This window comes from Manacus vitellinus, unplaced genomic scaffold (genome assembly GCF_001715985.3).
Source record: "Manacus vitellinus isolate BGI_N305 unplaced genomic scaffold, ASM171598v3 scaffold_0_pilon, whole genome shotgun sequence".
NCBI classification, from domain to species: domain Eukaryota; kingdom Metazoa; phylum Chordata; class Aves; order Passeriformes; family Pipridae; genus Manacus; species Manacus vitellinus.
Window position 1 is genome coordinate 34,851,626 of NW_021938789.1, and position 72,089 is coordinate 34,923,714.

Consider the following 72,089-nt stretch of genomic DNA (forward strand, 5'->3'; position numbering starts at 1 on the left):
AGCCAAAGGAGCAATGTGGCAAATGGCCCCTATACTACAGACCTCAGCCCTGTTTAGAGGGAGGTCATCCAGCTCTGAGTAGGAAATGGGACCAAAAGGCCCCCTCCATGGGGATGCTCAACTGACTGAAGTGCTCTGCCCAGAGCACCTCTCCTCTTCTGCCCTTCTCCACTCTTCATTGTCTGCACTTCTTCCTCACTCTCTTCCCTTGGTCTTCCCAGTCATTCTTCCTTTTTCTTGCTTCTCCACAGCCTGCTCAAAGAACAGGCATCAGTTAGAGATGGAGACATATGAACTTTTAGTGCCCCTTCCTGCTACATGGATCAATGGATGGACTCCTGGAGCAGCAGTATGAGTGCCTTCCAGCGTGCCAGAACAAAGGCAACTCAGGAAAGCCTTGCTCTGCCCTGCTCAGGCCCAGATATCCCAGTTGCCTGCTACTCACAGAAGGCAGAGATCTCCTCTGCAGTTTCTTGCTCCTTAATGGATGCCCTGGGCAGCACACCCAAACCCATGCCCACCACCACGGGGGAGCAGCTGCTGTCACAGGGCCACCTGTCTGGGAGGTGGCATCAGGCAGAGATTGTGCTCTCCCACCTTTAACTACCTACCGGTGCAAGAGGGGCTTTGTTCCCTACCCCTCTCAGGCCTTCCCTTCCAGAAAGAGCCACTCCCAGCCGCCTACCCCACCTCCCTACCAGAGGACATCTCATCCTTAACTACAGGTGATCAGGGACAGGAGGAAGAGGCACCTTTGTGAAAATCTTCGCTCCCAAGATGTATCAGTATGGAATTTTATTCTTCCATCCAAGCATTGTGGTTTGTTTGGTTGGTTTTTTCATAGTTCTATTAAGATATAGATTATTTAGTTATCATATGCATCATATGTCTTATTCCAATAACCTTTCCTGTTTAAAAAAAGGTTTAAAATTTAAAAATCCATGTCCCGAAGACTTGTTTATGTGAATTATTGTCTCAGTCATTCTTTGTGTGGGTGTCATTGCATTTTCTTCCTATAACCTGTTCCAAACCTGCATTCATAACTCTCCATTGACTTCTATGGCAGCTTTCCATGTAAAGCAAAAGTAATTCCTAAAGCAAAGAGGTTTTTTTATATTTCCTGCTAAAACAGTTATTCTTTGCTTCTACTTCAGCACATTGTCACACAAGATTGTTTTCTCACTTACTATCATGTGGATAGACTCACTCTACTTGGCAGCCCTTTCTTATTTCAGCTTTTCCCACCTAATCTCTAACTCATTCTCAGTTGTGCCTTTCTCCGGTCCTCTTGTAGTGAGTCAGCCTGCAGTCCCTGTGGAACCCCTGAGGATGAAATGATTCTTTTTGAAAGCCCTTTTAGTCTTTCTTTTAAAAATACTTCCAATTTTCCACTAAGTTTTCACTCTCCTTGCCACAGTAGCCATTCTGTTACATTCTGTTAGATTATTCCTTTCTTTTTTTTCAAGAGCTAATTTACTGCTTCCCAAATCAGACTTCTTTCTTGCATCCTGCTACTGTACATGCAATCTCAGGTAGCTCAACATTTTTCCAAAAGTCCCGAGCAAGTTTACCTCAGAATTTCCCTCCTAAAGTCCCTTGCTGTTCATTCCAGGAACCCTGTCCTTTTCCATCTAAAGGAATGTTACCCTGTTATCACTTCTGAAGTAGTTCTACCCACCTAGCTAAAACCCTTCATTGCCCATATGAGGGTAAACCTCTTTTTGCTTCTGAAATCCTCAAAACGCCACATCTAGGATACCTCAGCATTTCCCAAAAAAACTTTCTGTTGTCCCCTCAACAAACTTTGGTGTTTCCCATCTGAGACTTTATCACCTCCCTCATGAATTAACTCAGATTTTACTAAACAAAACTGTTCATTCTTCTTTCTGTCATGTTAACACTTTTAACTAAATCCTACACTGTTCCTTCCCTCTGAGGTACCTCAATGTTTCCCACTCACACACGTGCACTGCTCTCTTCAGATAGTTCCCCCATTCCCACATTTCACTATCACCTTGAGGCACTCCAACATCCTTCCTACATATGTCCCCTTTAAATAGGTGGGCACCCTCTACCCTCAGGAACCTTCAGGTTCCCTCTGAGATACCTCAGCTTTTCTTCCCAAAAATGGTCTGTCACCCTGACATACCTCAGTGTTTCCTGCCAAAAATCTCCACTGCCCAACTCTGACATACTGGGTTGGATTGTGTTGCGCCCCTCCACACACCGCTCCCTCTGCAGGAAACCTGTGACAAACCTCACCCAAGGCCTCTGCTATCACCACTTGCCTTTCCCACTCAAATTCTTCACCAAACTCTCACACTTCTCTCCCAAGCCCTCTTAAGGATCTCAGTGTTTCCCCTGCTCCCCCTAGAGACATCGCAGCCCTTCCTGCCAAAGCTCTGGCCCTGCATCCCTGAAGTACCTCAGTGCTCCCAAGGTACCTGAGTACTTTCCTCCTCAGAGGTGACTCAGTGCTTTTGTCTGACAGCCCAGCATTTTCTGCCCAAATGCGTCCTCCGTCCTCCCCCGAGGAGGGGGCACTGTCTGTGGCACTGCAAAATGAATGCCTGCTGAGGTACCTCAGCATGTTCTGCGCTGCTGTACCTCAGAGGCATGTTGGAACATCATCTACATAAAATACAGTCGAGAGTCTATAGTGGCCAGTAAGATTAACTCTGAAACTTTTCTACATCCTCTGTAAAAAAGCCTCAAGACTGTTGTTCCAGATTGCCAGCTCACCTACTGAGGGGTCATAGCTGACCTGAAGCAGATCATACACAGAAAATTGTTACAAATTCTGAGAAGCACTGGAAGAAAATGTTCCATTGCAGAAACTTCATCCATAAATTACTCTTCAAGAAAACAGGCCTGTAGATTAAAAAAAACCAACAAACCACCAAAAACCAAGAACAAAAAAAAAAAAACCCAAACTAAAAAAACACAGCTTCCATTATAAAATGTCAAAGGAAAAAAGAGGTATGGGGTTAAGTAGGTGCCTTTGATGCATAATATCAACACTTCTGATGGCAAATAGATCAAGAATCTTGTTTACGGAGATCCAGATGTCAAATGCCTTATTTGAGGGCTCAGAATATTGAACTTACACAGACAGAAACAAAACATGTGAGTTTTCTTACTGTAATATATAGAAAAACTCCTACAGATGTCAGTGAATATAATATTTTACTGATCTGCTTGTGTGGCAGTTCCTAGTATTTATGTTTAGCCTAAGTATAAGCTTTCTGTTGAAAAACAAATCAACCATGAGGACCACAGAATCCTCCCATGCCAGTGTAAAACACCTAGAAAGACTCAGATCTCCTGTTCATATAAGTGATCAGGAGGTAACAATCTCCAGTCGACAACTCCATCCTGGGCTGTAAGCAGATTAGGAATTGCTTGCCTAACTTCCTTATTACTTGGCCTTTTATTTGCAGCTGAATGTCAGGACTGAAGTATACATTTTGACTTGTCAGACACGGAAAAGACTTCTCAACAAGCTTTTGTATATCTCAAACAGAAATGTCCAGGAAACACAGTATTTGAAAAATCTGGAAAGTATATTGATATAGAAATACTACTTTTCTTCAGAAAGAGATTAGCTTGTGCAAATTTGTTTAGAATATATGTTAACAAAATGGGGAACAGGAAATGAAACCTTTTATCTGTGAAAACATTTTAATGAGAACAACCAACAGTAATTGGTGGACTTGTCTTCTGAACATGCTTCAGATAGGACTGTGCCATCTGGAGTTACCAGCAATTTGATGAAATGCCAAATTTCTAATTTTGAATTCACTGATATTGCTGTAATCTATTTTATATATTCTGTATTTTTGATTCATGACTAACATCACAATGTGTTTTTTGCAGAACAAATATTGCCTAGCAAAAGCACCTATTTCTATTTTTGGTATTATCTTATAATTAAGAAGCATCAAGGAATATCTAACTGAGTAATCACTGCATTATCTAAACAAACTCTTTTTCAATATGATGTTTTATCAATATTATTACTGATCTTGGTCAGCCTTACACATGACACCAGCCCCCCCAAAATATGTTTTATTAAATACATAATACAAATATACAAATAAATACAAATAACAGAGTAATTTTGCTATATTGTGTAACAACAGATGACAAAGGGATTGAATGAAAATTACATGCATGTGGCAATAAAGTAGTAAAGCAAAGAAAAAGTATGCTTTTTATTTCTTTTAGAAATTGTCCTTCAAGTATCCTTATATTTGATTTCCATATTTGTGTAGAAGTTGCTAAAAGTAAGTGCAATAGAAATAGATTTTAATAAAACAAAACAAAAAAAAAAGAAATAAGCATTCAAATAATGTAGTTGCAAAAATTCTACTTTATCTTCTTACTTCAAATTTACTCAGTCTTCCAGCTAGCTTTGATTTTTTAAATTTCTCACTACCATGGCTATGTGAACCACTATATCATTACCGTCCCAAAGACTTGGTCATTACCTCCCAAAAGACTCTAATATTGCTCCCCTCTGCTCTTGTATATTATCTTTTCCCAAATAGTTTATTAGGTAGCTTAAAGTTGGTTTGTCCACGAATTGGGGTTTCATGTGTCATTGTGACATGCAAGACAATGCCATAGTCTAACACTCCTAAATTACTTTCTCTTTCACAATCACTGCTTCTCTTTCAGCCTTCCCCAGCAGAGAGATTTCCCCTTGCTACCATGGGCACTGCCTTATGCTGCTGCTTCATGTTCTAGCATCACAAGTGCACTGTTTGTGGAAACAATTGCCCTTTCACTCTTTCATTTAGGTCAGTCTTCTTAGGTTGAAGATACAAGGAAGCAAGTCAGAGGAAATGGCTTCATTATAAACTTGCCATCTGAGGGTTCTCTTCCTTTTCATCTGCAGTTGAAACTCCTTCCTCTACTCTGACACTGAACAAACAGGATGGTTACCTAAGAAGGCTGAAAAGCAGGAACACACAGCTCCCTTACCTTTATGTGTGCCCATGTATTTAGTGTACGTATGATTTCAGCTTTGCGGGAATAATGAGCTAGATCATTCACAATAAACAGGCAGACTCAAATGAATAGAAAGCAAATGAGCATCTCTGGATTGTATTTCCTTTGAATAAATTGAGTTATATGAGTAGGCCAACTCAGACTTCTACCAGAGAGAGCCATGATTGTTGAAAGTTCTTGAGTCTCACTTTCTGACCAGAAGATGGAGGACCACTAATCCAATTAAGCTCTAATTATTTATCAAGGAGTTCATCACAGTGTGTGAAATCAGATGTCCTGTCTCTCTGATGTGTTGCTAATATTTTTTTCCTCTACTCCAATTTTTTTTTGTTTCTTACAGCAATCTGCTTTTGGTGCACCTTCTTTCTCACTTCTTTCTCTTCTTGTCCCCAGAGGAAATAGCACCAAGCAAACTGGTCTGGTTTCTAATATCTAGGAAAGTATGATCTTGGATAGAGGCAGTACACATTGGTTTGCAATGAACACATTGCTTTTGAGTGAGAGAGACTGACTGTCTCAAAGTTATGTTTCTCATGGAAGTATGCCAGCTTGTACAGAGGGTTTTACCCATAAAATAAGGTAATGATAGTACTGACATCCATGTGGAAGACAAAGTCCTAAAACTTCTATGTTCACAATAACAACTTGATAGAAGATAGCATCTGAAGAAAAAATGGTGGCCTAAACTTCCAACTGTACACTTATTGCATACAGATGGTAAATGAGGACAAATCTGATCAATTGTAACTTTTACAGCATATGACCTTTTTTCTTAGCTTAATCAATAAAGAACCTAATACTTCTCCAGTTTTCTCTGAATCCATCTTGAACAGCAAAACCAATTTCTTTATGGCATATCTCCAAAATTCAAAAAGCAAACCTCAGATATCGACAGACAAATGGAATTCTGAGATAATTTCATTAATCCAAGTGATAAAAGAAAAAAGATTAGTAAGGGATAGACAGTAATTCCCAAAATAAACTGAAATCCAACCTGAATGTACTGGATGATATGTCTTGTAGCACTTTTTTTTTTTATTCTGAGAATCCACTAAATATCATAATTAAAATACAACATGGAATGCAGATGCTACATTCCTTTTTTCAATAAAATTGTTTTGTGCTTTGAGTGCCATAGCGTAACTGAAATTAACCTTTTGTCTAGGAAAAGTGAACAATTTCTTAAAAGAATTAATTTATTTTTGTTGTTGGTTAAGATTCCTATATGTGTCTCAGGAATTTCTGCACAGAATTAAGAGTAAATACACCATGCAGGCACATGTATTATGTCTGTCTCTTAGGCAGTGTCAAGCCAATTGTGCACATATCAATAAACTGACTGATAAGTAGCAGTAGCCATTGTTTCAGAAGTCCTGGATGTTAGGATGTCTCAGGGGAACCAGGCATCAGGAACTACTGTTCTGATGAAAGACAAAAACATCTCTGCTTGTTTAGGTCAAAGACACATCTAGCTGAATATTGGTGCTTATCTGAAAGAAAAACGTAATTAACAAAATTAGCTTAGGTGCCTCTAGCCTGCAGCAATCCGTGTGTAAGAAATTTTCTGAGGCAGTGATGTTATCTTTACAATTAACAGAAATTTATGGTATCTAAAACATTATGTGGACAGGAATGTCAGCTCAATCCTATATGTTGTGTGAAGGACCATCTTTCTTTTTTTTTTTCATTTTGAGCTGCCTCATGAAGGTTTTAATGTTTTAATGTAATTGTTTTAAGCCTCTTGCTATTGCCAAGAGTTGTTTCCTGTTCATATCCCTCATAAATCTCTCTGACAGTACATTTGGATTGTCTTTTTGCAGACTGAAGGAGGTTGTTTTTTTAGTACAGAATCTTCCCTACACTTGTTCCAGTTCTACTACATCCGTTCTGACAGGAGGGATTACAGATGGTATTCAAGATGCAGAAGCACAATCGATTTATTCTGCAGCATAATATTTTTCCTGTTTTTTTCCTTGTTTATTTTTCTCCTTCTGTCTTTGTCTTTCTCTTTTCCTTTTTTTGTCCTTTTTTTGCCTTTTCTCTTTTTTGCTTTTTATTTTTTTTTTATTCTTATTCAGCTAACACTTTCATAGACCTGTTATTATAATCCTAAGGTGTCTTTCAAGACTTGTAGTAAACATACAAGAATATATTTAAAATTAGGACTGTTCTGTCTCATATGTACGATTTTATAAATTTTGATTCTGAAATTTTCCTGCCTTTTTATCACCCAACCACTCAGTCTTTCAATGTTCTTCTGCAATTCTTCACAGTCATCCTTACCTTTACTAACCTTATTAGTGTAAAGGCCAGCAAATTTTGCCACTTTGTTGCTCTCCAGATCTCTTTTGACAATAGATGAAGTTTTCTTATATTATCCATGTCCATATATGTCCATTCTCATTCAAGCTGACAGGTCACAGGCAGGCTAAGCAGTTCAGCTCTTCTACATATTCAAAACTCACTTCCAAAAATTAATCAGCAATAGACCAGAGATCTGAATTAAGAAGTTCTCACAGAGTTTCAGGACACATGATCCAGGATGAAAATTATAATAATAAATAATAATAATAACAACAATAATAATAGAAGTAGTAATAATAGTAATAATAGGAATAACTACTAGTACTTTTTACGGGCTTAAATAAGTGGAGACTTGATATTGGCACTGTTGATCCCATTTGCACGGTACTTCTCCCTTTGTCTTACTAAGGTAATTTCTGTAACAAATGGCCACTCAGTGCTACAGGGAGAAAGGTTTTGACCATTTCATAAGGTTTTGATCATTTCTTTCTGAAGCACTGTAGTAGCATTGCTTTTCATCTTATTGTACAGTTCATCAAACAAAAAGAAATATTTTTCATTTTGTGATGTGGAGAGTGGATGTTTTTCTAGTCCTTCTGGACCAAACATGATTCACATGATTGTCTGAGATTGCAGGAGACTGGATATGATGAGTCATGTCTCTTCCATGACTCTTGTTCTTGGTTCCCAAAGAGCCCATCAACAACAATAAATTACTACCAAAAAAAAAAAAGAATTAAGTCAAACAAACAAGAAAAGGAAAGAAACATGGCATGATAAGAGAACTCCTGGGACAGGCGGAGGGACTGCATGAAACACTTATTTCATGGATGGGAAACTGGAAGTTAGGAGGAAAGCAGAGGCAAAGAATTTTAGAAAGTCCTGTGCAATATGTATTCATTTTACTTTCTATTTCCACTTTCTTTAGATCATTTTGTCACATTGAGTACAGCTTGTGTATGTGATGTAAAATGTTCTTCTTTTTCTCTTGCTGATGACTAATTTCAGAATAATCATTGAGTAAGTGATCTATCTCAACTGTATCTGTGTCTTACTGGTGACATTATGAGAAGAAGATTCCATTTACAAGATTTTCAGTTTTTTCTGAAGACACTGAGCTCATAGGCACTGAAATTTCTCTCAAGAATAAGAGAATATTTCATCAGGTGGGTTTTCAAAATTACTTTTTTCCACAGACATAGTTTTACTTGTGAGGTTTGCAACTGACTTTTAGGTTTCGTGAGACATGGCATGATGCACGTCTTACCTGTCAGTGAGGAATTTATGACAAGAGTTGAGCACTAAGGCAATGTGCTTTCAGTAGTCATTTTTGCTAGGCAGACAAGCTTGCATTTCCTGAAATATTTTTATTTTTTTGTAAGGTTTAAGTGTTGAGGATTTTTTTGCTAGTGTGGGGGTTTCTTAGATACAGGGAACTATAACTGAGTCAAAGGTCAAGTGTACATTGATTCCCTGTGGTTAAATCTGAATGCAATGCAAAGATTAATACATTCCAACCAAACAGATGAAAAAACTCAGTGTATTTTGTGGAATGAACTCCCTGAGTACCAAAAGAACTGTGAAGGCCAAATGAGTATTAAAATTCTTGAGGACATAATGATTTCCCAGAAGCTATTCAACAATGAGTCTAAATATGCAACTTTCTCACCTGCTGGTCTCCTGTATCTTCTTGATATCTTATGCTAGACTGCTTTTTTCAAACTCCAAAGAAGTGTCTGTTTTCCACACAAACCAGTTTTTGTTTCAAAGGGACTTTTTAAGAATTTTTTATAGTGCTTCTGTTATTCTATTTCTTAACACTGATCTTTTGCAAAAAAAAAGGCAACACAAACCAACTAGTTCTTCCTCATGACTGGGAGGAGGTAAAACTTTCAGTTTTACTTATGTCTGCAAGGACAGTAATGCTGGCACAAAGAACAGGACAGAAAATAAGAACTGGGGAAAGGGTAAAATTGCTTGTTTTTCTGGCAGTGCCAGTTTATGCTGCACAAAGGTTACGAAAATACAATGTAAGAAATACAGTCTGAGATGTCAAGTGTGCAGAAATCTACAGCAAAACATCTGAATAAAGAGAGAAAGATATTTTAGATTCAATTATGACATAAGTGGATTTAAAATTACAATCTTTAATAACTTCATGGATTTTGTGCCTAATGCCTGTAATATATTGACATTTTAATGAGTGCCTGTCTACCCAAAACATTATTGCAAGCATGGGAAGGATGCTAGGCTCTGCAGCCAAAACGAGATGGATTGGTTGAGAGCATGTGTCGGGATGGAAATAAAGGTCTTCCAGACTTCAGACAGTTGGTAAAGTCCTCCGATAGCCACAAAAACTTCACTCAAGGTTGGGGGAGACATGCCTGAACCATGATAATCAGATAAACAATCAGTTTACTTAAACTTGTTCTATTTCTTATAAACAGGCCATTATAGGGAAGCCACAATCAGTTTTCCAGAGCATATCACTCTCTCCAAATGTGACTCCCTATGAACTCCAACACACTGACTTCAGCTGTGCAAACAGTTGAAATTTCGAAGGTGTTTGTACATACCAGAATAAATCACATTTTTAGATGCAGCTTGGATCCAGTTGGTTTTGTAACTAACCAAATTAGGGTTATATTAGTATTATTCAAAATATTGGACTGAAATCAACTAGAAAAAGAATGTAATAGACTCCAATAAATGAATTAGTAAATGAACCGTAGAAACCCTTAGAATAATTGGAGGTGAACCTGTTCATAGATCTGTGAAGGGATTTGGATTGCTATTAATGAAATTGGCTGTGGGCAGCTCAACCATCAAAATTACTGGCTGTTTTTTGAAAAATAAAGTAAAATAAGAATATGGTACTAAAGGATAAAAGTTATATATTTTTTCCATATTTAGAAATGTATTTTGGGGAAAAAGTTTTTTTTCCTATAAGTCATATTTTTTCTTCTACAAAGAAAGAACTATGAAATTTGTGTAATTTAACTCTGTAAAATAATTTGAAGCTTTGAAATGAGTAAAACATTCTGTACTGTAGCTATTTTAATCTTGTTTCAGAACCAGATATCTCAGCTGTGCAAGCTACAATATTGATTCATCTGGGTGGAATGAAATATGACTAGCAATGGTGATATAGAAAATTCTGTTCATCTGGTTTCCTCTGCCTGCCACTGCTCCTGACCACGAATACCGTAGCTTCCAATAGTTCAGCCAATGAGTGAAAAAAAATGCTCTGAGATAGGAGTAGTAGTTTCAAAACTGCTGTTGCAAATATAAGCTCATAGTGTTCCTATTGCGGTACAACTCCCCTTCCTCCTCTCGGTCACTCTAAAATCTCATAGAACCACAGAACAACCTGAGTTAGAAGGGACACACAAGGATCATTGAGTCCAGCTCCTGGCCCTGCACAGGACAGTCCAAAGAATCACACCATATGCCTGAGGCCATTGTCCAGACGCTTCTTGAACTCTGACAGGCTTGATGCTGTGACCACTTCCCTGGGGAGCCTGTTCCAGTGGCCAAGCACTCTCTAGAACCTTTTCCTAATATCCAGCCTAAACCTCTCCTGACACAATTTCATGCCATTCCCTTGAGTCCTGTCACTAGTCATTAGGACAAGAGATCAGTGCTTGCCCCTCTGCTTCCCCCCACAAGGAAGCTACAGACTGTGATGAGGTCTCCCATCAGTCTCCTCTTCTCCAGGCTGAATCTCAGCTGCTTGTTATAAGGTTTCCCCTCAAGGTACTTCAGCATCTTTGTAGCCTTCCTTTGGAGGGTTAGTAGCTTCATATCTTTCTTGTATTGCAGTGCCCAAAACTGCACACAATATTCAAGGTCAGACCGCACCAGTGCAGAGCAGAGCAGGACAATCACCAGCCTTGACTGGCTAGTGATGCTTTGCCTGATGTCCCCCAGGACATGGTTGGCCCTCCTGGCTGCCAGGGCTCTTTCCACTGGCCTGGACCCCCAAATTCCTTTTCATGGCGCTGCTCTCCAGCTTCTTGTTCCCCAGTCTGTACGTACATACAGGGTTGCCCCATCCCAGGTGCAGAATCCAGCACTTGTCTTTCTTAAACTTCATATGGCTGGTGATTGCCCAGCCCTCTAATTTGTCTGGGTATCTCTGCAGGACCTCTCTGACTTTGAGGGAGTCAGTGGTTCCTCCCAGTTTGGTATCGCAGGCAAACTTAGCATACCTTCGAGTCCTGGGTCTGAAACGTTTATGAAGACATTGAAGAGCACTGACCCTAAAATGGAACTCTGCAGAATCCCACTAATGACCAGTGACAGCCTGATGTTATCCCATTTACTACAATCCTTTGCACCCAACTCATGAGCCAAATTGCTCACCCACAACATGATATGTTTATCCAGCTGTGTGCTGGACAGTTTGTCCAGAAGGATTCTGTGAGAGACAGTATTGAAAGCTTTACTGATATCAAAAAAGATTACATCAACTTTCTTTTCTTGGTCAGTTGGGGGGGTTACCTTCTCATAAATGGAAAACAAGTTTGTCAAGCAGGACTTTCTCCAGAAGCTGTGCTGGCTGTGATCCATGCATGACTGCATTGTCCTTCAGGTGTTTTTCAATACCTCCCAGAATAATCTTCTCCATAGTTTTACCAGTCACTGAAGTGAGACTGACAAGTCTGAAGTTTCCAGGGTCCTTCTTCTTGCCCTTCTTGAAAATCAGGACAACGTTTGCCAGCTTCAGGCAAAGGAATTCCTGTTAGGCCTTGGCCTTTGTGTAATGAGTTGACTGGTGAAGCACCCCTTGACCATAGCAGGAACTCTTGCATGGCTGAGGGTGACACTGTCTGTACCAGGAACTCTTGTTGCCTGACAAAGGACGGGAATGGGAGATATTCTGTCATTGCCTGAGAACCTCAGAATACTCCTTAAATGAATTGTAGTCTCAGTGGAATGGTACAACCGTTACTGGACTTTTGAAAAATTCCAGTAATTACTGACTTGGATTGCAACCAGGATAGAAACAGACTGACGACTAAAGCTAATCATCTTGCAACCCTATAAATATTTGTCCTAAGGGAGGCCCTTTGAGCTCTCCTAGACTGCAGCCAGCATCTCCCTCTCAGAGCCCATGAACTCTCAAGTTTGCGATCATGGGAGAATCATCCCCGGAAGCTGACGACAGTGCCTGGGCTGATATTCTCGAGGCTCGACTCTTGACCATTGAGAAATGCTAAGACATTTAAAGTGTCTATTTGTCCTGGTTTTGGCTGGAACAGAGTTTATTTTCCTAGTAGCTAGCACAGTGCTGTGTTTTGGATTTACTATGACAGTGTGTTGATAACACACTGATGTTTTGGTAGTTGCTCAGTAGCCCTTACCCTAAATCAAGGACTTTTCAGTGTCTCATGCTCTGCCAGTGAGGAGGTACACAAGGAGCCGTGAGGGAGCATAGCTGGGACAGATGACCTGACCTGGCCAAAGGGGTATTCCATACCATATAGTGCCAAGCCCAGTTTATAAACTGGTGGAGTTTAGCTGGAAGGGGCTGATCACTGTTTTGGGACAGGATGGGCATCAGTCAGCAGGGGGTGAGAAACTGTACTGCGCATCACTTTGGTTTTTTATCTTATCTCAACCTATGATTTTTTTCTTTTCTTTACAGATTCTCCTCCCCATTACATGAGGGCCAGGGTGGAAAGGGAGTGAGTGAGAAGATGCATGGTACTTTGTTGCTAGGTTAGGTTAAACCACAACAGTATTTCATGGGACTCAAGAAGATTTAACAGCTACACCTTTGCATATTTAGATATATTTTTCTATCTATCTATCTATCTATCTATCTATCTATCTATCTATCTATCTATCTATCTTTGTGTCCATGTGCGTGTATGTGTGAATTGATTTAAATACCCCATAGCAAGCATACTATGAATGTTGCCATTTCAGATCCATAATTAAGTCACTGTTGTGACTGTAGTTAATCCCATTGAATCCCTTTGTAAATGTTAAATTATTCAATGATTAAGTGCTGCTAAATCCTTTAAATATAATCCATTGTCTAAGCCTGAGACTCAAATTGGACCTACTTGCAGTTAAGCTCTACCAGGTGTTTAGAAAGCACAATATGAAAATACTGTGACATATAAATGTCACAATAGTATTTGTTTTCATAATTCAAATATATTAAGAAACAAGACTTCCTTTTTTATTCATGATTTTTCCTCTAAAAACATAATTTAAGCAGCACACTGAAATCCCCAAGCGATTTTCCACATTCAAGTTCAGGAGAGATATCATGACGAAACTGTTTCTCAACAGATTCCTTTATTGCATCCAAAGAAGTTCAATAAAGCATTGCAATAATAGTTTGAGTGCTATCATTTCAGCTTTAAAGGTACTATGGGAACAATTATACACACCTGTCTTAGCAGCAGGAATAGAAAAAATAAATGTAGAAAATAACAACTCCAGAGAGCTTCATCAAAGAATTGGAGGCAGAAAACAGGCTTACAATCACTTTTATCCTAGCCTTGACAGATGACCTGGATTCCAGTCCCAGCAGTGACATTTCTTACCAGCTCAGACTGTGAAAACACGCACTGGAACTACTGTGATTCAAGTGTTGATCTATGAAATGATTCTTTTCCTTTTTTAGAACATCTTCGTGCCTGTGTTGTTACGTTGCAGGTTACTTACAAATGCCCTGGCTGAATAGATGACGTTTACTATGCATCAAGCCTTTCAATATCCTCATTCTAAGAGAAATGTTATATGTTAAAGGCTAAGCTGCAGTATTCAGATGAAACAAAATATCTTTTTGTTTGAAAGATGCTGCCAGTTCTGCACAAACACAGAGGAAACTGTCAAAACACAATCTAGGTGCTACAGTACAGCTACAAAACACAAAAATCCTTTAAAAAGCATGGAAGACATGATTCATGAGACAGTTGAAGAATTTTACTTACATAAGTGCAAAGTAGGGAGTTGAATACGCTTTTACATTTATAAGAGACTTATATTTAGCAAGTAGAATTAATTTTCATTCAACTAATCCATCCTACGTTATGGCATCAATTATTCTACCATTTGTTAGGAAAGGATTTGGTAGATATAAGGACTTTGTCTGCTTTGGGGAAATTATTCTCTCCCCATCACAGTGATTAACTTTCTCACAGAAACTGACAGACCTTATATTGTGGTACATTTCAGGTGTATCTCAAGTCCCAACTCTGACCAAAAAAAACCCTAATAAAACCCTAATAAAATACCTACTAATAATAAACTCTCCTTGCTTAGTTTTAAAATGAAACCTGGGTTTGCAGAATCTGTTTTTGCAGGACTGGGTTTTAGCAGGATTCTCCCTCTACTCATTCTTTAGTTGAATATATTTATAATTTCTGTCACTTCACTGGAGATTAAAATATATTTGCAAATGAGATTCAATATTAACCACTTTTATGATCATACAATCTTTAATCTCTGTGCAATTGACATCTAATTGTTGTCGACACTTAATTGCATGAATTGCTAAATATCCCTTGTGTTAAAGAGCTTGCACTACAGGGCAGTAATACTCAGACCACGCTTCCCATGTACCCTCACTTCAGGATCCCAATGCCATCACTGGAGAGAAGATGATTCCTAACCAAGGTGTTCCATGTAACTGTGCAGTAAGTGTTTACTGCTGCTGTTTACACATACAGCCTATAAAAGCTCCTCACTTATGACAACACAAAAGCAACCAAATGCCCATAATGTGCCCATTCTGCTTGACCTATACATAATTGTAGATAATTGTAAAAACATATTGATGAATTCTATTATATACATATTTGGATATGTATAATTTTCCTACTAAATAAATTCTGCTGGTTGCATCTCCTGTGTCATGTTGGAAATGAAGAATGGAACAACAAGAGAACAACACCTTTGTCCTTCAGATGCTCCCTTCAGCCTGCGTGAGGTACTAGTGAAGCACTTGTGATTGTTTGTTTAACATAGTCTGGACCTTCCAGACAAGAATGAAATGTTTTGAGTGCCCTTTGAGCTGTGGGGCACATGGTTCTCTCAGAGTTGAAGGGGAAGTTTATTATATGGAAAACATATCATTCTCTCCTCTGATCTCATCAGATATTCAAGTCCCAGTTGTCTTTGGCACTTTCAGCATTATCCCATGTAACTTTTTCATGTATTTATTTATGGGGTTCCCCGTCAGGCCTATACTGCATGCTGCTGCTCACTGTTGTTGCCTGGTAGTGAAGACAGCCTGGCTCTTCATTTGGAAGCCTGTCTAAAGGACAGTCTGGCGAAGCTCTGTGGTGGTCAGGAACACAGTGTTGGCACAGGAGCACAGTTGTCAGGTTGCACTTTGGAGTCTGGGTTAAAGAAGCTAGTTTGTAGGCTCACCGTCACAGTCATCTCCTGATGTTGCTTGTCTTTTGTATATCTTTTGGGATTTCCCATGGATAAGTCATGTTCAAGAGAAGACATGGTGTTATTTCTCCTGTGTTACTCTCATGAAGAACTTTTAAGACTGCCAGCACGCAGAGGTTGGGGAGTGACAGGGGGAATTCCTCCCTTCCCTCCTACAGGACAAGACACTATGTATGCTGGATCCTGTATTTATGGTGAACATAGAACATAAACAGACATTTATGTCTAGGTGAAGGATGTGGTTAGATTTTGGAGAGCTTGGCATTATTATAGGTTCACCACATATTATACAGTAACTATTATTATGTCGTCGCTATCAGGGTACTACAAACTACTATTACTATAGTAATTTGATATTATACAGCTTTTAATTTTTATTCTTTTAGCTTTAATTACATGAATCTTCAGCACACTTATAAAATACCAAAACTAATCCAACCCAGGAGGTCCTCAACAAAGAGCAGCTACGACCTCTAGCTTCGTCTATCAAGCAAGCCTCATAACCACAAAACTTCGGCGTTCAGTTTAAATTACCCACAGAGCTCACGGACCATTAAAACACGACTCCAACAACAACGACCACAATCCCCACTCGCCGCCCCTCCCCTCAGCCCTTGACGCACGCGCGGGCGGAAGTGGCGCGCGGCGGGGGCGGGGCCGCGGTCCGCGTGGCGCGGTTGGTGCGCGGGGCGGGATGCGAGGCGCAGCTGGAGGTCGTGGAGAAGCTGGAGAGGCTGGCGTTCGAGCCCGGCACGGCGGCACGGCGCCGGCGGGGGCTGGCCGGCGGGCACGGAGGACGCAGCGGCCTCCGGAGGGCGTGGGAAGCCAGGCCCGCTGCCCGGCCGAGGCGCCCCGTCGCCGTCGCCTGCGGGACGCCCGTCACCACTCGGCTCAGCACGCCCGCTGCCGCTGGGCCCTCCTCGGACTCGGACAGGTGCGTTCAGCCCTGGGGCTCCCCGCTCTTTTAGGCCAGGCCGCTGGTGCTGTGTCTGAGCGCTCCAGAGCCCGGTGTCCGAGCCCTCCCCCTTCCCCCGTGTTTCAGCGTCTGTAGCGCTGCCTTTCCCGTTAAAGACGGCATTTTCTATTATATTTTGCTGGGAGACGTACCGATGCATCAGGACTCCAGAACAGTGCCTGTAAGGGTGTTTGATTTAATGGAAACGTGAGTTTAAGTGGCGGCCTGTGGAGCGCCTTGGGCCACGCGTGCCCGTGCGAGTGCCTGGCTGGACGTACTCCCTAGGGAGCGCTCCTGCGGCACCGGGGGCAACACTTGCGGTGTTACTGCTGAAAGAGCCTGAACGGAGGGTTTCAAGTGAAGAGTCTGCCGACCGGACCTCGTGCTCTCATGTTGGCATCTCATTGCAAAAACTGATTCTCAGTCTGTATGATTTTTTTATAAAACATTCCGTCTTCTGCTTGTGTCAGTGCTTCGATGTTCAGTATATTTGATGAGAGGTAACTTTACTTAGGTGTGGGCTCTCTTGCAGTGTTAGAAACCTGCACACTTTGACAGTTTCGTGTTTTCTTCTTGGGCCAGTACAGCACGATTGGTATGTGCTCCTTTTAACTAATGGAAGCTGAAGTAAACTCTTAAAAATCTCCTCTTAAAGATACAAAACTTCATTAATAATTAATTGGTTAAACTTTGACTTTAGTTGGTTCATAGTTTTACTTGAATATCATTAAGTGATGGAGAGTGAAATTCCTGACTTCCAGGGGCTTCACCTATATGTACTGTTTTTTACTTCGAGAACCTGCTGCACTGATGAACATTAAAGATAAAATCTTGATAGCTTTAACTTAGCTGTCTGAATGTATCTTTACCTTTGTTTTGCCTTTTTTTTTAACTTCTTCCCCTGATTGGTCTCTGGTAGTCTGACTGATTTTTTTTTTTCCCCCCATGATTTTTTTTTTTCTTTCTCCTATATAGATTTCGTTCCAGGAGGCCCGTATTTGGCTTTTTCAAAAGGTTTATTTGGGAAAGTGCTCTTATTTTTTTGTAATTACTATGAGCATTTTTTGGACTAAAGAACGCAACAACAGATAATTGAAAGCTATCCATTTACTTGTGAAGGAGACTGTGGTATTACAAGAATGTAGAAGGGAGCATTTTTTTAATTTTATTTATCTCTGCTAAAAGCAACATGTTGACATGAATAAGGACTGGTTTCTTAGTGAGCTCTTTACTTGAAATATAACGAGTCTAAGAAAATAAGCGTCTCTTACTCATATATCAGCGTGAAATACTGAATTACTAATCTGTGTGAATATGTACTAGGGGATTTGGGCAGGCCATGAATTATGAAACTAATCCCTTTTATTTACAAAAATTAGAATTTTTTTCCCCTTCATCTTGCAGGATGCATTGCTTACAATAAGTATTTTCTTGCCTTTCACTTAGCATTATTCTAATGTTGGGATTGTACAAGAGCAGTGACTTTGAGAAGTCAGTATTCTAACTCCCATCTTTGTTATTCAGTGATACGGATTCAGATAGTTCATCAACTACATCCTCCTCTGTATCTTCACTAGTATCTGATGAAGACGATCATCCATATGAGAAGGGTAACAGATCTTACTGTGTTAAAACAAAAGATGAATTACCTATTGACGTAAGTACAATGTGGTATCTTTTAAACCTTCTCTACTAAGCCAACCTAAAGTATCTGTTTTTCAGTCACTCCTACTACGTCAAGATGGGGGATAGAATCAAAAGAGTAAAAAAGAAAACTCTTGGGCTGAGCTAGAGACAGTTTAATATGTAAAGAAATAGGCACACACACAAACAAAGCAAAACAAGAAATTAATTCACCACTTCCCATGGACAGGCAGGGGTTCAACCATGCCCAGGAAAGCTGGACTCCGTCACATGCAGCAGTTACTTGGGTATACAAACACCATCACTCCAAATGTCCTCCTCTTCCTCCTTCTTCCCCCAGATTTATATCCTGAGCATGATGCCATATGGTATGGAATATCCCTTTAGTCGCTGCAAGTCAGCTGTCCTGGCTGTGTCCCCTCCCATCTCTTTTATACCCCCAGCCTCCTTGCTGATGGGGTGGTATGAGAAGCAGAAAAGACCTTTATGCTGTGTGAGCACTGCTCAGCAATACCATTTCTGTATTATCAGCACTGTTTCCAGCACAAATCCAGAACACAGCCGCATACCAGCTACTGTGAAGAAAAATGACTTTACCCCAGCCAAAACTACCACAGTTAGTAACTTCTCTTATTTTTTGGGTGCATATATTAAGGAACTATTTCAGAAACTTCTTGCTTTGAAGTATAGGATTGGCAGATATTGCTTATAGTATGGCAGAAGGTACAGTTTACCATTTTGAGATTTAGGATCAAAATTATAACTTCCTTTCTGCTTGTCTTTGGCCTTTGAATTGCTTTCACAAAAGTGACTCAGTTAAGTCTTAGCAGTGAAATTGATTTAATGTTGGAAAACTCACTGGCATGTAGAAGATTGTGGTGTTTCTATGTGAATACATATCTGGAGCTTAATTATGTACTATAACATCTGGGAAAATGTTGACCTTATTTATCTTTGAGTTGCTCCATATGCCTTTGCCAAGCAGTTTTGTTAGAGTGAAGATTATTAGGTGAAGTTTTGATAAAACAGATTAGGATTCTTCTCTTCTGTTTCTGGTAGTGGCCTTTGAAAGTGCAGTTTACTGCTAAGATTAGGACTCTACCTCTGAATTCACAAGATGTTGAATTTGAAAATAATGCTTACTCTAGTTGCTTTGTATTCTGTATAGTTCATATTGAATTCACAGCAGTATAGTATATACATACACATCTTAGTTTATGAGTAAGTCAGAGTTAGATGATGAGTTCAGTGTTAATCAGCCTTTGATAGTAGATTTTGATCCTTACATTTGAGGAAAAAGTTTAATTTGAATATTGTGTAGTACTCGTTTTTGTATCTGAAGTTAGGCTCTTTTTTTTTTTCCGAAAGCGTTCTCTGATTATCCTCTGGTAACAAATGCAACTTTTAGCTAAAATTAATTTTCTTTGTATAGGTTGTTTTGATCTTTACATCTTCTGTAATGGTCCAAGTCATGATATAAATGGACAGATAACTGTTTTGCCAAATCAGATGATACACATCTGTTGTATTTCATGCTGTATTGTCTCTTGCTGTGTACATTTTTCTTCTACCATGCATTGAATATAATTGCAAGTTGTCTTATTTTTTGATTACTGATTAATCATTGTGTTGTACATTGAGCTAAATTTATCTAACTTGAAAGTTCAAAAAATTGAATGAAATGCCTGTCAGTTGTTGGCTTTCTCGGGTTAAATAAAATTGACTTCTACTTCAGTTGTAATGGAAATATGTAGAGAAGTGTCTCTGTAGGAAAGGTGTCCTCAAAAGTGGCATTCCCCCAGGAGAAGTTCATTTGGGATGATTCTGAGAGGGGCAAATCAAACTAGATTTTTTTAAATAAAATCTTCGGAATGCTAGGAGATTTTTCACAATTGTCAAATTGCTGCAGTGATGAAGTGATGAATGTCTTGGTGTGATATTATATTCTGAACTTTGACTTGATGTTTTCAGGAACTACCTCCTGTTGAAGACTTATCAATAATTCTACCGGATAACGTTGAACTGAAGCTCTTTGGGACAGTGTCCGGCATTATCGAGCAGCTAGGTAGGAAATATATATTTGCTTTGGTTTTAATTAATGTAATTTCTGTATAGCTCTGCGTTAATTGTGTACTTAACTGTTCCTGCAAAGTATCAGTACTGCAGTGTTGGATCTGTGGTGTTAGTGGGTTGCTGAATGAGAACTCAGACTAGCAAATGACATTTGTGTTGAATTACCTTCTAGTTGGCTTACGTGATACTAGGACTACTATGCTTGTGTTTCTATGTGACTTTCACGTTTACTTTTTTCATTAGAAAGCCTTTTTTCCACAGTGTATTTAATGATTTTTATATTGATTCTGGTAACAGTTATTGTATTTTAAAGAAAATCTTCCAGTGGTATGGGCTATATTTGAATTGTCTCTGAACATATAGGAGTTGTGTAACTGAAAGCACAGATGCGGTACGATGCAGTCCCAAGTGCTTGCTTGTTAATATACAAGGACAGGAAAAGGACTTGTTTCTTTAGTGGTGCAGGTTCTTTTTATTTATTTTTATCTTTATTCATCCTGCTTCTGGTACCTTGACCGAATGAAAGCTGCCCATGTCAGCAGTCACAGGATAGTATGACTAACATGATTTATAGGTGCTGGAGGGTAAACTTAAAGGGATTGAGATACACAATAAATGTAAGCTTAACTGCAGGCAATAGACATTCAGGGATCTTTTCTGATCTGCATGGAACCTCAGTATTTGGTATATGAAATCAAAGTTTTGCTGAAGCTGATATTATTAAAACAGCCATAGTATTCTTGTATTTAAGCTATTTCAGGTGTTCTGTTCCACTTGAACTGCTTTCAAAGCAATTTGCTTATGAAAATTAGAAATTAAATTCAATTTTGAAGTTAAAGTATTTATGTTAAATGAAGTACAAAAGAAAGCAAATAGCCTTTGCTATTAATTTTTCTTCTATCGTAAAAGACTTCAGGTAATACAGGCAATTCTTTTACAGTATTTTTATTAGTGGTGTTAGTTTAGAGTTAAATTTAATTTCATTCATTTGCAGGAAGCTGCTTTGAGGGTATGGAAGGTAGTAATCAGGTTTTTTGTTCTACTCTGCCCTTTCTTGCTTATTGATAATAACGGGGACTTCAAGAAGGTTGTCTTCAGCTAAAATGGTAGTTTGAAAACAAGTTTAAGAAAAAAGTTGAATCATAATTGCTATTATTCTTATTTTTGGTCTAATATGTGAAGGTATAAACAAACCTGTTTTAAAGACTTCAGTTTTGAAAACTGTCTTTAATTTTAGTCCTCACTGGTGCGTATAATCTTTTAAAATCCTGTCAGTTTACTAACTAGTAGGTGAATTCTTCAGTCTGCATCCTACTTTATGTAATGAAAATATATGAAGTGTTGAATTTAGATTTGTTGGTGAAAGTTAGAATACAAGCTAATAATCATAATGAATTAAAGCCGTAAGAATGCCATAAACCTCCAGGATATCTGTGATTATTTTCCTGCTTTTACTACCTTGCTTTATGACTTCTCATTCTACATATTTTTGCTTCTTTTCAGTTCTTCTGTAAACAGGTGTCTGAGTGGCCTCAATTTCAATTGATTTGTGGCCATATTAGGGACTCTGCCAGCTAATTGGGGGTTGTTTTTTGATTTTTGAAATAGATTAATACCTCTGTATACCAGGTTTTTTTATTTTTTAAACTGGATTGATACCTCTGTATATCAGGTTTGTATCTAGGGTGAGGGAAATTGAGGTCTCATTTGGAAACAACAAATACTGTTCTGGCGCAACAATCAGCATTCTGAACTTTTTCATTCTCTTTGATGTATCTCAGAAGTCTCTGCTGTTCTCCTTAGCAAGCTTCCAGGTTCATCAGTCTGCAGTGAGTGATACTTTTAAGTTTGGTATTTGATACTGTGAGGTAAATTTGAGGCTAGAACAGTATAGGTTCATGCTTGCTCTGCTCTAGCTAAAAGCAAGATGACAGTACTTTCTGTGAACTTCTGCTCAGTGTATCAGAATTTTCCAAAACTTTTGCTGTGTTTTGCTTCAAGGTACTTAAAGAGAAGAGAAATATTCGCTGTGTGAGTTATAGCCTAGAAAGTAAACAGCTTTGGTGTATATGAGAAACCTGCCCTACCGCTGCACTTTGGGCCCTGCAAGAGAAGAAGCTGAGGATTTAGGGTGGGTTGGGGTAGGGGAAACTGTAAGTCTGATAGGCTATAGGTGATACTGCTTCTCCTAGGTTTCATGGGACTGGCATGACTTAGATTTTTAGAATATTTTCTGTAGCCTACTGAGGACTGTCTGATGAATCAAGGTGAGAACATTCTCAAGACTTTTTGGTATCTGGTTTTTTTGTTTTGTTTTGAGGGTTTTTTTTTTGTGTGTATGTGTTTTGTTTCTTGGGTTGTTTTTTTTTGTTGGATTTTTTTTTACTCATGAGGTTTAAACAACACATTGAGTTCTTTCACTGTGTATTTTATCTTGCAGGTAGGCACAAAAGAAATTGATTGCCCAAATTCTCTTGAAATTCAGTGAACTACTAAGCCTTAGCATTGTCACATACTAGTTTGACGTGTTCAAAGGTTTTTACAGATTGCAATTATAGCAAAACTTGACTTTTAGCTTGATGACATTTTAAGTCCTGTCGTGTAAGTTTAGCAGTGATAATCTTGTTAGTTTTTGATAGAGTCTGAGTGGCACTAAACACTTGAGTGACCTTATTTGCTGATTGGGAGGCATTGAGAAGGCTTATGTGAGCATTCTGTTGTTTTAGAGGTAGAGAAGTTTACCTTCAGAATCAGAATTTTTGAATGTAATGCTGCTAGGCCTTTACATTGACAGCTTTAAGCACAGTTCCTCCTGAATGTAAAGGAAGACCTGGTATTTCTGTAGACTAAAGCAACAAATGCAGACTACTACCAAAGAAGAGTGATCTACTATAAAGATTTCAGTAAAGAATAAGAATTATATCTCAGAATCTGGAAAACCTAAAAAGCCTGTATATCAGATCATGTATTTAATGAAGAAAGAACATGCCTCTGTGTCCATTTATAAGTGTTTAAATCCACTAAGCGTTAAGATTTCATATTTTGAGCTACTAAAGTGACGTGCTTGCTCTGACTATTCATACCATCATTAGTCATTGGTTAGTAGTATGAGACTTATATGACGTTAAATTGCAGAAATGTATTTCAGGTTGTGTATGTGCATACGTAAACATCATCAGTTGCTGCTGTGAATGAACTGCCATACAACTTGTGTGTTCTTGTTCTGATTCTTAGGACTTACTAGGGAAAGCTATAGTGAACAGCAGTCTCCATTCTTTTTTCTGAGGAGAATTTTATTTGGAATACAAAGGCACAATATATACCTGCATCTGCACTCAGAAAAACCCCAGATTATTTCTGCTATGCATTTAATGATGAAACATCCTGGGTAAATGCAACAGATATCTTGCACACACATATCTGAGACTTCTCTTTTGTACCTGTCATCTGGTCTCTTTTACTTCTTTACACCAGAGAAAAATAATTATGTAAACATTGTAAATTTTACCATTCATATATCACTGGAGAAGGGATGTATGATTTTAAGTAGTTTCGTGTGTGTGCAAGAATTTTCGATTGCAGCGCTATGAACTTTAGTAGACGAATAATGGCGTGGTTTGTTTTTTGTACAATTAACTACATGCTATTGAAACATAAAGTTCTAATTGATCTTTTTCTTTCCATTTTAGTAATAATTGAATCACTGAGAGGCCTACCTCCAGTAAATGAGGAGAGCGTAATTTTTAAAGAAGATCGGCAAGCAGCAGGAAAGGTGTGTGTAAAGTAAAAGCCTTTTATTAAAAGTATTCTTTAGTGCTCCAAAAAGTAGAGTTGAAATTGATTAAATGAAAGATAATGTTTCCTTGATATATAGTTTTGCTTTATGCTTTTGACTCTTGCTATATTCAACCACTTTTTTAATCTCAAGAATTCCTAACCTGGAATTCATTGCATCCTTACAGAATTATAATGTCTAGTGAATTCCCAGTATTTGATGAGGGTGCTTGTGGAGAGGTAGGGGTTGCTTTCAGATGTATGATGTCTTGGAATAACAGGCTGTACTCTCTTACTGCCAGATAAAGGCGAAGGTTAGAGTGAAGTGTCATGAAAAATGGGGAATGTTTACAGCTTGTGCTCTGCTGTACTGGTTTAAGGCCAGTGAAGAATGTTTGCTGAGAGGGGTGTTGCATTGAATTTTCTATATTTTCTGTGAAAGGAAAGCCATCATCTACAATAGTTACTACTACAATATCCCTGAATGCTAGATGGGAGTGAAACAAACTCAGCCTGAATTGTGGATGTTCTGTACAACATGGCAGAATTCTCTGCTCTCCCTGGAATTGGGGAACAAGTGGTAACTGACGTAAAGGCATCTTGAAAAGATGACCTTTGAGGAAAAAATGATCAGGAGATTATTCCAGGTGTAAGAGATTTGAAAGCAAAATGGACACAGAAGAATAGAGATTTGACAAAAGGAAGGATTACTAAGGATGTGAGAACTTACTTTTCCACATTATAACAAATGTGGAAATTAGCTGGGGAAGTATACTGTCAAACAAAATTTTGGTAATAAAACTGAAGCATGAAAGGAACTTTATTTGATGCCACATTTTCTACAATGAAATTAGCTATCTATTCTTGGTGATTTATTTAAGCATTTTAATTTTTTTTCTTTCAGATATTTGAGATATTTGGTCCCGTCGTACATCCTTTTTATGTGTTAAGATTTAACAGCTCTGAGCATATCAAAGAAAAAGGGATTAATGTGCAAGATAGCATGTATTTTGCTCCATCAGTGGAGGACTTCACCCAGTATATATTTGCAGAGAAACTACAAAAGTGAGTCTGATTTCTTTTCTAATCTGATTATCATGTGTTTTTTAATCTAGCTAAAAATACTGGATTAAAGTTTGGTCTTGGGTGAGATTGATACTAAACTGTTTATTTCCTTTAGATATTCTCAACCATGTTGTAATTACAAGATTGTACTGTTTTGCCTTTCAGAACAGTAGAGAGTAGCTGTAAACTGCAAGCTTTCAAAGTGTTATAATTACTAAAGTTCAGCTTCTTGTTGAATTTAATATATTCAGTTTACTTTTTTTTATACTGCTGTGTTACATAAAATATCATAACCAGAAAAAATTTCATTGATAATTCCCCCATGCCCCCTCACACACATATACATAAAACAGTTTTGCAAGCTGAACTGTCCACATATTGTTGTTCTTTGGATTCTTGTTTAGTTCCAGAACTGATAATAAACTTGTTGGCATTCTGAACAACTTTGTTGTTATTTACTATTTTTAGTTCATGTTACTAGGCCAGAATTGAAATCTGTTTATCAATAAAACTATTAAAAAGTTGGAGTATAAAAATTCTAGATGAAAATTACCTACTGTAAATTTGTGAAAGAGGAGGGATTTGAGTGCCAGTGTAGTATGATGCTCAGAAATTCCTCAGTAGTGTTTGTGCATCCCAGCCTGCCTGAGGAAAGCAGCATGTATGAATAGGACTTGATGCCGTTTAAAGGGAAGTGTATTCAAAGACACAGACAAAGAAATAAAGCATAATAAATGACAACTAGATATTAATGTTCTAATTATTGATGAATAATTTTATATATATAGGTTAAAATCCTTTGTCATAAAGGTGGCTTAGTTTCTGTTTGTCAGGATTCTCAGTTTCTCATCTGACTTGGGTTGGTTAGTTGTCTGCAGTCATTACAACTCTGCCCATATTCATACTGAATGATTTTTTCCTTAGTCAGGCATGTGTGGCCAGGCCTGCAGGACTCTTTTTTTTTTTTTTTAATTTCTCATTTCTGTGTGAGCAACAAACATATTTTTTTCCTTTCAGTGAGGCCAAAAATAGATCAGTTTCTTGCTCTGATGCTTGTTTGTTTTTCTGCAGCATTTTGATGCCAGCTGGTCTTTGATTTGCACTATTAAACTTTGTTGCTTAGCTCGGTAACTGCACAGACTTTAGTCATCTGCTTGCTGCATCAATAACTGTGTACTGTACTCAGCATCTGAGATGGGAGACTCATGTTTTAGTCTGTTGCATGCTTTGGAAAAAGTTTTGGAAACCATTTGTCTTTTGGTAGTACTTCGTTGTCATACGTGGCAAAAATTGAAAACTAGGCAAGATATTTCAGACTGTGGCTTACTAGCACAGCTGAGCAGTGCATCAGACATTGCTTCTTGCCTCGATTAAAATGAGCAATGTGAACACCTGTGTAGTCTGACATGACCCATAATTTCTGAATCATTTGACTAAAGTTACATTTCACTGAAACTATTTTATTTCTGGGCTTCATCACTATAATTTCTTAAGCTCTTATGAGGCATTTGGTACTATTTGTTGAACATGCCTTTTCACAAAGTAGGTGTCATTAAAAATGGATAAAAATTTTCTGATTTCGGACCTGTGCTGTAATGTCTGTCTGAAGGAGCCAAGATGGCACTGATAGTAGAAAAGTTGAGCTTTGGTCAGTGCTTCACAAGAAGGCTTTTGGACCTTAGCAGATTGTAAATTTGATGACCAATAATTTTTATTATCTGCTTTTTATTAGTTTGACGGTATACACACCAGATTGTGGAGTATTAAAGGCTTAAAGTTTTAAAACTGCTACTGAAAACTGTGATGGTACTTTGAAAATGAAAGATAAAGATCTGAAAGAAACATTAAGTTTGAAGCTTTTTATGAAATCTGAAATGCAATCTGCTTGCATTGTGCAAAGTTGAAGTGCTATGAATAAGCCTTACACTTTATGGAAAAGTAAAGTGTAGTGTAAAACTTACTGAATGCAAAACAATTTGTTGCTAAAAATAGATAAGCTTATGTTCATGATTCCTCTGAGTCACCTTTTGTTAGACTTCCAGATCTTACTTCAGAAATATCTTGACTGTGGAAGTCAAAAAAGTACTATATTGTTCTTTAAAGAAGATTACTAAGTTCTTTGTGGTATGAAAAGTGGTTTGTGTTTTGCTGAAATGGGCAAGGTTGCCTTGGGAGAGTGAGATAAGCTGTGTGAAATTAAAAGGTTTAAATTTTGCAGGCAGTCATTGCAGTGAACTGCCTCAATTCAGATTCCAAACAATTTGGGTTCAAAAGGATGTGTTAAAAGAATATTGATCAAAGCTTAATATTGGCTGTATGAGATGCTTAGTCATCACTCAAAGCAGGAAGATTTTTCAACTGAAGTAGTAAGTTAACATATACATTACTATTCATTTAGATCATCATGGCTAGGCTTTGTGAATGAAGATTTGGGAAGGGCTCTACCCACATTTGCTACAAGCACGTTGGTGGCTAAAGAGGCCAATGCGAGATAGACAAGTCGGGTTGCAAAAGGCACAGCAGAAAGACTCCTTGGATGGTGTCGGCAAGACACGATTCTTTCTGCGTTGTCTTTTCTCCTCGAGAGTGATCCTGTGTGCGTTCTCCACAGAAGCAGCAGCGTGTCTCCTTAGCGTGGCGCGACCCGGCCGCCGTCTGAGCGCGGCGCCTATTCATTTATTTAGATATAATGCTAAGAAACAAATGCCTCTCTGGAAACAGACACTTCTTGGTGTACAAGATCTGATACCTTGAAAGTATTACCCTTCCTTCATGTGGATTGTCTGATTTGTGTTTGGGGTTGTTTATTTGTTTTTTTTGGTGTTTTTTAGCGAGAAAGGTTCGGATGCATCTTGGAAGCATGACCAAGAACCACCACCTGAGGTAACTATAGTGGGTTTTTTATGTTTATAGTTTTTTGGTTACACAAGCTATATGTAAAAAAAATTCTATGCAGAGTAACTAATTAGCAGGCTTATTTTTTTTTATGCAGATAGGAGTTGGATGTACCTTTTTATTGAAAGAAAAGTTCATGCTTTTCTTGGAGAGGTCTCATAGTAAGTGTAAAAGTACTACCTGTCTTTTTTTACTTACTTTTTGCAGTTGGGAGAAATGTATATTTTTTATTCACTTCCTCTAGTCCTTCAGGCAGTTTTTCAGCCAGGGCACCATGAACCTGCCCATGCCACAGTTGGACAACATATCCAGAAGGATACTGTGAGGGGCAGTACAGTCCTTTTCTGAGACTGGGTGTTCTGGCTTGAAGGAGAGATGTTCTGACATGAACTTTTTTCTCAAAGAATGCTTGTCTGTCAGTTCTCACTGTAAATTGCTTTCCTTTCTTGGTGAGACATCATCTCACAGAGAATCATAATTTGAGAATTAGAAGTGTTGCTTAGGAATTGGACTGTATGTATGTTATCAGTAGAGCTTTGAAAGGCTGTGTACTTAGAAACTTTTGGCTAGTCTTAGCTTTCTTTTGTTCAACAGTTTTCTAGTGGTGATGATACAAAGTGTGCTTACTGGCTAATGGTGAGCTCTTTTGTTTCTTAGTCATGTTTTAAAAACTGTTCAGGACATAGCTTGTAAATGTGTAATTTAAGTTTGTAGGAACCTAAGAAACTTTAAAATTTGACTAAATACAGTGAAACAGTCAGATTTTCTACTGATACAGATTAATTGCTTTTTCCAAGGTTTGGTTTTTTTAATGATTTTTCTTAGTTTTACTTGTAATACTCTTACCTTCAGGTTAGAATCTGGAGGTACAGGGGAAACTTCAGGTTTGCTGTACTTCAACATAGGAAGGAAGAAGGCTTGAACAAAATCAGTGAAACGAGGGCAGGCAAACTTGCTTGCTTTTTATGACATCTTTGTTTTTGTGGCTGTTCTGATTTTCTGATCTGTCTGTGTGCTCTGTTTTGGAAAAAATCCACATCTAACATCTTGTAATCCCCAATTAGAATAATCTGTGGTTAGTTCTAGCAGTCAGAGTGTACACCAGGCTATCCAAACTGTGACAGCTGATGAGTTGATAGAAAGTAGCTTTTGCTGCGAAGGTAATAGCTGTTGACAAGGGTGCAGATTAAATTTTACACTAGTGATGCTTGAAATTGTCTCTTACAGTCAGACTCTTAGACATCTCAGCTTGCAGCTGAATTTATAACTTTTCTGGCCAGCCCCTATGGTAAACTGTGTGCAGTTGCTGGAGTCAGTTTTTTTTGTGATACTGTGAGGCTTTATTTTTGTATGAATGTTAAATTAACCCACATTAGGCTTTTTTTTTACTTGCTACTTTATGTGGTAAGCATTCCTTTTCTGACAGGCTCTTAATTAACCCGACTTAACTGTAAACTTGCTAGTACAGTCTTTTCCAGCCTTGTTTTTGAGGTCATAGGATGACAAAGTGTGGTCTGTATGCTGCAAGGCTGGCAGGAGCAGACAACTGAATTTTTTCTGTGACGTGGCTTTTATGGAATGTTACATGGAAAGTAGGTAACAGTAAATGGTACCTATTGCTGTTTATTATTTCTGCTCTACGGGAATATGGTGTACTGAAGTCCTTAGAAAAAGCAGGAGTTAGTGAAAGATTTTATGTTATGGTATGTATCATCTTGCTGTATTCCTTGTGGCTTTTTTTGAGTAAGTATGTAATGCAGTTATGTAGAAGAGGCAATAGTTGCATTCAGAATTAACTTTTATGTGGCTTTTTTTAGTAGTGTTCTGCTGCATGGTTTTGGAGACCCATGCTCTGTGCATACTGTAAGCAGTAAACCTCCTGCTTTCAGAATTGGAAAGGGAAGGGTGGGAACCAATCCTACCCCTTTAAGCCATATGAGTGAGCTGTTTTTTGGGGAACTAATTAATGCTGACAGATTTCTTCTCTGTCACTGATAACGCTTCCTCATTCTAAATGTAAAAGGTAACAAAACCTTGTATAACAAGAAGAAAATGCATTGACATTGAATCTATTGTAAACAACAACATTCCTCAAAGCTAAAAATTCTTTTGGAATAACATTGCTATTGCAAGTTTAACAGGAATTTTGTTATTAAATACACTACAGAAAATTCCAGTTTAGTGACAATTTTAGACTAGACTTTTTTTTGATGTTTAACTGTGCTGAGTTATGTATTGATTGTCAAGTTAATTTTTACTTATTTTAAAAATTCATATTTTAATTCACCCAGTCTTCAGTTTGCCCTTCAAAAGCTTTTCTTGGCAGTAACTAGCCAGCTCCTTCAGAGTTTCCCAATTCCTTTCTAACTAACACCTACGCAATCAAAATTTTTTTGTTCAGTACTTGAATATTGCTCTTTTAAGGAAAACTAGACAGATTAACTGAATCTTGTATTAATTGTCTTATGAGAAATTTCTTGTGCTGAGAAGCCAGCTGATTTCTTTTTTTTTGACCAGGTCTTGGATTTCAGTGATGATGAAAAAGAAAGAGAGGCAAAACAGAAGAAAAAGAAACCTGAAAGCGAAGGAAGGAAAAAACTCAGATCAGAAACAATTCCAAGTGAGTGAATGCTATGGGAGAATGCTTTTTGTCATTTTTCCAAACTGAGTTTGGAATGCCCATCTACATTTATCTTAATGATTGATTTTTCATACAGTTAATCAGTATTTCTGTGCTTTTCAAAGTTATATTTGTGAATTTGTGACTACATTCTGTATTTTATTAGAAGAAAAAAGTTATTTTCTGTTAAAACAGAAATCTCGTGGAAGGGAAGCAGCAGAACAGTTGTCAGAAGAGAGTCAAGGGCTCTTAGAACAGTGTTAGACACAGTGAGGATACAGAACAGGTGCCATTTGGAGTTTAGAGCTTGCTTATTACAGGGGTTGTTTGGGCCCAAGTTCACCTAAAGCCTTTGAGTGCAGGGCAAGATAGATGAAGACCATGTGCAAATTTTGGAAACTCACTTCTTGGGAAATCAGGGAGGAGGACCAAGTCTTAGATGGGGAATTTATTCCTCTGTCTGAAAAGGAAGCTCTTCCTCCTATGGCATATAAATACTCCCCTAAAAAAACTTACTGGTGTAGCTTGCTGAGAACCTCTCTGTTCACCTCCTGCAGTCATTAGATAAACAAACCTGTGTATAGGTTTTCGTAATATGAATAGCCTTCTGCACCTTCCTTTCTCCTGCTGTTGTCATACCTGTTCCAGGTGTATGCTTGTATCTGTGCTCTCTTTGCAATAACCAAATTTTCCTTTCTCGTCCCTACTTAAAAAAAAGCACCATGGTTCTGTCTTTGATTTTCTAGGACAGAACTCCTGTGAGTTTGCTGCTCTTCCATTGTAAAGCTGATATACATTGTGCCCCACTCAAATCCTCTTCTCTTGATCTGGGAAATGAGTAACTATCCTTTAATGCTTTTTGTACAGTGCGACCGTCCCTTGTATCATTTAAATAAAGCTGCCATCTTCCTTGGACTGGCTTTTGCCATATGGTTTTGAAGTTTTCCCTTAAGAGAAGGATCTGAATTTTACTGTACTTTCTCTTCATTGCTGATGTGTTTTTTTCCTCCTGGTTTCTGTTTATCTAGCATATGGCATGTTTTACACCACATCCTTGTTCTTCTAGCTTATTGCAGACCTGTCTTTGCCTAGGGCTTGCTGAGGCTGCTACTGAACTATGTTATGTTCTGTAACTGAGAACACAACAGGAAGAACTGCCACACTGTGTCAAGGGAGATGTGTTATGATTTGTTGGCATATAAAGTGAAATTGTGTGCAATTTGCTTTGACTATAGAATTAAATAACAAGGATATGTGACAAATTGAGACAAAAACTCAGTCTCAGTTGCAATTTACTTGGTTGCGTCTTCATAAAACTCTTGAGTATATTAAAGTTGTCTCATTGTTATAGTGTTTGCTAGGAGAAGAAAGAACAAAAATACCCATTCAAGTACCTTCACTTCAGTGCTTCCAAAAGACCTTCTTGTACCAAAGGAGTTTTTAAGTCCTAATTCCTCATGAAAATTAGTAGGAATTTTGGTATCCAGGTACCTTTCCAGACTTAGCCTTTCGGAGATGAAAATGTTTCTATGTAGTCTAGTGCCAAGGATTATGTTCACACAAGTGTTTAAATTTCAGTGATCTTATGTGGTGGTATATCCTTGAATACCTTGTTGCTTCCAGCCCTAAAATCCTTTTGAGTTCATGTTTCAGTTTAAATTCTATGACTGAACGTTCTTTTTTGAACATTTGCAATATTTTGGTGCTCTTAATTTTTTCCCATTAAAGCTTTTCTTATATTTATATAAAGAAGCAGTACATTTGTTATGAACCTTAAATATATGCTTAAAATGACCTGTAAAGGGAAAAATTAATCTTAAAAAGATGAATGCTGAAAGCTAATTAGCTGAAGGTACAGGTTGCCCTTTCACTGGTAGAGTAAGTTAATTTTAATAATTTGAGCTTGAATAATTTCAAGCCATTTGTGTCCTGTGGTGTAATACCAACTCAGGACTGAAAGCCATATACTCCTTCAGGGTAATACAGTGTTATCTTTAACTTTAAAATGTGTTGCTTTTAAATCTTGGTTTAAATGAAAGCTTCCAAAATACTCAAAATTTGAGTGTTCCTATGATTCATTTATACAAATGAAAAGCCTGGAGGGAAAGAGAGATTTCTTTTTTAATGATTGAATTTGCAGCCCTCGGGATCGTCCTTTTTGTGTTCTCTAATCAATCAAAATTAGTTACTAAACAGTAGACTTGCCAGTATTATTTTGTTGTTTATGTGTTAGTTTTAAGTATTTTTTGTTGATAAGAATACTTTTTGAATTTCCTTGACTTCAGCTTGGAAGATTTATGAGGACTAAACTTGATCTTTCCAAAATAATACTACAGCTGTGTGTTTTTGTGGGTTTTTTTGTTTGTTTATTTTTTAGGTGAGAAGAAAGGATTTCACCAGTCAACGCAGAAACCTACTTCAAGTTATTCAAGGGGATATTGTGGCAGAGGGTTTGCCAGGCATTCACTTCCTCCTCCATCAGGCCCTCGAGGGTTTTGGAGACCGCAAGTAAGACCACCACAGCTGTACTCTTCAGACAGGAGGATACACCAGGAATCGCCAGTGTTTCCACAACGTTATAGAAGAGAATATCCAATGATGCAGCAGTATCCCTGTCCTCCTCCGGGCTTTGGTTCTGTCAGTGACGTGCATCAATTTCCCCCTCTGCTTTCCAATACGAATATGAATTGGACAGGCCCAAACATGTACAACTCGTCATACCCATTTTTACCACCTCCTCCTCCGCTGCCGCCTCCCCCTCCTCCTGATAGCCATCCTTCCCAGTTCAGGCCTTACTAAGTTTCCATAAATGTGCATACAGAACATTGCAGTATACAGGACTGCCAAGACTGTATTCCCTTATTTTGAAGATACTTTTACTGCAGCTGTAGAACAAATGCAGAATTTTGTACTTTGTGGGACGGTCGCAGAAAATTATTTTTTTCTATATATGTTTTCTGTTTCAAAAAAGAAAATTATAAAAATAACTGAATATTAAATAATTGTTTATTTTTATAATATCTGTTCCTTTGAAATGATAAATAAAAACTTTTTGGAGACTGGTATGTAGTGGAAATTTGTTTTGTAATAAATGTGAGTAGTGATGAGGATATGTCACATAAATGGTGTTTTAATATTTTTAGAATGGCTGTATATTGCTATGCTAAACAATTTTCCTCAATTTCTGCAAATTTTGAAACCTACTCACATGGGAACAAAAAAGCTGACATCTAAATTTTAAGACGGGTTTGCCACTGTTTGTTTAAGGCATAAACTGTTATCCAACTTTTAATACTACATTAATTTAGTATTAACTAGAAGACTGGATCTGGGTGGTCTTTTTTTAAAATAACTGGAGTAGCTAGATCTGAAATTGGACCAGCGACTGAATTACTATATCAGGTTTAGTGTCCTACAGTGGTTGTAGAAGATCAACCTATTAATGAAATGTTTTGCATTTAATTTAGAATTTAAAATGAGCATAATTTCTCTAGCTTGTCTTTGCTCCTAACACAGAAACGCCTGTAGATACCTACTAGAGTATCTAGAGTACCTAAGTCAGCCTTTTGGGAAAGGAGTCATCAGTCAGGGAGAGAAAGTGTGTCTTTTCAGATTTCCCTTGTTTAAATTTGTAAATGCAGATGGTACTAGGTTGCTGCTTGATTGTCCTTACAGTCAGAACTGTCTCCAGAAATTACAGGGTTCATCAACTCTTCCAGTTTGTGCTTAGGAGGAAGGTGAAATTGTCAAGGGCCACTTGGAATAACCTTCACATATCCAAAGGGCCAGTCTTACAATTGCACTTTATTAGTCTCTGTGGAAGCCACTTTAGTATACTTAAGTAATGATATTGATAAATCTAGAACTACTCTTTCAAAGGTTCGCAACTGAGAAGGTTGTATAGATCTCAGGTTATGACAAGCAGGTACTGTACAGTGGCAACAAATAGTTTCAGGACAGCAGCACTCCAGACATCAGTGTTAAACTAAGTTCCTGCAGATTATCTTTTTGTAGTAAAAAGAATGTCCAATTCTAGTCCGTTGCAAATGTTTATGTTTCGGGGGGAAGGAGAAGGGGATGAATTTCTGGTGAAGGGGATGAATTTCTGGCTATCTAAACTGTAATCCAGCTATTCCCATTCCCAGTGGTACGTCACAGTGAGTAAACTCACTACAGCTTCATGACTGGCTTAGCAGACTTACTTTGTCTAAGCTTTTGCTTGATTGACATGGAACTTTCTTTTGACTTGGTTTAGCCATAGCAGCAGTATGTTAACAACCAGGTGGCTACGATGAATTTGTTTTAAATGTACTTTTTTTTCTATAGTATACCCACCGGTTTTTGCATGGATAATTACTCTGTGTAGAGAGTAGGGTATTTGTGGGTTTGTTTGGATAAGATAGAGGAAGAGAGACCTGACGTAACAGAGGCTTCAAGCATCAGTGCAGGAGTAGCTGGGATGTCAGGACATGCAGAGTTGGCAGTGGAGACCTGGGTTGCAAACTCCTCCCCACTTGTTGGTTGAAGAAGATAAAAATACGTTTTGATTATAACAGAGAGGAAAAGTATATATTGTGTGAAATGCAACATCTGCAATAAAATCAGATGTAGCTGTGATCGTGCAGACAGATGGAGAATAAGCAAGATGTTACAAGTGAGGTATCAAATATAATAGTGATCCTGAGTCAATTATATGTTACAGAGGAATAAACTGTCAACATACTTGGACTTGGGATGCCAATGGCTTTCTTCGTGCCCTGGCATGAAGAACCATCATCAGCCTCAAGATCCAAAAGGGTGGTTGAAAGGTAAGTAACACCAAGAAAAAGAGTGAGGTATTAGGTAGTGCAGGTACAACAATCTTAATTATTACTACTATTGCAACTTTTTTTTATCTGTAGTGATACACACTTTTTTCTGCAATAATTGCATATGGACTAAAGAATAATAATTTTTTGATTAAGCCGTTAAGATTTCTCTTACACTAAGGTGCCCTCTCCCATAACAATATTTTGCATGTAACAAAACCCAATATGAAACTGAATTACAGAATGTAGTTTGACAGAAATATATTGCAGTCTAAGCTATTTTATTAAATCTTGGTCATCAACTGCAATACTGTTTTTGAGTGCACTTGCCTGTTTCTTATGTTGAAGCAAGTTTTACGTGTTTTCTGCATTTAGTGACTACAAGTCACACTTGGAGAACTTTGCTTGGAATCAATTTTAGTTCTTCATTATGAAATTATTTGATAGCTAGGTATGATTACTATATTTGAAATACTTTGAGGATTGATTCCTTCCCCCCAAAGTAGTGTTACACCCTATGTTCCTTATACTGAAGAATAAATATTGAAATAGATTACTCAAGTAGTACCATCTTAATTTGAAAATAGAGGTAATGTAACTTTTTTTTTTTAAAGAAAGATCTAGAGTGTAATCATTGGTTATTAAGCTTCCTCATGTAGCTGTTTGTCAGTGGTGTTGCACAGATACTGTCAGACCCTGCTTCGGTATACTGGATGCTTGCTATTGAGAAAGCAGTATAAACTTGCAGTAGTATGGGGAGATTGGGACCTGAGGTGTTGGCAAGTTCAGTTCTTTGGGAAAGGAAAATAAAACTGGGTATGCTTGATAGAAAAATGGATGCGGTGGAAATACTTTTGTATCTTTAACTCTTTGGTAAATGTCCTACTGTCTGTCCTGCTGCTAAATCTGTCTGCAAGATGTTAAAGCCTAAACTATAAAACTTGGGAAAACTGGCCTGGTAATTTTAGTGGCAAAAATAGCTAGTTTTGTTTGGCCTCAGTTATTTTTGAGTCAAGCTGTTTTTGAGAAATCCGTGTTCCTACCTTACTGTGTTATGTCAAACATGTTACTATATTAAAGTGTTAGAGCAATATGCTTTAATAACTCTTCTGCTGAACTACTCTCATGCCTGGACACCAGTTCCTTCCTAGACACAAGGACAGATCCTTGGCAAATGAAGCACTTAAGACATCTTCCTTTTTCTCTGCTGCTGGAAGTTGATTGGTAATGCACACCAGCTCAATTCTTGATCAGTGCTACTTTGGAGCAGGCTGAGCTTTTTAATCTGAAATAATTTGGTGGGTAATGCACCCTCTCTAGAGATACTCCAAATTAAAACAGTCAACCAACCAGAAAACAGAAATTGTGAAATGTGAATTGTGCAGACATCAGGTCCTCAGCATCAACATTTTCTCTATGTCTCTTTTTTAGCTAGTCCACACTAATTGCTAATGTAGGTGTAATTTTAACATTCAGCACGTAGTGTAATACTTATTTTTTTGTAGATACTGCTTAGGCACTAATGTTTCTGATTCAGGTATACAAAGACAGAAGGACTTAAAAATCTGTTCATTCTGATTATTGATAGTGTTCAATCCTGATGCCAGTTGAAAATACCAGTAAATCCCTGTTTGCTAGGATTTTCACTATGACCTATGTCCCAGCAGTTGGTAAGCTGCTGGATTAGTACATTGATACCAGAAAAGGTGTTGAAGCCAATGTTTTATTGAGTAAAATCATTGAATTATATCTGATATGTTTTGTTTAAAAACAAAGCCATCTAGCTTCCCTCTTCTCCTCTCCCCAAAAAAGCAACTGAAAGGGGGAAAAAACAAACAAAAAACCCCACAAAAAAAAAACCTCAACAAAACCCAAATACTTCAGTTTCTGAATTTGACCTTCCATGTGTACAGATATGATTCTGCAATTCTTGTGGACAGTCACAATATTTTGAATACAAGAAATTTGGAATTACACTGTTTAGTGATCCTAAGTCTGAACGGGAATGAAGAGAAAATACCATCATGTATTGTCTTCCACGTAGAACAGCTTGACCTGCAAATTCATTTGTGTGCCTTCAATGAATCACTACTTGTTTGAATACTGACTGCTTTTTCCAAATAAATGTAGTTGGTGTAGGAATACTACTATGGCATTTTTATTAACTTTAAGCTGTTTAGTGAATTGTTAGGATTTAGAATTTACTAAATGGTTGGGAGATTAGAACTTTAAAATAGTTTACTTTCATTCAATGAGGTATAGTTGGGAAGTCTAAAAGCCTCAAAAGAAGAGAGCATTTCTTATTTTGTGTTTACTTGTTCCCTTCAAAGGTGCATAAAGCAATTTCAACATCAGAAAAGTTTTGAGTCCAGGACAGAATTTTCAGACGTGATTCCCACAAACCCTCCATCTGTGCCAAAAGTAGCAGAGGTTGCTAGGCTCGGGGCTGGGATGGGTCAAATGTAAGTCTTCAGTAAAGTAATATTTTCAATATTGCATTCTGACTCATGTTATCATTAGGCCTGAAAAGCTGCGATAGAGCCCTGTCACTTCTGTAACATTTTTAGTTATTCCCCTTTTTTTTTGAAATTTGGCATTTCTTCATGGGCTGCTTTCCAGAGAAAGCTTAAGGCATGAGATGAGGGGAGAGACTCAAGGGAAAGAGAGGCTTATGGAAAGATTGGATATAATTTTTCAGAAGGCTGAGGTTTATAAATAGAAGTATGGAGCAGTAAACTATTGGAGTGTATAAATTACTGTAACTGATAACATGGGAAATGGAAAACTGTAATCACATAGTTGACACCATTCCTCTTAAATTTATGAACAAACAACAGTGGTACATTTGCTGTCCTTTAACTCCGGTTTAGACAAGAGTCAGCAGCAGGAAGGGTCACCCCCAACTTCTCTTGGGGGTGAACAGCAAAAGGACAAAAAACTTTCTTAATGGAAAATTCTGACAAGTGGCATGGGGTGCAGAGAAGCACATGCTGCCACAGGTTACTCTGAGAGATGATGGAATCTACACTCTTGAAGGGATTCAAAATTTGACTTTGGACATGGGCTTGTGTGATGTAATGTCCAAGTTAGTCTTGCTTTGAGTGGAGAGGTGGACCAAGCTGTGAAAGCCATCCCAGCCTAAAGTATTCTTGTTGTTGCTGTCATTCTTCTGTCTTCTCACCAGAGGATTTTTTTTTTTTTTTGCTGCGTAGATGCTAAAAGGCATGAATAGCCTACCCTGAATTACTGGTGTTTGGGAAGCCTAGCTCTTAATTTATGCTATCGTGCTCTTTCATTATACTACAGATTTTTATATGTAAAATATCCACGGTGTGCTAAAAGTTGGACTTGCTGTGGGAAATAATGACTGCTTCCATTTCACTGGATGTAAGATGAACTGAAGAATTTTTCCTTTATTAGTTGTTTGGAAAATAATGATAACGAGGGTCTCAGTTGCTGTCATTTTTCCTTACGGGGTAAAGCATTCTGTATTGTACTATTTATTTTGAGAATGATGTAATAAATAACAGTACCCAAAATGTTTTTTAAAAATGCAACAAAACATAAATGAAAAAAACCTCCTGAGAATTGTTTTTAAAGAATGTTCTCTAAAGTAGAGATTTTTGCCTTAGTGAAGACCTTTTTAGTAGTGTGAGGCACTCGTGCCAGAATGCATATTAGTGCCATGCCGGTTAAAAAAATAGAAGTAAGCAGGGGTTTTTTTGTAGGTTATACTTAGATGTTTCCAGGTTCCGTTTTCTGTTTCTTTGCAAGTCAAAGATATAGTCAGTTATTCTTGTTTAATAAATTTAGTGATGCACATAATCTGATTTAAAGGATCGATGAGTCTGCACAAAACTGTTGGTGACAGGTTCGTTATAGTGAGAGTTGAAAATATGGAAAGTACTGCTGAGGATGACAAGGCTTTTACAGAACAGCTTATCTTTCAGGACAAATACATAATTCTGGAAAGCATGTAATGATCTTTCTTAATCACTTAGAAGTTAACTCAGAGTTGTTGAATGTGGGGTAGTCTTCATTTGTCATAAATGAAATCTGTTGTAACTATGGAACTATTGTTGACTTTTCTGTGAATTTGATGCTCTGTGTTTTTTAGGTAATGTTTTGTGAAAATGCTTTATTAGAATTTTCTATATGACTTCTGAGTTCTAAAATCGATGGAAATTGTGAGTCATAGATTCATAGAATGGTTTGGCTTGGAAGAGGACTTAAAGATTGTCCAATTCCAACCTCTCTGTAGTGGGCAGTAACGCCTTCCAAGAGACTAGTTTGCTCAGAGCCCCATTCAGTCTTGCTTAGTGCATAATGCCTGCTATTTATTAGCATAAAGCCAGCCACCAATACAGAGAGACAAGAGTGAGCAACTGTCACTCACTCTAGCTTTGAACTTGGAAACAGAATTTTCTCTGGCTCTTCCGTGCCCACCTGAGTAGCGTGAGTACATGGGCATAAAATAACGTGCTCCACCAAATGCTGAAACAACTATGGGAGCACTTATGGTTATGAAGTATCTACGTTTGTTTATATTAAGTCTCAAAGATTATTGTTTGCATTATGTTCTAAACAGGAAGATTTCACTTTGCAAGTTTCCTACTGTGGGAAGTAGGAAACAAAAATCTAAGAACTTCTTAATCATTTACTACTTGGTATCAGACTAAGTTGTCATGAAGGTCTGTCTTTTGAAAGAAGTGATACAGGTAGTATTTTCTTTAAAGAAAAGAAAAATGTCATTAACTATATTAATTTAGTAATATTTACTCAATTTTTAATATGTACATTATGTGGTCTTAAATCTGTTTTGTGAGAATTGCATGCACGTGAGATCTGTAAAAAACCCAAATATTTTCTTCAACATAGACTCAAGAAAAGAGAGTATTTTTTGTGAGATTTCAGTTGATTCCTTTATGTGAATGTTTGACCTCAGGTAGACTTTCTATAGTATTCAATTTGAAAGTGAAAAGTATACCCAGACTATAAAGACCTGTTTAACCTGTCTACTTGATCTTCATACCCCTGATTCTACCACTTCTGGACTGTCCTGTATAACAGTATGCCCCCTTATATCCAAGAAAACTAATAAGTTTGTAAAGAAGAGACATTTTTTGGAAAATCATAGTCAGCATTTAGTTTTTGGGTTGCGCTCTTCACTGTGATGTGTTTAATTTTTAATTCATAGATAGTTTCACATTTATTTATGTATCCTGTAATCGTCAATCTTCACAGCTTTGCTTTGCCACATGGTGGCACTTGATCTTTGATCTTGGTTAGCGTGTTCTGCAAAGTAGAGAACACATGGATATATTACGTTTTTTCCTACTTCTTGGTGCTCTACAACACTCATCTCTTCTACTGTTATATCAAAAAGACGTACAGCACCATGTGCATTGATATTCTGCTTTTGGTGACTGGCTGTTTGTTTTTGCCTTGCAGTGTATCCATTACCTACCCATTATGTTCTTTTTGTGATATACCTAATTTTTGCTCTCAGTGCCACTCTGACGCTGAAATTGCCTGGACTTTAAAGAGTTTCATCCTTCCAGCATAAGGTGATGAAATGGTGATATCAGAGTTTGAGATGTAAACAGTTACCATACCCTAGAGAAAAATACAGCCCTGGGTAAGTTAAATAGGTCATAATGCTCTTTTGTCTGTGAGCAGAAAATCCTGGGGTAAGTTGAAATAGGTCATAATGCTCTGTGAGCAGAAAATCCTGTTTGCTGTTTGTTTTACAGTTCCAGAGTAGTGAAAGAAAAAGAAACTTACCGACCTGAGCAGGAAGAGCATTTTCATACCCTCCCAAAACTGAGGCGGCTGGGTGTGACAGCACAGGACATTTGGATCATTTTATTGTCACTGTCAGTCTCTTAACCAAATCAACCATTTCTTCCATTGAAGAAGCAGGAGGGGAAAACTAGCAAAAAGCTATGGCATTTATCAAGATTTGGATTCCTAGGCAAAATATTTCCTTTTAAGTTCAAACTAATTTTGGTGGAATATATAGCACACTGGATGATGATTTTGTTATAATTAACCATAAAGAAAGTGTCATTTTAAGAGAAGAGATGATTCTAGTTCGATTCAAGTTAGGCCAGTGTCTCCTGTGCTCTGTAACTGGTTCAGAGCTTCCATTTAAAAGCAATTTCAGACAGAATCAATCCATCTGGTATGGATGTCTGGAAAACATCCAACTTTGGATCCTGAGAGGAATTCAATTTGCATTTCAGAGAGAACTCAGGGGCAGACACTAGGTCTCTCGTGTCCCAGGCTCATGAACCTAAACTAGTTAAGGAATTTTTTAAAGACCCATCTTTACAGATCTGTGTGATGTAAAGATATCATAGAAACAAGAGTTTTTACTTAGCGACTTTTTTTTGGTGATTTTATTTTTTATCTTGAGCCTTTTTTCTTTAGAGCCAAAAACCTACAGAAGTGGCTTAGTCCTTACAGGTGGTCAATCACTAATCCAGTTAGGTTGTGATGTCCTTTTGCAGTCTAAGAATAGAGGACGCGAGTAAACAGTAATAATGACTGACTCTACAATGTAATATAGAGGAAACAGAAAATCTTTGAAGCTATGTTTGATGTCTTGTTTAGATTCTAATTTTATAAGTAAACTTGGTAAGCAAATCCCCTTTTAATCAAGGAAGAATTTTTCTTTATAGGGTTGGCCTTAAGTATCATCTGATATTTTATTTTCAGGAAACAGTTGTAGCATGAATATAAAGAAACGTATGCATATATATGTAATTAAATAATTTATAATATATTCACTTTAACATATAAATATTAAATTATCATTAGTAATTATATATGTGAGTATATATGTATAAGGAAATATTTGTTAGTTATTCTGAACTAATATAACTTTACCTGCTTCATGCTAAATTTATTGGCAGCAGACAGAAAATTGTTGAGTTAGTGCTGCTTAACCAGTTACTGGAAGGCTTATGAATCAAAGCAATAGAACCTGTTAATGCTCTTATTCCATTGCAATGTATTGAGTAAAACATTAATTTAAATTATTCCCTGAGAAAGAGAAAACACTTCTTTTTTGGGAGAATCTGTTAGTATTTTCCTCACCTTACCTGTGATGGTCAGATGGCTGTACCCTCTGTTTTCCCTATGCAAATCACTGAATGGAGGAAGCCATGCTCCTCTCAAGTCACTTTCTGGGGTGATTCACTGTTTTACTCCATGTGCTGTGTTGTTGGATCAGGGCTCTGCTGTCGTATGGGAGCTCTGCCTAACTGCATTTTAATTTTTTTTTTTTTAGTTTTCAGGGTATGGTTTATGAGTGGTTAAGTGGTTGTAAAAATACACCTAAAAGGTGACCTCTCCACTATGTTACTGTCTGTTTCTTCTAAGAATAACAGTGGTCATCTTTCAATGGGATGAGTTTTCTAACTGAGCTGAAGTGCAAGCCTAATAGTAAGAGAAAAGGTCTTGAGGAGTAATGTAACTTACCATACTGTCTTGAAAGGCAAGGATCTGTTGAAGTGGGTCCAGAGAGACAAATATGATCAGAGGGGTGGAACACATCTCCTATGAAGACAGGCTGAGACACTTTGTGTGATTCAGCCCAGAGGGAGACCTTGTTGCAGCCTTCCAGTACCTAAAGGAGGCTTAAAAGAAAGATGGAGACTATTTAGTGTAGCAATAGGACAAGGGGTAAGGGTTTTAAACTAAAAGAGGGTAGGTGCAGACTAAATGTAAAGAAGGAATGTTTTATGGTAGTGAAACACTGAACAAGTTGTCCAGAGAAGTTGTGGATTCCCCATTCTTGGAAACATTCAAGGCCAAGTTGGATGGGTCTCTAGGAAACCTAATCTAGTTGAAGGTGTCCCTGACTGTGGCAGGGGGTTTGGACTACATGACCTTTAAAGGTCCCTTCCAATCCAAACCATTTTATGATTCAATGACAGTGGATGGTCTTCTGTATTGTTTTGGAAATTTTCAACATCCACACGTCTTTATGATGAAACTTCAACTTCATTGTACTAGAATATTTTTTTTCAGATCACTAAGCACTATCAAATGTCAATGGTTAAAAAAATTAATAATCTGGAGCTTTAACCTTACAGCTACACCTTTGAAGTGATTAATTTAATTCCTGTATCGTAACTTGTTTCCCATATTCAATTCTTTTGGCATGTATTATTGCATTTCAAATTCCATTAAAGTTGTGATTATGAAAGAGTAGTGTTTTTTAAACTCGAGAAGCAATTTAATAACTTCCAGATGTAATTACAGTACCTCTTGATGAGCAAGTAATCTTAATTTTTAAAAACACCATTTGACAAGTATTTTCTTATCTTCACTTAGATTATCATGCAGATGCCAAAGACAGTAAGTAAAACAGATATTTTCTGACACGTAAGTAATGCACTTCAAAATTTTAACAGGGAAAGATATCTACTTTTATTTGAAAAAGAACAAATAACACCCCCCCAAAAAAATCAACAAAAAACCCCACCCCAAAACCCAAAAAAACCTTTTCTTTAGGTTGCCCATTACTTAGCATGAAATTTTGCATCACTTAATATTTATTAGATTTTTTTCTTTGTATGCTGCAGAATCAGAATCGAACTTGAGTGTTTTTTTTCTTTAAAGAAGTCCTTCTTCCTAACTCCTCTGGTATGGAAATAATTTTTTGAAACAATAATATATGAGATAAAAAAAGAAAAGAAAGAGGTCTCTACTTGCATCCTATCTAAAAGATTAACAGAATTTGTATACAGGTTTTCTGAAAAAGCCCTGAGGAAGTTGAATATGACTTGGAGATCAGATACTTGTACTCCTTTGAATAAAATAAAAAACAACAACTGTGAGTAATCTTTCTTTGGTAGTACCTCCTGAATTCTTATTTGTATAGGCTAATAAATAGTGCTACACTACAAATGTTTTGTATGCAAATGTCTTATATCTTGTGCAGAAGACAAGAAAGTGGAAATGAATTTTGAATGGAGTACATTGAAGAGCTAATTAGCCATAAGCACAATAACCATAATAAAACACTGAGGTTTTAAAGTTTCTATTTATACTCACAAATTTTCCAAGTATCTAATGGGATCTAGCTTTTAAGACTTACTCCAGACCAATTTTGATTTTTCTAAACAGAAAGAGGTGTGGTCTGTTAAAGCAGAATGATTACTGTCATTGATAGCCTTGGCCAGCAGAGTTCAGCGTGTGCAGTCTTGCAGCTTCAAATGCTTTATTTCTTGTGGCATTTCACCATACTTTGCCTTTATGTTTGAAAACTGTGGTCTGGTCATTCAAGACTGTTTAAAGGCCTAACATGACTAGAAGATTTATCTTAGGTAGCACTTAGTTATAATTCCATACGTATGTGCTCACGCACAACAAACATATTTTTGATTTGCAAGAAGGCCAAAGTTTGTTTTTAGATAGAGGAAACATCTTTTTCCTCTATCTGATAACCAAAATAGATATCTTAGATAAATATTTTTGTGATATATATATAAAAATATATCTAAATATATTATATATTAAAAATATGTATAAAACCTTACATTTAAAATGTGTATTTAAAAGTGGATATTGCTGTTGAGTATCTGAAAATACCAATCTGTCGAAATGGAAGCATCTACTGAAAAGTATAAATTGGAGAAACTCCTGAGGCAATATTCTGAAAGAGAGCTTTGAAGCCCTGAAAACCATGTTTTGTTGCTCAAGGTTGTGTGGCCAAGAATGGGGCAGAGGAGGTGGAAAGCCCTAAGGAAACTGTGTGATAAAGTTAATCTGGCTCCATTGGAATCCTCTTGGAAGTTTATGCAAAGATTTTCAGTGTTGATAGTTGGAAAATTCTGGTTAAGGGAATTTTTGAAAATTTTCTGCCCATTAGTTTTACATGCCTTGCTTGTGCTGGATTTGTGCCCCTATGTGTGGCTGCTGTCCTCTTTCTTGCCAGCACTGGCACTTAGTTACATGGAAGGAAGACTTCTTCCACACTGCAAAGGCAGCAGCACCATGGAGGCAAGACTAATTTGGGGATGGTATGCACTCTCTGCCTGTGCTGAGATCAAAATTCAGCTGGATGCTCAAGAGTAAATAAGAATTACTTGTGTGAAGTTCGTAATAATTTCCCGTTTCATCCTAGGCAGAAGAAGCACATATGTAAGGGCTTGAGATCATCTGTAAAACAGATACCCCAACTCCCAGGTGGGGCTCTGATAGTTTGTGGTTGAGGTGGTTTGGTGTTGCAGAGCAATGTGATGTTGTTTTAGCTCTATTCTGAAAATTATTAAAATGTGAATAATTTTAAACCTAGAAGAATTAAAGACGAGGAACACTGATAAGAAAAGTTATTTAATAATAACAGAAAAAGCAAGGAATTAGAACTTGATGACTCGGTAAGGTTGAGGATTATCCCATTCTGAGGAGATCAGTTGTTCTTCACTGAGTGATGACTGCCATGAGAATGGAGAGCATATTAACTTCTAGCTACTGCTCAGTACATCTAGGCATCTCTCACGTGTATTCATGAATAAATAACTGCTGTGTACTTCTGAAATTTGTATATACTGATTTGTGGAGTCTCTTGGCACCTAGTAGAAGTTGCTGAACAGAGTGACTCAGAGAAGGATGATTACACTGCTAACAGCAGAAAATGTCTAAGTATAGGTAAGCTTGAAAATGCCCATAGACAAGATTTTGTTCTAGATAAAAACTCAGACCTAGTTAAAAAAAAACCCAAACAACAAAGAAAACCATAATAACAAAATAACCAAACCAACCGACCAAGAAACCAAACCAACCAACCAAAATCACCAAAAAACCTTCAAAAACAAACCCCTTGGGCACTCTTCTAGGATTAAATTTGGCCTATAGCTTTTCAGGGGCAATTTCAATTTAGTGTTGCATGCTAATTGTTTTCTTCTGCTAGATGTCCTTTTCAGCTTCATTAGTGCCCCAGTCTGCCTCATGCATAAGTGTATGAATGCCTGTGCTGACCTAGTACAGAGCAAGAAGTAAACCAGGAAAGCATTTATGCATGTAGGGTTAGAGCTAGAGAAACCACAGAGGACCATGAGAGTCAGGAGAGGAGGTAAGAAGTAATGAAAACAGACCAGATTTTTTATTTTGACATGTGGCTCTCTGGAGTGACAGCTTTGCGGATTTCTGTACGCAGAACTACAGGTTGAACTATACAGATTGTAGATATGGACTTCTGGGAAATAAGATTGCATGCATTGTTATTATTATTATTATTCCTCATTGTGGAAGAAATATTATGATCTTATTTTTAATATCTCATTTTGAAATACAATTATACTGTGTAATATGCCTGACTCAATATGTAATTTTGCTTTCTACTGCAAAGGAACTGGGTTTGCATATTAATTCTTTGAACTATAGGGAGTAATACAGCTGAAAATCTATGAGGTGTAGTAGCAAAAGTGTTAGCTCTACTGCTTTGTACAGAAAAGACTGGGAACCATGTAGCTTTAAGTGATAGGAAGAGAAGAAAAAGTGCATTAAAGAAAAAATACATTTTTCAAAATTTATATAGAAATCTATTGTTCCTATTGTATTCAGTGATATTAATGTCCAGAGGAAAGCAAAGATAATAAACTACTACTTCCAGCTTGTTTAAGTACCTTTTAAGTTTTTGTGCAATATTTAAGACCTATACTTGTTATATTATTATCTTATGATAATGCTCTAAGAAGTTGCAATATGTACTGTAAGTCAATGTCTGTTCATAATACGCATTTTTATTTCCTCTGCTGTTACTTACTCTTTGTTGAAGTCAAATGGTAGTTAGCTCTGAATGCAGTCAATACTCCTCTTGGGGGATTGCAAGACACATCAGTTTGAGTTTTGTCAAGAATAGTGTGTACTCTGATGATTTTGAAAACTGTGTTGTCTTCTTAGTCTAAGTAAAATTTATTTGAAAAATGAGCATATTTTACACTTATTCACCTTTGTAAATGAAATGAGTGAAAGTAAAGGAATAATATCTTGCTTTTAGTCAGTTAGGAAATGGTGATGCATAGATTGGTGATCTCAGAGAACATCTTTGTCAGTTAAACCAAAGCTGAGGAACAACCTTCCACAAAAAAACCCTCCCTCCAACCCGTGAAAGACATCTGCAGATGTAAAGAAAGCAAAAGATGAAAGGGACGAAGCAGAACAGAAGGCTGAAAAAGCTGCAAATCTCTTAAAGTTAAAAAAAAAATAGTAGAAGACAAGAATCTGAAGAGCAGAGAGTCATTGTAATGTGCTATAGTTAAATAGAAGAAAAGGTAAGAAAAAATTAATTTGGCACCTTGCAGAGGTGCAAAGAGATGTTAGAATAATTTTAAAAAATAGAGAAGCTGCCTGACACTAAATAAGCTGCTTCTGGGCATTTACAGAAGAGGAGCTGCACACCACGCAATATTCAGTGAAGCTGTACAGCTAACAACTAAACATAATCCTGTGCATAATAAACTCAGCTACTTTCCAGAAGACAATGATACTTTGGGAGGTTATTAGGGAAATAATTTTAAGGACTAACCATAAATATTGTACATTTTTATGGTTTAGGATATGTTTAAAATGGCTCTCATTACAGCGATGAAGTCTTGGTTGGGACTTTGCTGAAGCAGGTGGCTTTCTGAGAAGATGGTTTAAAAAACAAATTTGGATTAATAAGAAGCTTAATCCATAAATGACAAAGAAGACATCAGATTTAGGCATGAAGAGTGTTCCATAATGACTGCTATGTAGATCATGAAGCAGATCTGGCAAAAGAAGGATCCTCTACAAGATTAGTTTCTCACAGATGACTATGAAGAAAATCTGTGAAATAATAGTGTGTCATTTCTCTTCAATTCAGTGTGGCTTCATGAGTATGATAAATGCAGAAATACCACTCTGTCCCATACCTGTTTGAGCTGAATTCTTCCACGGCTTTGAATGGCTCAAGATGTAGTTGTAATGGCAGAGGATTAGTTAGCTAATGCTTTTTAAATATGTTTTCTCTTTTCCATGTGACGTTATTCTCATGACTTATTCTTTAAATTGTCTTCACAGAATAGGTAAGGCTGAAAGGAACCGCAGGGGCTCATCTGGTCCAACCTCCCTGCTCAGTCAGGATCATCATAAAGCACATGACACAGGATTGCATGCAGACAGTTCTTGAATATTTCCAGTGAAGGAGACTCTGGGGAACCTGATCCAGTGTGTGGTCACTTGCATAGTAAAGAAGTTCTTCCTCATGTTCAGGTGGAACTTCCTCTTGTGCTATTGCTTGGCACCACTAAGAAAAGACTGTCTCCATTGTCTCTTCTGAGTCTTCTTCTGTGCTTGGTCACTATCCTGTGAATTTGTTAATTGTATTTGTTATTGCTTGACTGCTTATATGAATTAAACGTTGTTCTAAGAGCACCTAGATTGAGTGTTCAGTGCTAGAAGCTGAAACTGTCAACTTTGATAGCCTTCACCTGATTTTTATAGAGACTACCTTACTACCTGTTTGGAGGATGAGATGATTCCAAATAGCTTTTATTGGCAAACCTCAGTGACTTTTTTTTCTTTAATTTTCTGCTTTTCTTTTGTAATTCAGAATGCATCACCCCATTTCGGGACATGCTGTCATCCTTGCAGTTAGATTTATGAGTCCATTCATGACTTCTGTTTTGTTAGGCAATTTCTGTTTTATATCACCTGGACTCCTAAGTGGAAAGAAGATGGTGTTTAAAGGACTACAACAGCAACAGAAATCCTGACTCTCTGAAGATAGAATAGATACAGTGTGCTTGCTGTTGTGGTTAGATGTAATACAGCAACAGCATTTAGGTGCCTAGCAGCTGCTGACTTGCATTATATCACTATATTGCAAGAAGCAACCTATTCTCCTTTTAAAGCACAGCTTCAGTCTGAGAGACTGTTCACAGCATGGAGATGAGTGGTGAGTGAATTATTCAGGGTTGCACAGCAGGTCAGAGGCAGAGGAGGGTGTGAGAAGCAACCTGATCGTTCTGGGAAGATAAGCCTTTAAACACTTTATTTCCCTGGAGGCCACACTACTGTTCTTTGATTTTTGGTGAGTTTTAATTTCAATAGAGTTAAGATTAAACCCATCATATTTACAAAAGAGACTTTACTATTTAGTTCCGAAGTGCCTGTCACTGTGATATTTTGGTTCCCACCTAGTTGATTCACTGGTATTTGATCTCTGTTAGAGTGGCAATGACATTATTCATACTCTGCTTGTTCGTAATCTCTAAATTCCCAAAGGACACTTTCTTTAAGTGGTATCAGCAAGTTGGCAGTTCCCAACTTTCAAAGTATTTGTGAGTTGAATTATTCCAGCTCAAACTGGTGGCTGTCTCACAATGACACAAGAATCTCCAGCTCCGCCAGCAACCTCAACCCTTTCCATGAAAGAGCTCTTCCTTTCATCATCTTTATCCTTGGGACTGCAGACAAAAACTAGAGGTTTCTGCTCATGAACTGAAGACAGTTTTGCACAATTTGGAGAAGAGTGAAGAGAAAGTTTGGAAATGGTTTCTTTCTCTCCACTGCCCCTCAGAGTTCAGCTTTTGCTCTTCTTTCTTCCCATTCTCTTTTGTGGATACCAGGCCTGGAAAGGGGCAGAAAGGATCTCTCTTTGAAGCAGATGGGCAGAAAAAAGTTCCTTCAGACACCTTTTACTCTCAACTCAGCAAAGGTGTGCAAGATGTTGTTGTTAGGAATCTGTAGACTGAAAAGACGTTGTTGTTAAAATAGGTGTAATGAAAGCAAATACAAGTGGTAGTCATAGAGTTAAAGTTAAATTTATGGACTTTTGAACATAACATTTCTGTGCATGTAAATATAATTGCATGTTGCAATGTGGTATCCTTTCCTAAGGATCCATTTTATGTTCTGAGATGACTGCAGACAATCAGCAAGATTGAAGATGATCACTGTGAGAGTTTTAAATGCTAGCAAAACTTATTTTTTGCTGTCTTTTTTAATTTTTTTTTTTGTTTGAGGAACAGACCTGAACATCCTCAACATGAGAGCATTCCTGGGACCACATACACCAGCACGTGCAGCGTGAGAAACAGGATGAACTGGAAATTTTGGTCAGTTCCCAGAGCTATGACATCATCAGGATTGATGAGACATGGTGGTACACCTCCCACGATGGAGGACTGGGATGGAGGCTGGGCAGGTGAGGTGGGGAAGTGGCACTGTATGCTAGGGAGAGGTTTGATTGTAAAGCCTTTACAGTTAGTGATGGTGTGGGTGGGTGGCCTTCTTATATGCACGCTAAAGTTTTCATAAAACACAACCCAAGCAAGTTCTTTCCTTTTGTAGTCCAGAGACTTGAAACAGAAGTGATAATGATTGCAGATAAGCTGGGTGCTTGCCACAGGAGAACAATATTTTCTGTCATGATCCATATTTTTAAAATCCACTGCAGTGCATATCAGCAGGTACACTGGCAGTATAACCAGGAATAGTGCAGAATTATCATATGTTTCTGTGCTTGAAAGATGTTTTAGTGAAAAAATAAAGGGTCACTGAGAGAGCAAGTCCATCCCAAGCTGCCTTTCCTGTTGTTACCTTTAAAACTCTGCGTGGTGCTCAGCTGATGCAACTTTGTTTTTCACAAGCCTTTTCTGAACCATAGTCTGAACAGAAATCTGTTGCTTGCAAATATAAGATGCTTTCAGGAAGAAGCATGACTTCACATAAAAAAAAAAAATTACTAAAGCTAAATTCATAGTGAAATAATTTCAGCAGCTGGAGATTCTGTTCTAATGCTTTTTTGGAATTTGCAGTTAGCATCAATAATGGACATGGTCATATCTTTAACCTGGACCTTCATGACAGAAAAATGTACTTGTTTAAAAAGATTACCTGAAAGTGAAGCAATTAATGTGTGCATTATATCCCTGTGGTCCTCATGGAACTAAAATGAGAAGCTTCTTAAAAGCGAGACAGTCTTTGGAGCCTCAGCACATACCTAAATTACAGATCTGATCTAAAGCTATATAAGATTAATGTAAGTAACTCTTTTGCTTTGAAGGCTATGAATTGGCTTCTTATTCTCCTTGGTGTAATTTGAAATAACTCTTTCTATTGGAAACATCAAAATGGAGTCTGAAGCTCTCAGGCATTGACCATCCCACAGCTGGGATCATACTGATAAATTGATAAAGTGAAGAAACACTGATTTAAATACCAATTTTTGTTGCTACGTGTAGAAGAGGATTAACGTGTCTTCAACATTACATCTGAGATCCTAAGTAACCTTAACCAGCGTTATTTTAGTATTAGGTAGCTGGCTTAAATGAATTGAAAACACATCAGACATCCTCAGTATTTCTAGTAATCAAGCTAAGTGGATTGTTGATAGACTTGAATTTAATATTCCTATTCATCATAAGTAAAACAAGTTCATTATTGCCTAAATGGTACCCATAGAAGAAAATTACTATACTGTCATGAAATGAGAGGGATGGAAATAATTTATCTATAGGAAATAAGCAAAGCAATTTCGTGGGACCAAAGGTCACATAATTTGGAATGTTGTCAGTCAATTAAAAAAAAAAGAAAAGAAAAAGAAGATTGACAAAATAAAAGAATGATGAAATTGTATTCTTTTGTGAGAAATAACGTAAATCACTGAGAACCTGTCTTATAAAGAGCTAATTAAAATTTCTTGTTGCATGATTAAATCAAGTGCTTTGAAACCTGAAAAGCTGCTTCTTTATTTTCTGCTGTGATTTATAACATTGCATAGGGCAGAACAATTTTTTTAAAGCATTTCCACATAGACTTAAAATGGCTAAAAGCTTTGACACAACCATAAAAAAATGTTTGGTTTTCATGCAAAAATCTCAAGTAATGAAGAATTAGCTCCCACCAACACTTGTTTCAGTGTCAAATTACCTTAATTTAAACATGTGCTTCATCCTTGCAATTCAAAAATTTTTAGTGTTTTTTCTGTTTAGCATATTTTGTCAAAAGTAGGTTTGTGTTAAAAAAAAATCTGACGGAACAGTAAGAATAACATAGGTTTCTGTGAGACACAAACCCAACCTTTCATGCCAAAGTATGGTGATGAAAACGTAAAATGCTCTGATGCACAAAGATTGGCTCTGTGGCAGATGTTTCCCTTGGCTTGAGCCTCCCCTTTCTTCATCCTCTGCCTTGCCCTAGGGACCTAGTGAAGTATCTCATAACTTCTGGTTCAGGTTTTCCACATAAGGAATCTATTGAGCATGGGAGAATTTGTTTTTCCATATTTTGTTCTGATATGCTGTTCAGATATGGCAGCAATGGCACCTGGACCTGAGAACGGAGAAATGTCAACAGATGCCATTCTCAACTGTGGCTGTTACAGCCCAGTGTTCTGGTCTGAGTCTGAATTAAGTGGAATAGTACTGTTTGTGTTCAGTAAAATCTGTCAAAGAAGTTTCATATTCTGTATTTAATCAATCTATTTAACAGAGCTTACTTGCAGCAATAAACACATTTAAAAATTTACATCTTTTACACTTCCAGAAAATGGCCCCATCAGGCAGTGCTCAGGTTAAGGGATGTGATCTGAAATAAACAGGAGAAAAGGGGAGGTGCTTTTTCCTATTAGAGGTTTTGTCACTAGGGGTAGTGTTTTACAGTTTTGGCACTATGAATTAGTGTCAGATATGAGACTAAAGCTGGACTCAGTTAAGCAATAAAGAGTTCTTCCATATTAAACCCTCCCCCTTATTCTGCCCTTACTGCATCCATGAACAGTTGCTAAGGCTTGGGAAGAACAAAGGTGCTGTTCAAGAACAAAAGCTTCTTTTTATTGACTGTTTCTTGGCATCAAGGAAATCCATGTGTGTAGATTACAAAGAAAAAACTCAGTGATAAAAAGAGATGAGATATCTTTATATGGCTTAGTTTTGCTGCACAATTGAACTGTCATCTTAATGATTTCTTTTTTTCCTTTCAAACTACTATTAAAATATCAAGATGGGAAAATTGAAATACTGTAGAATGGCAGCATTTGATAGCTCTGGTAGTTAGAGTCTGCTTAAGCCTCTATACTTCTACTTTTAAACTTCACTGTGACGTCTTTTGTTAGAATTTTCCTCATAGAAAGCCTTGGGAGATTATATGTACTATACTTTTCTAGTACCATAAATGTCTATTTGAATCTTGGATGAAACTGAATGTTTACTGTTTCAATCAACTGTGCATATGCATCTATATCACATTTTATTAATTTTTGTTTTACGAAGTTTTATTAATTACAGCCTAAAGAAACACTTGGCTTATGTTTTCTTGTGACTTTCAGATTTTTTTTGTTTACCGTGAATAGGTGAAGGAAAATGTGGGATTTCAGCCAGCGTTGTTCAGAAACATTCTCTCATTGCACTTTCAGTTCTGGAGAATGTATTTAACTGCTGGAACAGAGGAGACAAGTACTCATGTCCAGTGCTCTGCCACTAGGTGTTGGCACAGGTTGCATATTGGTCCTTGAAGTAGTTTTGTTATTGTGTGATAATGCATGTTTCAAGAGCCTTGAGAACAAATTAGATATTTCAGTGAGTGAAGTAGCTCTAAGAATCTGAAGTATGTCATCCATGCTAAATATTTTTTCCACTGTACTTCTTGGACTTGTAAGTTAATTAGCAAAAAACTTTATAGACACACAGATTTTCTGCTCTCCAACGCAGTTTAGCAGCATAATGAAGTTCTATTGTCATGGTAAGTTGAATCTATTGGTTAGCCCATTTAAACCTTAAAGATTTAAATGAATAATAATAGTATAGATCCTTATTTTGTTTATTTTTTAAATAAGAACTGTGTTACAGAAAAGAATTTAAAACCCACTCCTCCCCCCCAAAAAAAACCCCAAACCAACGCAAAACCCCACAAATAATAAATTAAACAGATGCAATATAAGTGAAATGGTCTAACAAATTCAGACATCTTTCAGGAAACTCGCAAGACTTTCACTTTTCCTTAGTAAGTCCCTGTTCTGTTTATCTGAATCCTGATATCACAGAATCACAAAATGGCCTGGGTTGGAAGGACCATAAAGATCATCTAGTTCTAACCCCCCTGCTATGTGAAGGGATACCTTTCACTAGACCAGGGTGCTCAGAGCTCCATCTAACCTGGCCTTTAAACACTTCCATGGATGGGGCATCCAGAACTTCCCTGGGCAACCTGTTCCGGTGTCTCACCACCCTCACAGTGAAGAATTTTTTCCTCATATCTAATATAAACCTGCCTCTTTCAGTTTGAAACCATTCCCCTTTGTCCTGCCACTGTGTTCTCTTGTAGTCTCTCCATCTTTCCTGTACATCCCTTCAGGTACTGGAAAGCTACAATTGGGTCACCTCTAAGCCTTCTTTTTTCCAGGCTGAACAAAGTCAATTCTCTCTGCCTTTCCTCATAGGAGAGGTTCTCCATCCCTCTATATGTTCAGAGTATTTTTATCTTGTCTTCTTACAGTAAGCTTTCCAATTGGAGAGTTAATGTAGTACAGATTTAGCAGCATTAATGTTCAAGGGGTTTATTATTTTAGTAATGGTGGCTGTAGATCTAATTGAGGTCCATAAAACTGAAAAATATCAATCAAAAGTAATGCATGGGCTACACTTTTCAGGGATAATGTATTTTTTATTTCCTTGCAGAGTTTCTTAATGTCTCTTTTTGAATTCTATAGCCATAGAACTATTTTGTCAATGAGTTTGACAATAAGGATGAATAATATATCAACATTTTAATAGGATCTGTTAAAGAACCCCAACAAACCCAGTTATACCTATCCTCTTCCTCACCTTGTTCCGAAATCTAAACATAAAACAGATAGAATGGGTTTCTAGATTTGTGGGACATAGAGGTTTTTCAATGGCTTAAAAGAGCACCACTTTTCCCCCCCAAAACTCTAGTCTGCATTCTCAGGGATGTAAGTCATATGACTAAAACCTAAGGAATTTTCCCTTGGAAAGTCTATTATTCAGTAATTTTGCCCCCTGAGGAGATAGACATGGACACAAATAAAAAATATACAGCTACAGATTATTACATGTAAAGAAGAAGAAACTCTCAAATTTATTGATGTTGTCTTTGAAAAGTTGTTTCCTTCATTGCATTTTAATTTATCACTAGATTTAGTCTCAAAATGAAAGACACGAGAAGCCTTGAATGGATGAACAAGTATTTCCTGGACATACTCAAGCATAAAAAGGAAACCTACAGACAGGTACAAGACAGAAAGATTGTGCGAGCAGCCAGGGATCAGGTTAGCTAAAGCCCTTGGTAGAATTAAGTCTGTCCAGGGACATCAAGGGCAACCAGAAAAACTTCTGTAGGCGTGTTTGTGGTAAAAGAAGGACCAGATGGAAAATGTGGGTCCTCTTAGGAAGGAAATGGGAGATCTGGTTGCCTAGGACACGAAGAAGGCTGAGGTACTCAACAAGTCTTTTAAGTCAGTCTTCACCAGCAGATGCTTCAGCCACACCACCTGAGTTGCAGAAGGCAAAGGCAAATTATACCTGACAAATTTGGTGGCCTTCTACGAAGGGTTACAGTGTTGGTGGATGAGTGGAGAGCAACTGATGCCATTTGCTCCCTAGACTTGTCCAAAGCATTTGTCACTTTCCTGCATAACATCTGTCTCTCTAAACTGGAGAGACATGGATTTGATGGATAGACCACTCAGTGGATAAGGAATTGGCTGGATAACTGCACTCAAAGAGTTGCAGTCAATGGCTCCATGTCTCAGTGTAGAACTGTGATAGTGGTGTTCCTCAGGGGTCAGTATTGGGACTGGTGCTGTTAAACATATTTGCTGGCAACATGGACAGTGGGACTGAATGCACCCTCAGCAAGTTTGCTGATGATACTAAGCTGTATGTTGTGGTCAACTTGCTGGAGGGAAGGGATGCCATCCTGAGGGACCTTGACAGGCTTGAGAACCTGTGCAAACCTCATGAAGTCCAACAAGGCCAAATGTACGAGTTTTTACGAGGATATGTAGGGACAGAACAAGGGAGAATTGGTTTAAACTGAAGGAGGGAAGCTTTAGATTAGACATTAGAAAGAAATTCTCACTATGAATTTCTCCAGCTATTCTTAGCTCAAGTAACAGCTCTGACCATGCTTTGTTTATGAGGAGAAAAGGCACTTGAAGTCAAAAAGTACACAGAGGTCTTAAAGTTTTTTTCTAGAGTGTCTACAAGGTTGGTAGGTTTCTTTTGTTTGGTTTTTGGTTTTTATTTTTATTATATTTTTAAAATGAGAGATTGCCTATGATGTTCATGATGATATTTAATGAAAACTGCATTTGACCCTTCAGAAAATGGAAGTAAGTATTAGTAGTTAGAAGAAGATATGAAAACTGTTTCATTTTCCCTTAGTTTATATTATGTTGGCAAGAACAAGCTATAACAGTCTTGTAAAATGTGTACCACTGAAACACAAACCTGATATGGTTTGTGTTTATTTGACTAGAATACCATGTTTTCAGTTGCAAAAATTCACAATCTAAAAACCTGGAAGGAGGGGAGGTGAGTAGTTGACAGTTTGCAGCACTAATGAAGAGGTCAGAGACAAAACTAATGTGGCAGCTCGTGACTCAGTGTCGGCAGTGACAATCTTCTCAAGTCACCTAGGTAAAAGTCAGGTAAAGAGGACTGATCAGAGATTGATCTCTACTGCCAAGATAGTAGTGTTCTCTTTCATTTCAGAGTCCCAGTCCACACTGCATTTGTGCTTCCTCATTCCTTCTGGTGTGAACCAAATACTTCTTTTTGACATGAAGGTGCAGTAGCTTGTCTTGATAGGATAGCTTGCTGCAAGGTCTGTCCCAGACAGTGCACAACATGATTTCTTTTGGCCAGAAAGATTTCCTACTTGTCGTGTAACATCATAATTTACTCCAGTGTCCTCCCAAGCATACAGTGTTTCCTTGAAAGTGTGATAGTAAATACAGTGCTGTCTGGATATTATTTTAGATACTTTTGAAAAAATAAAAGGCATCCTCTTTTGGGACTGTAATGACATTATGCAAAATCTTGAGGAGACTAGGCCAAAGTATTATGCGTTGTTTTTACATCCATTGCCTCCACAGATTACTAGTTCTGACGAGTGGGAACATTGTAGACAGTGTGTCTGTAGCCTAGGTTTCTCTCTCCATAAGGCAGCTGGGATATAGCCTTCAAGCTACCTGTAGCGAGTGGTAAGAAAATCAAGGAGGTGAAAATGAACTGCTGACTATCATTATGTGAATGATATCAATGGAAACTTGTCACATCAGGAAGTGTTGGGAAAAAGGAGAATTTCAGGCTAAGTAAATGACTACTGGTAAACCACTTCAGGATCCTGGAGGTTTTCTCGGTGTGGGCTTTGTCAGGATGACAAATTCTTATTGTTGAATATACTACAAAATAAAATCTTGATCCAAATAATTTGAAACTGGAGAAACAATTCTGCTTCCCAGTGCTGATATACAGTTTACTGAAACATCTACTGTGCCAGGTCTGAGTAAGGTCAGAATTATTATAAGTACATCACTAAAATGTCACATTTTCAAAACAATATGTGTATGATCACTGAGTAGTTTTGTTTTAATATGTACCATATTTCAATGTATATAGAAAAATATTGTATACCAGGATGGCAACAGCTGAAGGAAGACTTGGGTAAATTGACCAGATGTAAATTGTCAGTTTTCATACATAAATTCTGGTATAATGCAGCTGATTAAACATAGAAAACTCATTATCAGAGGAAGAACAGCTATATGTAAAACCCATGGACTTCCAAAGCTAGCAAAATATGAGCCAGGATTCAAATCCTGAATATAACAAGAAAAAAAACAGGCTGAGAGCTGTAAATGCAGATTTAAAATTACCCATAACTAGAATCTTCTACTCAAACATTTTGATTTAGCTACAATTTGACAAACTTCCATTTTTCCATGAATCACTATGGGCCCTTCTGTTAACTCATATGAACTGTTGAAGCCTGAGTGGAATGCATCACTGAAGAAACACAATCCCTCTTCCTGTGATTTTTGAGTGATTCTTTCAAGACTAGTAATAAGCTTCAGTATCTGCTGTTTCTATTCTCCTTACCCTATTTTACTACTGATGTTCCTTTCTTGTAATTAAGGTACTACTTTTATCTCACGAGAGTGCAGAAAGGAAGGGTAGCATCATACAGCATATGAGCACAATTTTTTAAGTGGGGTAACAATGGCTGTTGTTACAGAAAACCATGTCCGGGCTCATGCTGCGTAAAATGTATTTGGACTCTTTATTCTTGGACCAGGTACTGTCAGTGCAACCTGCAGGAGACAAGAAATAATTAATTAAAGAATTATTATATATATTATTTAGTTTTGTTGTATATTACTAATTATATAATAAATAGAATGACATTTTATATATGATTATAGATAAAATTATAGTATAGTAATTACACAATTAAATTATATTAACAAAACAATGATGCATCTAAAGAGTTATAAATTAAGCCCAAATTTATCTGCATAATTTAAACACAAAATTCATGTTAGTAGGTAATAACTTATGCTGTATCATATTTCTAAATCTAAGTTAAAGATGGCATAGATGGCATGTAAATGCTACAGAAGAAAAAAATCCAGTTAAATAGATGCAAATATTACAAGCTGATAAATGCTTAGTTTAAAAAGAAAAAAAATCTTAAAATTACAGAACTGGTACTAACACACCAAATAGGAGTCCTGTGTGATTAGGAGGAAAGAGAGATTGGAAACACCCAATATAAATAAAAGTAATTTAAATTTAAACTTTACATCCTTTGAGGAAGCTGTTTGGGGATTTAAATGTTACTTGAAGACTGGAGCATATGCCTTTTCATGATAATCAGAAAATGTACTCAGCTAATTAAGTTTGACCTCATGCTATGTTGAAAAAAGTGGAAAACAAAATTTTTATGAGCTCTAGAGTAAGTTATTTAAAAACATGCTTGACCTCTCCAGTGCCCCTTAAAAGATATAATATTGAATTCAAGAACTTCAGAACTGAATCTATAGAGAGAAATTTTAGAGAGTATTTAAGAGGCTCTCCTGTCAATCAAGAGAATTATTAGTATTTTTTAATGACCTGTTTCCTAGTAAACTTACTCTAGATGCTGCTGCCTATCTGCTTAGCTTTCTTTCTGTATTCATAATCAGAAAAAATATATGTCACACTGTGCTCTTCCTAATGTTTGGTGTATACAACATTATGGAAATTTGGCATATCATCATCCATAGAAATGAACTTTCTAATTTCAGGTGTTATACACAGGTCTGTTCAGATGACAGTCTGTAACCAAATTCTTTTTTTTATTGTCCCTTCTTGTTAATTTTAAAGTCATGAATATTGCTTTGTGAGATGTTTACTAGAGATTAATTTAGATTTTTTACTCATTCAAAAATCTTTGCTTTGGTGGATTTTTTATTGTTGCATAAGATAAAGATTACAATTTCTTTTGTGAATGCGTCAGATTATTGCTATAGGGGTCTTTTTGTCTGTCTTCAGTTTAGTATATATTACTTACCTTGCCTTTTTCTTCATTAATCAGCTATTTGAACGCAATTCCTTGGGTATTTTTAAGAGCTCAGAGCCTCTTATACCTAGGGTCTACTCACTAGACTCATGCCTGTCACATTTATAGATCATTGATGAATCTCCTGGTGCCTTTGAATAACAACCTTTAAACCAACATCTGTTTTTCATTGCTACCCTCTGAACTGAGAGTTGTGAGGATATGCAGTTGGAGTTGGATTGTAACTCATTACTGTTTATTAAGAGATGCTGAGAGCCAAACTTCTTCAAAGACTTGAGAGAATAATGTTATATCTTTGTTATGTTTCAGGTTGTTATGAAACAATGGTCATATCTAAGCTTGAAAAGAATGTTAAAATAACATACAACCTTCAAAAAATGAAAACTAAAACTATAGATACTAGTACTCAACAGATACATTCCAAAATTAGTAGCACATATTTGTTATTATTCGATATTTCAAAGTTTAGGAAAAATAGAAGTGCAACAACTGCTGTATCTAATAGAGCCAATTTTTTTATGCCTGGTTGCAGTAGCCATCCTTCTGCTGTGGCCATTATAGAAATGAAAAACTAACAGAACAGTTTTGGTTTTTTCCTTCACACTCTGAAAACTAAGTCTTTTGTGGCAAGCTGCAAATTTATCTTTTTCAGTGTGTGAGAAGTGATGATTTTAATTTTTATGTCTGTTGTAGTGTTGATCTATTAAAAAAATAACAAAATCACTTAGTTTCACTGAATTTTATATATGCAAATCTTCCAACATAATCTATGTTCCAACATAATCTCTCTAGAATCTTCTCACTCAGTAGCTTTGATCACTACTTGAGATTAGAAATGTACCTTCTCCTTGGAAAAAAAATTCCTTAAAATTAATTATGTTATGGTTTAAGGCTAACAAACCCAGTTTCAGATATGTTGTTCAAATAAATTTCTTTATTATGTTTTTCTATGTAGTAGATTCCCATATCTTTAAAAATCTTTAAGCCGTCTCATTGAGGGTGTGAAATAATTGCTTTCTTCTTCTAATGGCATAGTTTTCTTCACAAAACAGAATTTCAGACTTTTGTATATTCTTGCTTTTTACAATATTTGTCTGCAAATAGCATTTTATGCTGGAACAGGCTCCTCAGGGGAGTGGTCAGAACACAAGCCTGAGTTCAAGAAGCGTTTTGACAATGCTCTCAAGCAAATGATGCGATTGTTGAGGTATCCTGCACAGGGCCAAGAGTTGGACTCGATGAACCTGATGCGTCCCTTCCAATTCAGTATACTCTATGATTCTATGAAAACTTTATTATCCTTTCCCTCTTCTGCACAATACAATTAATTACATCTATGTACGATATCAATTACACATTTGTAGATGACTTATTTATACATCCTGGGATATTTTTAGAACAATAGGCCTGATACTTCACTGAATTAATCTTTTTATCATCTTGCTGTCAATAGTTAAAATTGTGATGCTAAGTATCTGTAGCAGTCTTCATGCAATAGGGGGCAATCTTAACAACGCAATCAGTATGCTCTTCCACTTCAGAAATTTAGACAATGAGTATGCTTACAGAGCTGTAAAATACTCAGCTCTGCTCAGTTTCACTTTACTTTGACCCTAGAATGCAGATTTTCTGCCAAAGCTCCCAGACTGCAAATTTAAATTCCAGTTAAAAGATAGTAATGCAATTATCATGAATATTTTAAAGAGTAAGTCTCAATTTCTGGTGCACAGAAGAGTACTTATTGGTCTAGGTGTATTGATTTTTCTCAGTTTTCAAGTATATTAATGTCTAGCAGGTAATGCTCCTTTGACACTTCAAAAGGAAGCTGGAAAGAACTGACAGTAATATGTGGCCAGTAAATACAGCTCAACTCTTTTCTGGATTATGTGAACTTGTAAATAACGATTCTGCTTTGGATACACCAAGTCTTCAGAGTTATGCTGTGAACCTCCTACAGTACAGAAACAAAACTACAGCAGTCTTATCTTAGTTAACTCCTCATAGTGATGATGATTTTTTTCCAGTTGTCACCTATTTTTAGAGACTTGGTTTTTAGAATATATTCCGTAGGTAGTATATTAATGGTGCAGTGCAAAACTGGAATGTGGTGCAGTAGCATATGTTTACTTGCCCACTATATAAAAGGATAATTCTTTTCTAATAAAAGTAGTAATTCAGAAAATATTTTCATCTGTCTATAAATATTGCAAATTAAATTATGGTGTGTTTTAAATTATGATCAATGCGAGCAAGGCCAGTGCCTGGCAAGGTTATGGGGCAGATCATCCTCAGTGCAATCACACAGCAGCTACAGGATGGACAAGGGATCAGACCCAGCCAGCATGGGTTTAGGAAGGGCAGGTCCTGTCTGACCAACCTGATCTCCTTTTATGATCCGGTGACCCGCCTGGTGGATGAGGGGAAGGCTGTGGATGTGTCTATCTGGACTTCAGCAAAGCCTTTGACACCGTTTCCCATAGCACACTCCTGAAAAAACTGGCAGCGCACGGCTTGGACAGGGGCACTCTGTGCTCGGTCAGGAACTGGCTGGAGGGCCGGGCCCAGAGAGTGGTGGTGAACGGGGCTGCATCCAGTTGGTGGCCAGCCACTAGTGGTGTCCCCCAGGGACCAGTGTTGGACTAGTCCTGTTTAATATCTTTATTGATGATCTGGGTGAGGGGATTGAGTGTACCATCAGCAAATTTGCAGATGACACCAAGTTGGGGGGGATTGTTGATCTGCTGGAAGGCAGGAGGGCTCTTCAGAAGGACCTGGACAAGCTGGAGAGATGGTCTGATTCCAATGGGATGAGGTTCAACAAGGCCAAGTGCCGTGTCCTGCACTTTGGCCACAACAACTCCACACAGCACTACAGGCTGGGAACAGAGTGGCTGGAGAGCAGCCAGGCAGAAAGGAACCTGGGAGTTTGGACTGACAGGAAGCTGAACATGAGCCAGCAGTGTGCCCAGGTGGCCAAGAAGGCCAATGCCATCCTGGCCTGGATCAGAAACGGTGTGGCCAGCAGGACCAGGGAAGTGATTCTTCCCCTGTACTCAGCACTGGTGAGGCCACACCTGGAGTACTGTGTCCAGTTCTGGGCCACTCAGTTCAGGAAGGATATTGAGGTGCTGGAGTAGGTCCAGAGTAGAGCAATGAGGCTGGTGAAGGGACTTGAGCACAAATCCTCTGAGGAGAGGCTGAGGGAGCTGGAGAAGAGAAGGCTTGGGGGAGACCTCATCAGTCTCTACAACTACCTTAAAGGATGTTGTAGCCAGGTGGGTGTCAGTCTCTTCTCCCAGACAACCAGCAGTAGGACAAGAGGGCACAATCTTAAGATCTGCCAGGGAAAGTTTAGGTTGGATATTAGGAAGAAATTTTTTACAGAGAGGGCAATCAGACACTGGAATGGGCTGCCCAGAGAGGTGGTAGATTCACTGTCCCTGGAGGTTTTTAAACTGAGACTGAATGTGACACTTAGTGCCATGGTCTAGTAACCACAGCAGTGTTGGATCAAGGATTGGACTTGATGATCTGGGAGGTGTTTTCCAACCTGGTTGATTCTATGATTCTATATTTTATACCAAGAATAAATAGTCCCAAATAACTGCCCATATTTTACAATGCGATGAAGAAAGAAAGGTATTTCTTGACTCTTAAGAAAACTGTAAGATCTTTATAAAGCTTTTCTCTGTGTACATGTGTCTTAGGGACATAAAAGCTAATCCTGTGTAAACAAGGCTTTGCCTTAACTCCAGTTGTATTGGACTTTGAAAGTATAACAGACTTCAGAAATTATCAAACTCTGTGGACACAAAGTCTTCATGTTCAGCTTAAATAAAGATCTTTGTTTCGCCTTATGGCAGGTGTCAACTTAACCTACTTTAGAATAAGACAGGTCAGACAGAGAAACTTTTCTGTAATTCTCCAATACCACCTCTCCATCCTCATCTTTTGAGTTCTGCCAATTTGCTTCCAGTCATGAGCAAGTAAGACCAACAGGAAGATGGTGGCTCACTCAAGGTCCTGGGGGGTGCTGGGAGGCTTCCTGGGCAATGGGAAAGTACAAGAAACCACAGTGTCCTGGGGGAAGGCAGAGTAGTTGGCCCAAAGGTAGACCAACAAGTGCTCTCAGGGGTTCCCATGTTATTTCAGAAGCTGGAGCTATTAATAAACAGTCATGACACTCAATCCTAAGCAATGTTCAAAGGTCTAGCATTTAGATCCTGAGGTCAAGAAGTAGCTAGGTCACCTTTTCAGAGATGTGACCCCAACAATTAAGAGTGGAGGGAATTTATTCACCCATCATTCAAGCTTAATAAATAGTACGTATGGCACTTGCTGCTTTCCATAGTGCAGAACTAAAAATTGTTGGAGATCCTGCTCTATAAAAAGACTAAAGTAAGTAGGTCAAGTCTCCACTGATCTGAATTAAAAATCTTTGGAGTTATGTTTAAAAATACACCAAAAGAGAGAGGTCAGGTCTCTACTGTTCTTATTTAAAAAAGGAAAAGGAGGAATAGAGAGGCAAGAAGGCACTTCAACCCCATTTCTCAGGGGTATTTAAGTATCTAGTTCTCACTAAATATCTGTGAGTGTTAGGCACCAACATGAAATATCGAAGAGGATATGGACCATATTCTTCGAATCAGTTAGCTTCCCTTATGCTCCTTCTTCCTAAAACATCCTTTAGAATGTCAATGTTTTTAATTTTATCTTCATTCTGTGGAACCCAGAAGACTAATCTTTTCTCATGCTTCTAAACAAATGGAAAAAAAGCCTCCAAATTATGCCCCAGCTTCTTCCTTCAGCTAGAAAACTGTAACATCTGACAGATTTTTTTTCAAGTACAGAACAACGTTTACACAAATTCAATCTTTTTATAGGAGGATGATAGTAGCTGGTGCAGATGAATATATGTAAATGAGTTAAATTATTTCCTTTTATCAGTTTTTCCACTCCCTTCATAATGATGTTACTATTTTTAAAAAATATTCGGTTTTTTTGAGAGAAGAAAAAAAATTAATTGCATTAATACATTTTCTCAAAACAGAATAAAAATACATTCATATTTGGCTTCTGGAAATAAGTGATGCCAAAACCCTTTCACAGCAGATTTAAGGTATAATTTTGAATAATAATATTGTAACAGATTGGGAGAACCTAGAATTGACAGGTAAGAAAGCCATCTGTAATAACAAGATTTAGAGTTGAAATAAGCACTGTTTTGTCAGTTAAACAGAGGAAAGTTCAACTTGAGCTTCTTTATTATTACTGATGTTTCATTAACACATAGAAAATGTGCTCACAATTTTAAAAGCTGAAAAAAACAGTAAATAATGTTTTGGGTTTTTTTACTTAAATGGACTGCCTGTTACAACCAAATTACCTATAACAAATTGCACTAGTTCCACCTTACTATTCTTTTGAACAGTCAAAGATAATATATGGTACAGGCTTGGCTAATTGTTGACAGTGGTTTTCTTGATTTTTCACTGTATTCTTCTGTTTCTGTATATTTCATGCTTGACTGGAACAAAGGGTGAAATTATGGATCATTAAAAAATTCTCTGGATCGTCACCATCCAATGGCAACTTGCTGGAGCTGAACAGAGGAAATTAAATGATCTATAAGGTAGCTTTTATTTATTTCCTCCATAAAACATAAAATCCATGTTTGGATGGAATGCTCAATGCCAACTGCATAGCAGAATGAGCAATGACTGTAAGAGTTCTTAGTACAAATGAAACTGAAATTAAGGGGTCATGAAACTTCCATCCATGCAAATAAGTGATATCAACATGTGTAATGTTTAATCATACATGACATTAAATTGTGCAAGATAAAATTTGGAAGATATCAAAAGATCTTTCCTATATCTAGTACTGCTCTGACAAGTGAATAGTTTCACTGCATACACAAAATCTTCCATTGCATTTCCTGGCCAATAGAAGAGCAAAAAAGGGAACATTACTGAAACAAACTTGATCCTGATTGCAGCTGCTGTAGGGTACTGAGAAAGGCATTTAGGAAGATCTTCTGTATTCTCAGCAACGTCCTGAGTCTGTTAATTCCTTCCTCTCTCTCAATCTCACATTCACTATTCATACCCCAAATTCCCTGTCTGATATGACTGAATTTTTAATTAACCTTTTGCCAGTTTTCCATATCTATCTCTTTAGAAAGACTTCTTGAAAGTTCTTCTAGTTAGAACGTATTGATTAATTTAGCTTGATTCCCAACTGTGTTTATGCAGGAGAAACGAATGTCTGTCCCTAAATTCTATGAATACATTTCTATATAGTGTTGAGTTATAGTACACATTTAATGATAAAATAAATGTTGTGTTTAGTTTATTCACTATAACAAAGCAGTTATGGTAGTTATAATTCTTAAAAAGGTATCAGTTTGTTGTACTGTGTTTATTCTATGTGCCTGACAGAGACACTAATGACAATAAAGTAAAGCCCACATAAAAGCCCTGAGGCACAGTCTTTGTCATCTGGAAATTGTTATTATTTCTCTAATGTTTTTCAATGAGTGATGAAATGGTTTGAAATAACGCAAAAAAGGGCGTCTGAATTATCTAAAACTACCTAATGTATTCAGGGCTTACTATTTAAAATTACCTCTTGAATCACTGGAGGCACTAAATGTGGTACAAATGCATTTCACGTGTCTATATTTCTCATGAAGGAAATGTTAGAAGTAAAGCAGACATGGTTTTGTAACTCTTCGGGAATCTGAAGGAACAAGGAGAACAAAATTTCTTGCATTATTTATCACGTACAGAGTTGTGGAGTAAATCTTACTCTACAAGAGGGAATTGCATACTCTACTTTTAAATAGCAGTAAGAAAGTGGTTTTGGAATGAAATTAAATGAAGCTGCTCCTCAGGAGATTCTTTTTTAATGGAAAGAGGATGTTTTTTTGAATCTGTTTCCTTTTTGTTCTAATATGAAGGTAATTATGTCATTGAGATTTTACTTTCTGTTCCACTGAGTGAAATTCTCTGTCTCTTTAATTGCTGAGTAGAATTACTACAATGTGGTGCAAAGAAACAGACATTAAATTTTCAGACTGCTGGTTTGCTGGGAAGCTCATAAAAGAAAGGTATTTTCAGAACCATGCTTTTTAAAATCTGATTTTTCACTGTACATTTCAAATGCATATTATCAGTTCTTTAGTTGAATATACTCTGCCCTCAAGCAAAAGCAATTGAACTAGTAAACTTCTCAATTACCCCACCAGTTGCATCCCAGTTTCTTCTACAGATTTGCCAAAGTTTCTGCAGCATAGGTCAGAATTGATATGGGACTCTTGTGTCATGTTGCTTCTCACCTGTGAGTGGTTTTTTTTTCAAAACTGTGGAATTGATCCAGACTGCTATTCTGCTGAATCCTAAAATCAAAGAGGAATGCAGATGGTATGTGTACAGGTGGTATGTGTACACATAACAAAAGCAAAACAATAGTAAAACAGCAGGCTAAACTTCTGAGGCTGCTTTCTTGTACATAGCCTAGGTGAAGTTTCTTCAAATACAGTATTTAATTTTAGATAATAACAATAAAGATGAATCGATTTTGTCTTTTTATTTTGCTAACCCTCTCCTTGAATATTGTCACCAATGTATAATTCATACGTCACAACAAAATGGGCTGCAACGAAAAAGAAATTAAGAATTACTTGCTTTATCTTGTCAAAACACCCCTTCACCCTGAAGATTAGAAGAAAAAAAAAAAAAGGAAAACCTTCTGATTTTGACCTTGACATTCTGCTTCCTGTACCTTCCAACATCCTGGAATATACACTATCTACAAATTAAGAAACTATTCAGGGTTACTCATATCTTCATGTTTTGTTTAAATTATTTTTTTTGTCCAGTTCTATCTGATATTTTTGCTGGATAATAGATAGTTTTTGTGCATTTATTCTTGTTTAATTATTTTTAATCAGAACTTTCAGTCAACTGATATTGGTCTCCTAATTCACAAGCATTCATTTCTGTTGATGGGAGGATCCGTTGAAGCCTCAGTTCTAACTTCAGTGACACTTGTAAATGATGTCATAACACAGAGCTAAAGCAAGGAAGTTGAAGGATGGAAGTTTAAGGTGTGATATGATATTATAAAAACTGCAATGGCACATTTCATACGTGTCACAGCATGGTGTTTCTTTCCCTTTTTCTGTGTTATCACCTCTAAAAAAATGAGTTTTGGTACTGAGCACCACAACTTAGGAAATAGCGTAGTTCACTGAAGGAGTTTGTATTTTTTCTTTATTCTGTTATTTTTTATTCTAGTAATTTACTTTTGCTGGTCTATAGAACTTGTGCATGTCCAAGTAACAGAGGCAAAGCAAAGTACTTATTTGTGTTGTGACAAACTCTGGGTCCAAGGAACCCTTCCTGACCTCAAAAAACAGATTGGGTCTTTTTGGATGGAAAAGCAATCGTGTGAGAAAATTGTGTTGTAATATTTACCCTGAGAACTTGCTTCCTGAAGAACCATGGGACTGCAAAATCCCTTGTGTACTCAGGTGTCATGCATTTCCTTTCTTAACAACAAGATTTCCTGGATTTAAAAATAACTGCTGACAAATACGTGGCGAAATTTGCTTTTGCAAGGCATTAGATACACAGCAGTCAACAATTTATTTACTAATGTAGTTGATAAATGCAAATTTATTTTATGGTAAGAACTCTCTAGTTAAAAAATTACATGACACTACTTGTTTTGTAACCAAGAAAAGCAATTGTTTTGAAATTTATATAGCACAGTGATTTTGAATCCTTCTGAATTGTTTTCAAACATTTTGAAAAACATGGATTATTATGAAATAAGGTGAGGTTGTATTTAAAATAAGATGCTATCTTCCAGCTAGCATGACACAATGGTATTCTGTGCACAGAAGGGAATTTTAAGGAATTGATGGGAAATTTTATCTTTTTTTTCTCCTACCTGCTGTTCCAATTTGTTTACTATCGCAGGCCCCTTTAGATAACCTATATTCAGTATGAATTCATATTAAACTTAATGTTTAAGTAAATGACTTAGAAGATACGCTTTTTATAAGTCATTAATGCAACTGCAAACACAAATATGCGGATCCATGAAAATATGGACAAATACCTGAATTCTCGCTAGGAAGAAATAGCAAAGTGTGGTCATATGAAGTATCATATAGATATTGGTTTTGTGTTTTTATCAGATAATACTTCCAGGTACTTGTCCTTGACAACTCTATAAGGTCTGTAAAATGTTGACAGTTATGCCATATTTTATTAACGTGGAATAATCTTAATTTGTCAGTTAGCAGTGCTATTTAGGAAAACTTTCCTAGTGACAAATATTTAAAAGACTTTATAATTTAGTTGTTTATTTTAAATGCTAAGTTTATTTCTCCCACTTCTCAGGCTATTGTGTTCAATGTTTGTAAGGTCTAGACAACCCTCAGAGAATTCTAAGACTGCACATTCTTCATGAAAATGCATGTGATTAAATTTATTGCTGCTTAATTAAATTATGATTTGTTAATAGAAGGAAATTATTAATGCCTCCTCTGAGGACTGAAAAACCACTCTAGCCAATTGTTCTGAATTTATTCACTATAAGTGATATCAGAAAAAAAATCAGCACTTCTAAATGGGTTTTTATTACTTGGGCAAAAATTTCCTTCCAGCATTGAAAAGCTGTAATTATACTTTTATACTTCTTTTATATTACTTCTATATTTCACATACATATGTGAGTTATATATCAGCTGATATATATAGAAGCTGTGACTACATATAAGCTGACTTTGTAAATCTCCCACCACTTGGATGCCTTATCCTGCAGCCTCACCAGAACCATGCCAAAAAAGGGGCATTTTGTTTTTAATAACATAATACTGGAACATTTTTCCCTTTACTCCTACTTAAAGTCAGGAAGATGAAACCTCAGATGCATACAGCCCAAGGACATTCTGGTAGCACTCATAAGACTCGCAATGTTGTGTTTGTTGGTGAAATGTTGCCTTCCTTGAGGAGGGGGACTTACCTTGGGAATAAAGCAGTTTTAGTGGCATCATGGTTTTGAAAGTTCCATTTCCACTGTGGAAATCTTTTTTAGTTGTATGGGACAGTTGACCACCATGGAATGATTATGTAAGGTCTCTTGGTGTCCTCCCCTATGGTGCTGCTGACTGACCTATACATATCTGTTGTCTGTGTGTCCATCCTCCGGTGCACCACAAGCAGTAAATTGACTTGTCAAGGAACAGACAAAAACATACACCAGCTCTCAATTTACAAAAGCTTTGTGGGATTGAAATCTGGAGGGAGGGAAAGCATATTAATGATCAATGTTCACTTCCTGTAACTTTTAAATTTGCCTGCTTGAGGACTGCCTCCATCCTCCAGCTTATGTGTGCAACACAATGTTTATTAATATTTTTCCTAGTTCATCACAGAAATGGACAATCTAATTTCACTGGAAGATGTTCTGAGACTTCCGTGCAATACTAAGAAATGGATATATGTGTTATCACCGGGGTCCAACAATTTCCCCAAGACAGACTTCTGACATGGACTGTGTACCCCTTATGTACATTGCAGTTTTCTGTTGCATATTCTACTCTTGCTTCATGTTTGGGATTACCAAAGATCTGAACCATTGATCACAGAAGGTACTTTTGCCCTAAATGTTATGAGTGTTCCTGAATTTAAGTAAATAATAATAAAGGAGAATAAAATTGAAAGTTAATTTAATTCAATACAACAGCAGACTATATAGACCGTCATATTTCTCTGTCACTATTTTATTAAAGCTGAAGCATATTCACTTGAGAGACAGATGAAGGTCAATTAAAATGTATTCCAGGGGTGAAAAGAAACAAAAATAGATTAAATAAATGTGCAAGTAAGGGTCTAGGTGTTCCTGTTGGGTTTCTTTTTTCTTTCCCTTTTTTTTTTTTTTATGTTCTCTAGAGCTATGCTGATTGCTTAATTTTAATATCAAGTGGAACTTCAAGGAACTGGAAATGAAAGGTGGTGGGAAATAATGAATAAAAATCTTAACTTTTAAATGTTTCTACAATTTTATTTATTGGGAATAAAGCTGGTAACCAAAGCTAGTTGAAAGATTTTCAACTCAGTAAAAATGTCATGGAGCTCTATAATGAATCTGTAGATGTAAAGGGTATTAAGATTGCAGTGGCCTATTTCTACTTTTAGAACAGTATTTCTTTGGGCGAATTCCTCTGAGACTCATGTGTTTTAATTGTGATGAAGTCTTTACCTTGAAATAGTCCAGCTAAAATGTTAGTGATATGGCAGCATTTATGTGTAATACAGCAGTGACTGCTTTCAGCTGTATTGGTGGGCTAGAAGTTGAATGACTTCAAGAGTAATAGGTGCTATTGTGTCTTAACAAACATTATTTGAATTATTATTTTATCAAAGACATTTTAAAATTAAAATAATGGCAATAAAAGTGTAAGGTGAATTTATTTCTTAACAACTGCAGATCTTTCTGAAAGGAAGAGTTGTGTCAATAGCCGCTGTGTGTTAGTCATTTGCTCATCTCAACAGTGTTCTCAGTGGTGCCTTGAACAGTCATTGCTTTTTAGCAGCAAATGGGGTAGTGTCTTCAGCAAGCTAATGTATCTAAATCACTCAAAAGACCTATTATCTCTGTAACAGCATGTATGGATAAGCACACTGCTAATAACTGTGCCTATCCTGTTGTGTGTGTTATCCCACTTTTCACAATGTGTCAGAGAGGAAGGAAACAAATTAATGGTTTTCACTTGAAGCTGAAATGTTTAAGGATAATTGAATAGCACCTCTTTCTGTTAATATAGTTTTCTTCCTCCATATGTCATTGAATGGGCAGATATGAATGCAGCATAGATAAAACAAAGATCTGGCTTAAAAGAGGTCAACTTTAAAATTGTATCATAATTTTGGTT

At 37.2% G+C, this 72,089-nt stretch overlaps 1 protein-coding gene across 1 annotated transcript; it reads left to right on the forward strand.

Annotated features, from left to right (window-relative positions):
* Positions 1 to 15,911: 15,911 nt before the first annotated feature.
* Positions 15,912 to 33,825, forward strand: NAF1 (nuclear assembly factor 1 ribonucleoprotein). The gene is made up of 9 exons (XM_029959455.1): positions 15,912 to 15,932; positions 16,350 to 16,672; positions 18,218 to 18,350; positions 20,309 to 20,402; positions 24,100 to 24,182; positions 25,089 to 25,249; positions 28,081 to 28,132; positions 30,662 to 30,764; positions 33,142 to 33,825. Exons 1-9 carry the CDS (start codon positions 15,912 to 15,914, stop codon positions 33,561 to 33,563), a joined length of 1,392 nt encoding a protein of 463 aa, XP_029815315.1. The 3' UTR covers positions 33,564 to 33,825.
* Positions 33,826 to 72,089: the final 38,264 nt, after the last annotated feature.

What these genes read in the sequence shown, in the direction of transcription:
- NAF1 (XM_029959455.1), top strand. Translation starts at nt 15,912, where the DNA reads ATGCTGGATCCTGTATTTATG. An exon ending in AAGATGAATTACCTATTGAC is followed by an intron (nt 18,351 to 20,308) that starts GTAAGTACAATG and finishes TGATGTTTTCAG; the next exon opens with GAACTACCTCCTGTTGAAGA. An exon ending in ATCGGCAAGCAGCAGGAAAG is followed by an intron (nt 24,183 to 25,088) that starts GTGTGTGTAAAG and finishes TTTTTCTTTCAG; the next exon opens with ATATTTGAGATATTTGGTCC.